At 42.6% G+C, this 72,089-nt stretch overlaps 1 protein-coding gene across 2 annotated transcripts; it reads left to right on the top strand.

The window, feature by feature from the left end:
- The first annotated feature begins 20,274 nt into the window (after nucleotides 1-20,274).
- LOC130559172 (uncharacterized) lies at nucleotides 20,275-47,602 on the top strand. Of its 2 annotated transcripts, XM_057342104.1 has the most exons (3): nucleotides 20,275-20,416; nucleotides 41,495-42,849; nucleotides 46,153-47,602. In XM_057342104.1, the coding sequence occupies exons 2-3, from the start codon at nucleotides 41,770-41,772 to the stop codon at nucleotides 46,153-46,155; spliced, it is 1,083 nt and encodes a 360-aa protein (XP_057198087.1). In that variant the 5' UTR covers nucleotides 20,275-20,416; nucleotides 41,495-41,769; the 3' UTR covers nucleotides 46,156-47,602. The 2 variants fall into 2 exon arrangements, with proteins under 2 accessions (XP_057198087.1, XP_057198078.1); XM_057342095.1 differs by lacking the exon at nucleotides 20,275-20,416 and having other exon boundaries at nucleotides 41,408-42,849.
- The last annotated feature ends 24,487 nt before the right edge of the window (nucleotides 47,603-72,089 follow it).

Here is a 72,089-nt window from a genome sequence, read left to right as displayed (position 1 = left end):
ATGTAAAATGCTTTATAATCAGATTTTTTCTTTTGGCCATTTATTTTTTTGTTGTACAGTGTATCTGATGTTTTATACTGTTGTGTACTTCTAGTACACTTTTTACAAATATATTCATATACAATTCAAGATATATTATTTGCACTTCTAATGAGCATGTTGAAAATACAAATGCATTATAAACGTACCCGGTTCCTGTCTGCATCGCTGCCGGCGGTTTGTTTGTATCCCTACACTTCGCTCTAATATTAGTGTATTTTAATATTGTTACTTATCATTGTCGTTTCTAACTTATCCTGATATCTCAATAACCCTGCTTTTGTTATTTACTTGAAGATTCTAAACCAAAAGTGATAGTTAACTTAACGCCGTTAGCATAGCAATAGAGTGTTAGCTTGCTTTTCTGTTTACACTGTGGAATATCATCTTGCCTCTGGTTTTCTTGTGTGCTAACTGTTTCTCTTTTTAAGCGAGTATACTACTATTCATCGAACAACCTTGGTAAGTTGGAATTGCACTTCAAATCCGGTGAGTTATGGCTTCTACTCCTATTATTGTTACTTGCACCTCATGTCATATGTTTAGCTTAGCCTTCTCTGTCAGCTGCGAGGGTTTTATATGCGATAAATGCAGGGAAATAGTTAGGCTGACAGAGAAGATTTTAGAATTAAAGTCTCGCATCCAATCTTCATCTGAGGATAGTAAGAGTGTAAGGACGATAGAAAACACTTTGGATGCGAGCAACATGTGTTACTAGTTACTAAGTAATTAGTTACTGTAATTTAATTACTTGAAAAGTATCTTTGAAATCCTTGAAAAAGTAAAGTAAGGGATTACGCTGATTTTTTCTGTAATTTAATTACAGTTACATCTGATGTAATTTAACTAAATACAATACTGGAATATACATTATGGGGTGGTTTCCCAGACAGGGTTTAAAACTAGTCCCAGACTAACTCAAACGTTTGAGTTGTCTTGATCGAAAACAGCTTGCACTGACATATCTTAAAATATATTAGTGTGATTGTTTTCTCTCAAGATGCACACCAGTAATGTTTTTTGTGAAGTATATTTTTTTAAAACGACTTAAATATCCTAATTTAACTAAGCCTAGTCCTGGTTTAAGCTAATCCCTGTCCGGGAAACCGCCCTAAAATTCAAAGTCTAACTTTTAAATGCATTCATTAATTTATCTTTCTCACATTTGTATACTTTGGTTATTTAATAATACTACTTTATGTAGTTTATTTTATTTATTTGAATGAATTAAAAGAGCCATTTCATGTCCATCCTTGAATCACTTGAATCATCCTTGAATCAAGGTTGATACAAGATATAGAAAGTAATTAGTAAAAAGTAATTAAACTTTTTGGAGAGAGTAATTGTACAGTAATCTAATTACTCTACTGAATATGTAATTAGTAACTAGTAATTAATTACTTTTTCAGAGTAACTTACCCAACACTGACTAGACTCCATAATATAAATCACACTACGTGATTTTGGCTGGATTTTGCTGTCGCGGACAGATTTCCAAGGTCTGCGACAAAACCTCCGGATCGCGATCAAATCGTGCTCGTTTCGGTCTGCCGAAGCTCGTTAAGTATAAGCAGGTGTGCAACATGATCTGGCCTGTCTCGAGCTATCCCAGACGCTACGATATTTTCAAACCTGTTTGATATTATCTTGTGTGCGCGATTGAACGACCACGTGGAACTAATCCAGCCAATCACAGCGCAGAAGGTTTTCGTCAAATTATTGCGTGGAGGAATTAAAAACCGCTGGCATGTATTCATTAACATTATAAGGCGTGTTAAATGGCTAGTGTAACAGACATACAGCTGTTTTCAACTATCCTAAAGCACCAAGTCTGTATAATGGAATATGGAAAACACTTTCAAAAAACAATTCAATGTTTCACGCTCCATTCCACTGGATGGCGTAAACGCAACAACAACTCATTTGCCATCCACCATCAAACTAGAAATGTTCACGATGTGGTATGTGTTTTCGCTGTTGGTCCTTGACCAAAGTCTTGTAGTTAGCACACTTTGTCTGCGTTGTGTTGTGTAGTGTGCGTGCTGCTACAACAAGAAGATGACGGATGACAAGAAACCTAGTTGTGTAGTGTAAGCGCCATAGAAATTCAAGTTGTCTCACAGTCCCATAGTTAACAGCTCTGGCATTAGAAGTTGACATGCGCGTATGTATGGAGCACGTTATATGACCATGGCTAACGGAGCTATCCGTCTGTTGCGGAAAAAACACCAGAAACGCGAAGCAAAAGAACAAGAAGGCATTGTTGTACTATTTTGTCATAAAGTCTTATTTAGTTTTGCCAAATTATGCAAGTACAGATTTATACATCCAGTATTATCCACTGGCATAAAGTTGGTTTGACGTGTGACGTTCGATAGTCTGAATGTAGCTAGGGACCGTCTCCAAAGTTACAAAGTTACACATTAATATACACGTTTTACTTCAATAGCATTTAAAGAATGACTACATTAAACGAGACTGTACAGTGTTCATGTGGGTGTCACCACTGCAGTCCACTGTATTTCGTTTGCCCTAATGTAATTTTTGTGTCATCACCATTTAGAGAATTATTGATTTTCGTATGCTTAGTTTCTTGAGTAAACTAAATTTATCATGTTTATTTTTGTTAACTCTACTTGGTTAGTTAAGTTTTTTTGACAGCTAGATGGTTCCAGAGCCACGCGTCACGTCCTACCTTCTTGTTTATTGAATTCCCTAGTGCTGGGGCATGGATCGGGACAGAGCCCTTAGGTTTATGTGAGAAGCCATGAGATGTTTGTTTTTTACTTCTCATGTGTTTTCTCGTGTTTGTCATTGGACCCCCGCCAACTCCTCTCCACCTGTTGCGATGTCACATCTCAGCCTCCGCTGAATAGCCGATGCCTATTGCTTTTTCGCCGAGCCCGCGACGCGAAGTCGAAGTGCCACTGTGGAAATGTACTCCTTTCCGTTGGTCATCTCCTATACCAACTGCCCTCATCGTTTGTCTTTGTCCCGTGGCTCGGTAAGCCAGGACCTCTCGAAATGGTGCACTGGAAGTTACCCCATCCGCTCGGTCTTCGTCCTGCTATTCAGTGTTATCCTTGGTCGATATTGCTTCGTGCCAGTCGGTATACCGTGGTTTTGTTTTATCCTGCCTCTGTATGTGATGTATATATTCTTCTCCAGGGTCATTTAATCAGCTTAAAGTTTGAGGGGAGTCCTGCCGTTTTCTCTTGTGTTTCCCCTTCCTGGTCTGGAAGTCTTTTGGGTGTTTGAATATGTGTTCCAATTTTAGTTACTAATGCGTGCTTTGTTCCATAGTACCAACGGAGGGGCACGGGACTCCCCCAGGCAAGCCTTGTGCTTCCAGTCGCAGCACCCAGCCGGGCGTGCCCCAGCCTGGGTGCAGCAGCCGGCGTTCCAGCCAGTGCAGCAGCCGGCATCCCAGCCGGTGCAGCAGCCGGCCTTCCAGCCAGTGCAGCAGCCGGCCCTCCAGCCGGCCTTCCTGCCGGTGAAGCAGCTGGCCTTCCAGCCGGTCCCCAGCCCTGTGCAGCCGGCCTTCCAGCCGGCGCCCTACCTTGTCTTGCCGACATTCCAGTCGGCGGTTCCCCCCAGGACTTCCCCNGCGGCTCCAAGCCGCAGCTCGCCCTCAGTGCCGTGTTCTCCCCGGAAGTGCATGAGGAACCTAGTAGACCTAGGAACGCCCCCTTCGGCGCGTACACGTCAACTAGTTCCATCACCCTTTCTTCCCTCGATGGTGGGGCAGCTAGAGGATACGTCGATGTCCCCCCGGGGCTCGACCTAGACTCCCGATCCAAAGCACGTAGGCTTTTCGGCATCTGAGTGTCGAGAGCTTACTCTGCTGCGGGCCAAGCTGTCCCCTCTCTCCATGCTTGGCCTTCCTGCAGGCCAATGCGCGGAGAGAGCTCCACGAGGGTAAGACCGACCCAGCGCTTATGCAGGAACTCCGCGGCTTCACCGACCTCGCTCTCGGGCGAACAAGGTGATCGCGGGGCCCTGGGTCGGGCGATGTCCACACTTGTGGTCCAGGAGAGACACCTCTGGCTGAACCTTGCACAGGTGAGTAACTCTGAGAAAGTCCAGCTTTCTCGATGCACCCATCTACGCAAGGGGGGGCTGTTTGGTGATACTGTCGGTTCGACAGTTAGGGAGCAGACAGAGGATATCACGTATGTCCTCCCCAGCCGCGACTCGACCGCCATCTGGCGCCGAATCCCGTGCACGTCTGCTTCCCAGCAGCCCTGGTCCTCTTCGAGACATTCGAAGAGGAGACCACCACCCCATCGAGCAGCCGCGGTGAAAGCCAATGCGGCCCTCATGGGAAGACCCCAGGGAGTTCGAGAATACCTTTCTAAAAGTTTTCTCCCTCTCTGGGCTTTATCACAGCGCCACCCCGCGGTGTGAACTCGACGTGACGCGAACCCATGTCGAGGATAATCAGCAGCCTAAGCACTCTCAATCGACGGTGCTTTGTGCCACATATCGTCTGGGTATTATCACAGCCGCTCTCACCCTCTCACGACGGTGTTCGGCAACTCGACATTGCGGCAAGACCCAATGTCGAGGATAATCAGCAGCCTAAGCACTCTCAATTGACGGTGCTTTGTGCCACATATCGTCTGGGTATTATCACAGCCGCTCTCACCCTCTGCACGACGGTGTTCGGCAACTCGACATTGCGAACCATGCGAGATAATCAGCAGCTACTCATGTGCTGTGACAATACGGTATAATCAACTCTCACTCTAGACGTGTTGCACAGTTGGCAAGCCAAGCAGATATCATCAGCCATGCATCTCCGATGGTGCATTGTGCTACATCTTTGCCAGACAGGTAAAACTGCAGAGCCGATCTACCTCCCCAGGTCCCCCCCCCACGGCGAGGGATCCGTACTGCCAGCCATCGAACACCCCCGGGAGGTCAATGAAGCAGAACGTACCCCTAGCCTCCCTGTCGGTCCCTGAGGAGCCTGCAAGAGCTTCCCAAACCATCACAGTGACTACGGGAATACGGTCCGTCTCGGCTACGCGATCCAACTCCCCGGACGCCCGCCCAAGTTTCGGGGCATCCTCTTAACCTCAGCAGAGGCAAGGATGCCCCGTGCTTCGGGCCGAGGTCGCACCCCTCTGGTGAGGAAGCGATCGTGCTCGTCCCTCTGGCCGAGATGTTCAAAGGGTTTTACAGCCCGTACTTCATGTCCCCAAAAGAGCGGGGTCACTAGATCTGCGTACCCTGAACAGGCACCTACTCAAGCTGCCGTTCAGGATGCTACGCAGAAGCGCATCCTGGCATCTGTCAGATGTCAAGATGGATTCATGGCAATCGACCTGAAGGACCCTTACTCTCATGTCTCTTCTCCCTCGTCATCGCCCGTTCCTACGGTTCGCTTTCGAGGGTCAGGCATATTAGTACAGAGTCCTGCGACTGTTTTGGCAGCCCATCAGTCAGCGGAGGGCTGTTCAGCAAGGACAGAGATAAAGACAATGATCATGGGCGTCGTCGATGGCGTACCTGTCCTAAGATCGCCTACGCCCACTGGGTGAGAGCTCTCTCCACACGGAGTACAGCCTCCTCGTGGGCACTGGCGAGGCGCCTCTCTGGCAGACATCTGCAGAGCTGCGGGTTGGGCTACACCCATCACCTTCGCGAGGTCCTACAGCCTCCGCGTAAAACCAGTCAGCTCGAGTCTTGCGGGCATCGGGCAAGACCGGCAACTGGTAGGGTGTATGCCTGTTCGGTTTTTTCCCCCTCTCTCGAGTGGGTCAGTATACCGATTCAGCCTCCATTCTTTCCCCACTGGGCGAAGAACAGGCACTCCATCCATCTCTAAGCAAGCACCCCCTGGGGCGGGCTGGGCAGAGCAGCCCTGCCCCTTAGGCCGGGGTTCACCTGAGTTATTCGCAGCATAGCTCTAACCGGACCTAGTGCTACCAGACGTTGCAACTCCCCAGCAGGGCGGTTCCATCTGATGTATCCTCATGCTGGTTCCCACCTTGGTAACCCATGACCTCCCCGGGTGGACCTCCACCTCGCAGTGTTTCTTCAGCCGCACTTTCTTCCCATGAGTTCTTCCCTATCGGTGAGACCATGTTGGTATCTCCACTATTCTCCTCCCTGCGGTAGGAAGTGGTCTCTGTAGCGCATCCCCCACTTGAGGAAGTAGCGCTTACCCAGTGCCTTACGGTTCCGGGCGGCTTCTCGCTGTTAGAGAAACAAGGCCGCCGCCTGTGAGGCCGAAGGTAGGGGCCTTCCCATCTTTCAAGAAAGCTCTGGGACCCCCTACCTACCCACTGGTAGGTTACAATTTCGCAGTGTGAGAGCAGGTCCTCAACAAGGGTTAAGCACGCCGTCCTTATAGGCCGGGTCGAGCCGTCGCATTTCAGTTGAGATTGTACATGGGCCTTTCGTGTTAGTCGGGCGATTGTTCCAGGGCTGGAACCCCATCTGTCGGTTTGACACAATACAGTCGGAGACGTTTCAGTAGCTTGTCCTTATTTTCTGTACAGGAAAGGTTCATTATTTCAAATTAATAGTTCAACCAGGAAAAATAAAATATGCATGCATTCACTCATTCACCAATCTCACCAATCAGCATGAGAATAAGAACAGGAGAGCTTTCATCTTCATACTTTAGATCAACAACATCCCCCTTGTGAACTACAGATTGAAGAATGTCTTTTCTCCTTACAGTGTCCAGAGAAGCGTCCATTTCTGTCCATTCAATTAATGCCCACATTTTGTCTATAATATCAAAAAGGACTAAATTTTATACAGACAAGAAGGCAGGCAGGCAGACAGGAAAGAGAGAGAGAGAGAGAGAGATCGAAGCGAGAGAGAGGAGAGGAGTGATAGAATAACAACCAACTCCAGTAGAGTCAAATGAAGCAGAACTACCCAGCTATCTGCCTCCTCTGGGACTTCCCAGGAGGCGACCTCAGAGTGCGACGAGTACTGAGAGGTTCCTGATGTCGCAAGCTGAGAATGGCGGTCTTCAGGGGAGGCACGGAACTCGCGGTGCTGTTCAACTCCGGTCTCAGGAATCCACTCTCGAGAGCGGAGATGAGAGCGTTGAGGCCGCTGGACTTCAATGCCGTGTGGCTGTCCGCCGTGGAGCGATCGGAGTCCACGGTCTCAACGTATACCCGTTACTCATCTCCGCTGGTCATGATCCCTGAGGGTGGTTCCCTGCAGATCAGGGTTGTGGGCACCGCCACGCCATCCTCCTCACCCTTTGCGGCCTCTCCACCGTCCACCAGCCTCGTTGGCAAGCGGGGGAGGCAAGCATCCTGGGGGTCCACGTCTGAGGAGTCCCAGCCGTAGCCAGCCGAGCCGTTTGCCTCTTTCCTTCAGCCGACCTCCAGGTGGGTGGCTCGGCTGAAGAAGAAGAGGCAGCAGTGGGCGGCGCGGGCCTCTTCCCAGCCGGTGCAGCAGCCGGCGTCCCAGCCGGTGGAGCCGACGTCCAGTCCGGTGTCCAGTCCTGTGTCCTGTCCTGCCCAGCCGGTGCAGCAGCCGGCCTTTCTGCCGGCACCATATCCGGTCCAGCCAAACCTGCCCCCGTCAAGTCCCCCGGGGCCCAGCGCTCTCGAGCGCCCCCCCTTGACGGTTACTCCCCCTGGGTCTAAGACATTGCCCCCTATGAACTCTGGCTTGGCCCCACCCCCCCCTTGTTTGTTATTTTTGTTATCCCTTCCCAACCCTGTCATTGTATTATCATGTTTGCCCTTGATATTATTTGCCATGTTTTGCCTTGTTTTGTCTGTCACCCAGTCTGTCTTGTCGCGTCCGTCTAACCCTTGGTGAGCACCTGGAGGTGCTCATTAAAGGGGGGGACTTCTGTCATGGCTCTGCCTCTATTAGTCAAGTTTTTCTTGGTCGTGTGGCAGAGCCATGACAAAGCCTTAGGTTTTGTGTGAGAAAACCATGGGGTGTTTATCTTTTGACACTCCATGTGTTTTCTCGTGTCTTGTCATTGGCCCCGCCCCTCTCGTTTCCTGTATTGCTTCCCTGCCGTGTCTCATGTTCCTCACCTGCCCTGTGTCATTATCCCTCGTTTGTCTAGTCCCATATAATGCCCTCATGTTTCATTGTCCTGTGCTCTTGCGTTATATGTACGTGTACCCTGTACCTGTGCATGTTTAGGTGCTTGTTTGCCTGTTCCCTGTTTATGACGTTGTGTCATCTCACGCTTGTGGATTTTTCCAGTCTAGTCAGTCTTTGTTTAAGTGTTTAATGTAGTTCTAGTTTATGTATATATAATTGTTGACAACAGTTAGGAACATTAAACATGCGACAGTAAAATACTGAGATGCAAACATTTACGTGAGTCATGTGATGTAATGCGTTTTTGTAAAATGAGACAATGAATATAAACTGAGAAATTTTCATCATATTAGACACAAGATTAAGAAATAATGTAATCTGACATTGTATTTGCTTGTCATGTCTGTGCTCTTTTTTGTATTTCACCTAAAAATTTACATTCTCATATTCTGTTAACTGTTGTTTTAGAGTCAGTGACTTTTAAAAACAATAATGAAGATGTAATAATGAAGACTGACTATAAGCATTTGCCTTGCACAAAGGTAAGATGACAGAAGTAGAAGTGCAGTGTATACACAATGGAAAATTTGTAATTTACTTTTGCTCTACTGTTGGGCAAAGTGTAATAAATGGATAGACACTCAATTCAAAATATCAATGTAAAATGAATGTTGGGGGTTGTGTTCCTCTTTGTATTTATATATCAAAAGCATAACTCTAGATGGCTGAATAGTGATATGTTGTGATTTCAGAGAAAAATTAGAAATAAGGAGAAGGACAGAGACCATGACGTGTGACAGCAAAAAGGTGAGTGAGTATTTATCTTAAAGCAGAATTAACTAAATGTCTGCACACTGAAAACTGTTTCACAGGTTTAATAAATAACCAGCAACATTTCGACCGCCAGGTCTTCTTCAGGCACAAATCAACAAAAGAATAGAGTAAAGTCTTTATAGACATCAGGTGATCACTCATTTAATGGTTTTTGTCCTGCACCGGAGCCCTTGTGGTGTGTGGATGTGCACGCCTTTTTTAACTTTTGTGTTTGAGAATTGATCTTAAACAGAGGGCCAATGTCTGGAAAACCGAAAACACTGGACTGGTTTATTTGTACCTTGCTCTAACATTACATTAGTTACTTGGTTCACACATTGCTTAATTCATGCGTAAAAATAAATACTGCACAAGACCATGGGATATTTGGGAATCATTTTCTAGCAATCTTGTTTTTGCTTGTTGTTTCAGGATAAAGAGAGCAAGAGCGATAGGACAAGAGGATACTGACAGGCCAGAAGGAGCTGACATTCAGGTATGGATTTTTAATAATCTTGACAAACTGTATCACTGGGAAGTGTCTTCTTGGTTAAAAATTGTGGACATTCCATAATATAATATTCAGTTATATAGTACATGTGATGTACATGGTCTAAACAATAAAACCAATTGTAAAGTGTTTTTTAACGTCTGTGCTATACAGTATTTAATACTTTTTACATTTAGCAGAAACCTTTATCCAAAGCAACTAACAAAAGGAAGGGAAACAACCAAGAGTCATCCTAAATAGGCAATAGATTAAAAATAGCCAGTGTCTCGTTGGTTTGTGTAAATAATATGTTGTGTTCTGACCTGAAGCAAAACATTTTTGATGACTTAAGTATACATAAAATTTCTTCATTGATGAAAATATCTTCATATTATATTCTTAGCATGGTTAACCAGGAAAAAATACTGCAGTATTCCATTCTGCTCAAATTGTCTAACCGTCTGAATTGGTCTTTCCATTCATTTCTGCTGAACTTTGGCTTTCTTGGCATATAATTTAATTGTCTAAACCGTACATAGTTTAATAAAATGAAAGTGTGAAATGTGTCAGTTTTATATAAACTGATAAATACTGATTTGCATATGTTTTCTTCTATTTTTAATCACAGGGAGCTGCTGATGTTTTCAGATTCGTAGAGAGCGAAGCTGAGGAGAAGAGAGAGGCTGCAGAGCTGTTCTTCACTTGTTGAGGACAATCTTAAACTTTCTCAGCAGACACAGATATTAAAGTGTTGATTGTTCATGTATATAATTTTGTTGTTTATATTTGTATAATTTTTACAAAAGTAATTTGTTTCAAGANTCTATAAACACCATGCACTGTGCTCTGTTTTACCTTTCTGTGTTTTTCTTATTTGCTCCTGTAAAGCTGCTTTGGAACAATGCATATTGTGAAAAGCGCTATATAAATAAAATTGAATTGAATTGAATTGAATTGAGTACAATAGGCTATTTATAGCAACAACTGTAATAATCCACTTTATTCAGATTTTTTCATTGTCAGTGAGTATTTTTACATGTGCAAATATAACAAATAATATAATAATAAAAATATCATAATAAATATAACACTTACTTTTTTTGCTGCTCAACTGGAAAATACTGAAAATTCTGAGGAAAAGGATAAAAACAACAGAATATGATAAAAATATTTAATTACAGACAATTTATGTAACATGGGTGGGGAAACCATTCAACACAAACAACAATAAGTAAAAAAAGAGCTATACATTCAAGTGAACATAATAGCTAAAAGTCATTGTTTGTCATTTAACACTAACGTTACCCATTTAACGTTAGCCCCACAAGCTTCATAATTAATTTAGGGTGCGTTTATATTTGGCATTAACATGCGACCTGTATCTGGATGTTGTCCACATACACATTGAAAAGACAAGTGTAAACGCGCTTCTGATCGGAATGTTATCCGATCAGCGTGTCCTGATCAAGAGGTAGTCGAGGACGCATTGTGATCGGATCTCAGTGTAATGTAAACGTAATCCAGACAGTTTATCTACATTTACCGGCACAATTTCACAGAAAATCCCACCCGCTATCATTATTCTCTCGTCTGTTCGAAGCCTGTCAGACTGCGTAGCAGATGACAAATACAGAGGAAAGTTTACTCTTGCTCACGCACTCTTGCATTTTCCCACAAAATGATCGTGGATACTTTATTACAGTGTATCATTATTTGCAACCTACAGAGGATGTATGTCAAATCACACAAGATGTTTTACTTGACCACTTCAGCTTTATCATCACATAGGCTATTTGTGACTGCCACGAACGGGTTTTACTCGCACACACAGCGCCAGTGGTGTTTTTAAACGCATCGTTTGTTTATTTTCATGTCACAGACACGAATAGCAGCACTATACCAGCTTGTTTCCAACATAGGCTACTTGTGTGTGTGTATTTACTGTATAGCCTACGGCGTAATATACTCTCCGTTTTCCCGCTGTCCCGAGGGCTGCTGCCGTGTCTCGTACCGTCCCCGGAAGACAGAAGCGGCAGCCGCGCAGCTTGAAACGGAGCTCTGAATACACCTTTTATATCATTTACACACAGAAATAAGATTGTATAGTGTTGCTTATAGCTGATGTCAGTAAACACGCTATTTAGGGCACAGACCAAAGAAACGACGCGCTGTCACTTTCAGCCGAACCAACCCAAATAGACGAGAACGATAAATCGTCGCTTTAGATTATAGTAACTTCGGCCTACTTATGTGATTATTTTATGTGTCTGTGACATGAATAAACAAATGATGTGTTTAAAAACACTGTTAGAGTCTGTGTGTGCGCGAGTGAAACCCGCCACAGCTCAAGTACAAAAGCTTGTGTGATTTTACAAACGTCCTCTGCTTATACTTTCACATATAAGATCATTAATCGTTTTAACCGCGGTTTACTTCAAACCGCTGCCTCGATTTCAACATGGCTGCGTATCAAATCTGTAACATGCTCATCCTCCCCGTTATACGTGTTGTGTGAAATCACCCCTATTTTTAAATTGCAGGCTTATTAAAATAATGGGCAGGAAACTATAGAGATCCGATCAGATATCCAGATGCGGATGCCACTTGATGTTGACAAGTGTAAACGCGCTGTGTCCTGATTGTCTGAAGATCCGATCTGCTTGTTCGGATCACCGAGATCGCATGTTAATGCCAAATATAAACGCACCCTTATATTCGTTAGCATCTCGGCTAAAACAAGCGCTGCCTACACTGTGTAAAATAAATAAACGGTTTAAACAGCCAAAAACGGCCATACAATTAGATGTGTCAGAGTACACATTTATATAAATAGTGTATAGTTAATATATTTCAGTTAATTATATATTTTGACTTTACTTACCTTCAATGGGACAGTAGAGAGGTTGTTGCGATCCGTTATTTTGAATTCCCGCCTGTGGCGCGAGAGACACCGGTGAAAAGTCGTACCGCCTCGTGCCAGACAGATGTTTGATCGCAGACGGAACGGCGTACGACATCAAAGCACAGTGAGAGCTATTTGTGAACTGAACTGACTGCTCTGTATGCTTTAGAAATGCTATTGTAATGCCGTATGCTTTTTGTCATAAGGTGATCGGTCTGCGCAGAGCTGGAAAAAGTTAAACACTCATACTAACGAAAGCGACAATGGGCCAACAGCGCCACAGTACTGTGGAGCACACACAAAGCACTTTGAGGTCCCAGTGTAGTGAAAGGGTGACTCCAGAACTTCACAACTGAATATGGGGTTATTCAAGAATCTTACAAGTTCCTGGAAGAACCACAAAGACTATAGATGGTTCCACCAATAACCCCATTATGAGAAAAAGAGCTTTGAAGCCCTTAAAATACGGTTTAAGGTTCTTTGAGTACACAACAGGATATTTGAGGCACATTTTACTTTTACAGTGTATGGCGTATTTTCATAGCCTTACTATTTTGGTTTTGCTATTTTAGTACTTCTACTGACTCAAGGTTTCTCCAGGATCAGTACAAATAAACAAGAGGTGGAAATTCAGCCAAAAGGGAAAAATCCAAAAGCAATGACATGTCTACCAGACAGCAGAACCGTTGATTTTCCAAGATTTACACCCCCATAAAACATGAACAGAAACATGCTGTGGATACACATAAACAGGGCATGCTAGCTTGACAAGTTAGTCTGTAATTGGAGAGGAGGTTGTGGTCAAAATAATAGGAAACCCAAGACACAATCACACAGTCAAAATAATTCCACCCTTTCCCTTTTCTAATGTTATTACTTGTTACTCTGTTTTGTCCTACAGCCCTGCTGCTTTACACCTGTTGAACCAATGTCTTGAGAGACCTGCATTGTAGATACCAGTATTTTGATGTCTTCTAAAATAACTGAGATTTCAGCTGCAAGAATACAAAGAAGACTTGGAAGCATGCGCATAAACTGTGCGCGCTGGGGTGATGACATCATCGTTTAAAAATATATACATATTGTTTGTACACACAAAAATGCAAATGTCCACTTAGGTACCCGGTTTAAAAAAGTAGCAGTTTCATGCTCCCAAAACACCGGATCCGTGTGGACAAAATGCAGATACGATACAAAATCTTTATCTATACAGCTAATTGTGTCTCCGTGTGGATGGGCTATTAAAATCAAAACTAGTATTTCAGGAATGTATCAATATGTACCAATAAACCAATCCTCACCAAAGTTATAACCTACCCTCCAACCAATGCGACTGTATAAGTCGTACCTGGTTGGCTGGAAAAACAGCTATAACCTAAACTGGTTGGTTGACCAGCTAAAACCAACTTGACGAGCTAAAAAGTGGCCGACTAGCTTAGGCTGGTTTAAGCTGTTTTTTTTAAGGAATGCCAATGCTTGAATGTTTGAACATATCTGACTGCGTGTGTCCATGGAGTTCTTTGTATAAAGTTATCGTATGGTTTCGGTTCACAAGGTTTGTAACACGAGGTGGCAATTTCCCAGACAGGAATTAGTTTTAGCCAGGACTAGGCCTTTTTTAGGACATTTAAGGAGTTTTTACGAACATGCCTTACAAAAAAATCATTACAAAATTATGGCACTTATGTATTTTAAGATATGTCACTGCTAACTGTTTATGGTTTAGACAGCTCTAACTTTCTATTTGGTCTAGAGCAGTGGCTCCCAAATCCAGTCCTCCCAGAATGTTTTAGATCTCTTTTTATATAAAACACCTGACTCAACTCATCAGCCTTCTACCAGAATGCTGAAGATGTCTCCCTAATTAACACACTAACCAGCTGATGAGTTGAGTCAGGTGTTTTATATAAGGAGAGGTATTCTGGGATGGGGGCCGAGGTCTGGATGTGGGAACCACTGAGAACGTGTTGGGTCTAGAGGGTGCTTTTCCTTAAAGGGATCGTTCACCCAAAAATTCTGTTATCATTTACTCACCTTTAAGTTGCTTCAAATCTGTATAAATGTCTTTGTTCTAATGAACACAGAGAAAGATATTTGTAAGAATTCTTGTAACTAGGGCTGTTAACGTTAACATGTTAACGCATGCAATTAATTTTTTTCAGATTCAGATTAAAACATTTTACGCAATTAACTAGGGTGACCATATGAGCCATTTCTTCTATTTATAAAATAAAACCTGAAATAATAAACCTCGATGACGTATGCTGTCGACAAATGCGACTCCCGGAAGACGCACCCAAATCCTGATAAGGACGCGGGAGAAATGGCTCATATGGTCACCCTAAATTAACGCAGCATCTGTTTGTTTTGTCATCCTTTGTATAGCGTTACATTATATAATCACGCTCCTATTTATGTAAAGGCTTTTCAACCAGTTAAGCTCGATTTTAACCGTTGCTTTGACGCGTTCAGTGTAGATACACAGCTTCTAGCTGAAAGACGCGGCAAAACGTAACGCGACAGTGGTCCAGCCTGGTGTATATAGTCATACAGTCAAAATCTGTCAGACAGCGCACCAGTATTACTGTAAGTTCTCTTTCGTGCTTGAATGAACAAAATCACACAAGATTATGCCAGAAAGCCCATTATGTCTAGCATTTCATAAGCACAGACTTCAACGTGTTAATTAAAATCTTAAATGAATGCAAAGAGTTGATAATGGGAGAGGAGTCAGATCTATGTAGTAGAGAGACAGCTCTTAAAGGGGCCGCATTCTTAAACCTGCATTCTTAAATCAGAACCAATTGGTCCAAATATCTTTCTCTGTGTTCAACCAAACAGGTTTGGAACAACTAGAGAGTGAGTAATTCATGACAGAATAAACATTTTTGGGTGAACTATCCTTTAAAAACATAACTATAGGTTCTAATAAGCAGCTTGTACAAACAACTTGTGAGTCTCTAAGAGTACGTTTACATGACAAGGATGGAGTAGAAAACAGAAAATATTTTCCTCTGCGTTTTATAAAAGCTTCAATTACACACAAACCGTTGTAAAACCATCTGTGTTTACATGTATCCGCTGTATTGCCTTTTTTTAATTCTCTACTAAACACCCCCTATTCCCAACAACCAACCCCAACCCAATATTTAAAATAGCATCCTTTTGATGTGCAGGAAGCATTGATCTGCATAACCGCTGTCGATGTACATGAAAAAAAATGTTGCACGACATTAGCAGCTGACCACAGAGATCTGAACTGCCCAGAAGTGCTGTTCTGAAACATGTAAAAGTGAAATGTATTATTAAGGGGAAGGGGGTGAAAGAGAGATAAGGAGAGAGAGAGCTCACATCCCTTTTTGGGGGAGCCTCTAGGTCTTATTAAAAAGCTAACATGGCTGTAAGTAAGCCTAAGGGGTGCAGGGTAACAGGGGCCACAGGTGAAGCCTACATAACTCCACAATGGTAATAATCCCTCACAGTCACAAAAATCACTGCAAATGAATGAGCTGATTATTTTTATGGTTTACAGAAATAAATACTAAAGGTATCGCACCAGATATCATCTGGTCTCATCTGGCAGTAATGTTTTGGGACATACTTAAAAACACATTTGTTTCTAAGTATGCAATCCCCTGCTGGATCGAACCCACGACCTTGGCGTTGTTAGCGCCATGCTCTTACCACTGAGCTACAGGAAAGATGACTTGGGGATTGAGGAAGATTATCGGGGTATGGAGTCTGGCCTCTCCCAAGGTTTTATTTCTTCACTCTTACATACATATACACATCTATAGTAGAGTTTTGGTGCCGTTGCCACTGGTTTACTCACTGGGAGACTGCTGATTTTATTTAATCCATAAAAGACTTTGGTTTAACAACATACAAGCCCGTTAACACCTTAACTTTAACAAATATTTTCTTTCTGCACGTTTTGGTATTATTGCAAATTGTTCTGGTACATTGTAATTTTAGGTTCCCACTCCTGATAATCATATTTAAAATAATAATATACCTGAATTAAATATACTTCAATTGAATAATTGACAGTCTCTGACAATACAAGATAGCATTTCTTTCAGTTAAGTTTCATCAGTGTACATTGCATAGAGAAAAGCATGCAATAATACCATGTATTTTAATACCATATACTGTCTTTATGTTCCCCATTTTTTAATTATGATGTATGTAATGCTGCTTTGCAACAATTACATTTTATATTGAAAATTGACTGGTTTTGACTGGTGCAAGGGATCATGGGAAATGTAGTCTGGGTAGAGAATGCAGGCAGGGGAACAGACGGGATCATGACAATATTCCAGTTGCTGTTTAATAACTGATGCCATGGTTTTTAACCACTTTAGATGTATTGCTCACCTAAAGATAAAACGAATTTGCAAAAACATAAGATGAAAAACTTGATTTTAGATTTTTTTATCATGTTTTAATTGTGTTTTATTGTGTCAGTTAGCTGAGTTTTTTAGTTATTATTACTTGATCAAAATAACAGTTTGATTGAAATTTGGAATGCACGATAAAAAAACATTATTTGGGGGATTTTTTATGTTTTGTAAATGAACTGTTCAAATATTTACATCCTCATGTTGTTCCGAAACCATATGACATCTTTCCATGGCACATAATGCATTTTTAAAATGCATAATATAGCTAATGAATAGTGCTCAATCACAAATGTCAGCAAACATCTCTCTAATTGGATTCAAAGTCTTCTGATCTTGGTGCTTTATGTAAGAAATAGGGAAAACTTTAAGTTATTCACTTACAGTCTTGATATGGCACATTCATGAGACTTAATGAGAGAAGCAGCAGCATCCAGTTTTTTATAGAAAGACGTTTGAGTCAAATGTTGTCGATTAATTTTATGATCCAAGCTCAAATTATCACTGGATATCAGGATCAGAGCCCCTTGTTCATTTTCATTATAGAAAAAGGTGAGCCAGAATATTCTTGCAAAAATGATCCTTTTAAGCCTGCAGGAACCTCACAATGGGTTGGCACCTTCATGGATTTTTGTAAAGATAACCTTGAAACTGTTGAAAGCCCTTAGTCCACTCCTTAAGCAAATGTTCCTAGAATTTTATACATGTTGAATCAATAAAAAGCTACACCAATGGGATGTGAAGCCAAGCTAAATACTCCACATTCAGGGATGAGAGAGTAGCAAACATACCTGGCTCAGCTGAGAAAGATCACAAGTGGCTCGAGCTAGAGGGGATTCTCGCTTTCACGGTTTACAGGCAGCATACTAATGCAGAGGTAAAAGGTGCCGAGAAACACACATGCCACACATCTTGCTGACCCAGGATCAGCTTTTGCCTTTCTATAGTGAAGCGATGTATGTGCATGATCTAAAGCAAGGGTATAGGAAAATGCAGACAAAATGACAAAAATTGAAGTACTGATAATACAATAATCAAAAACCCCTCCCTCAAATCACTTTCTTTTAAAATGGCTATTGACACATACACAGTCCTACACACACTCTTCTGTCCACAATCACCAAGCCAATTTATCAATACAAATATCCATATTTAAATTAACAGTTCAATAATATTTATGGCAGTTTATTCAGTACTATGTGAAGGAAGTCCATACAAATAACAATCCACAGTGTTGACATTATCTTACAAACATCATTGGTATGGACATACAGTTGGTATAAGCAATGATGGAGACCATCAAAACCTTAATTTGCACATTTGTTTAGCAGAGGACATTAGTTAGGAGACAGTAAGGACAGTGGCCTGAGAGAATTACAAATTGGTTGCAGTCAAATAGTTGACACAAAATGAGAAATGGAACGAAAGGGAAACACTAACAAAATAATAAGTAGGAAGAATGAGAGGACAGAATTTTTTTGCCATCCTCTTAAAATCATGTTCTTACCTGAGGTCAAACTGTAATTATCTAATGATGAAATTCAGAAAAATAGTCAAATCTTGAGAGACACATGGATAGACAGATGGGGAAAAAGAGAAGCTGAGAGAGAGAGAGAGAGAGAACGAGAACAAAACAGGACTATTTTACATCCGGTAATTTTCAATAAAGAGACTTTCATTACACTGTGAAAGATATATGGTTATTCAATAAACTATAAAGTTCTTTATTAAAATTAAAAAAGATCCAGCAATAACTGAAGCTGCCATCATAAAACCACAAGCGAATCTCCATTAGCCTCAAACAACGGTGCTTTAATGAATCACTGTTAATCAGAATCAGAATCAGAATGAGAAGAGCTTTATTGCCAAGTGTGCTTGCACACACAAGGAATTTTCTTTGGTGTTGGAAGCTTCTAGTACAGACATTCAACACAATGACAATACAATATAATACGATTTACAGTCTAAAAGATTCTAAATTGTGCATATATAAAATAAAGACTATTTTACAGAAAATGGGGGATAATAACATATAAGAGACATTGTACAGGGTAGTATATAGTAGAATATACATATTAACAGATTGTATATACACTTGTGCAAATGGATAATTTAGTAAGTAGAGGTAGTGACATGTATACATAAGATGTAGATATAATAAGGCACTATAGTGCACACTATAGGAGTAGTGGAAGTGGAATATTGCTCTTAAGGAGCAGTTATCTGTTTAGGAGGGAGATTGCCTGGGGGAAGAAGCTGCTTCTGTGTCTGGAAGTCCTGGTGTTTGGTGCTCTGAAGCGCCGGCCAGAGGGCAGCAGATCAAAAAGTTTGTGTGCTGGGTGTGTGGAGTCAATGATGATATTTCTTGCCCTGTTTTTCACTCTGGAATCGTACAGGTCCTGAAGTGTGGGCAGAGGAGCACCAATAATCTTCTCAGCACTACGAACAATCCGTTGTAGTCTTCGTAGGTCTGATTTGGTGGCTGAGCCATACCAAACAGTTATTGAAGTGCACAGAACAGATTTGATGACCTCTGAGTAGAACTGGGTCAGTAGCTCCTGTGGTAGGTTGAACTTCCTCAATTGACGGAGGAAGTATAACCTCTGCTGGGCCTTCTTTACAATGGAGTCTATGTGGGACTCCCACTTCAGGTCCTGAGAGATGGTGGAGCCCAGGAACCTGAATGACTCCACAGTATCCACAGTGCTGTGCAGGATGGTGAGGGGAGGAAGTGATGGAGGGTTACTTCTGAAATCCATGTTAAATTTCCTCAAGTTCCTTAAATTATTTAGGTAAATAATAATAAAATATATATTGTTGTGACAGCTGTAATTTTTTGGCTCTGTGGTTAGCACTGTTGCCTCGCAGCAAGAAGGTCCCCGGTTCGAGCCCTGGCTGGGATGGAAAGCCTTTCTGTGTGGAGTTTGCATGTTCTCCCTGTGTCAGTGTGGGTTTGCTCCGGTTTCCTCTCAAATACATGCAGGTTAGGTTGCTTGCGGATTCCAAATTGTCCCCCTGACTTGTGTATGGTTCGACTTGTGTATAGAACAGACGGATTTACTTGTGTATAGAACAGACTTGTGTATGGATTGGTTCTCACCATGAATATAGCCTGAGATGCTGGAATGACGTTAAGAATGAAGGAAACAAACAAACAAACAGAATAAGCATGCCATCAACATAAAAAAATCTAAAATGAATGTAATACATAATTGTTATGTCATATTAAAGGAACCGTTCACCCAAAAACGAAAATTCTGTCTTCATTTACTCACCCTCAAGTTGTTCCAAATCTGTGGAAGTGATAAACTTGTGAAAATGTGAGCAAAGTGACACTTGAACATTTCCAGAGTACAATACTAAATGTTCTGTTTTCCTTTTCCACTTTATTCTCAACTAATTTCACATTCAGTGTTGAAATTATCATAGCACTGATCTGTAACAGTTGTGTCACAGTTTATGAGTGATGTGTGGACTAGTATTTCCATGTGACTGCTTGCATGCTTATGTCTGCCAAAACACAGGAAACAAATATTTGATATTACTTTGTATGTCACTAAGCCTTCCAACCCAGTAGTGAAAAAGAGGAGACAGCAACCTGTCTGTTCCAAACCAGTATTTGTCAAAACCATTTTAAATTGATTCAGTCAAGTGACTGAGCGCATGATCCCCAAAACTCTTCGTGCTAACAGTTACAATAGAGGCATCAACAGACTCACACCGCTGCAGGTAAATGACTTTATTTCCATCTTCTGCCAGTAAAAGCCTTTTTCACTTTAAAAAACCTAACCTGTCTGTACAGGTATAGTGAAGATCGTGTATGGAACTTAAAGGATGCTTTGGGAATCGAGGAAATGTTATTTCAGTCTGTGCATTCATGGTTTGTGAGGACATAATCTACTATCTGATTTTATAGAAAGTGCCAAGTCTTATCCTCTTTGCAATACCTTGCATAAGTAATCACACTATAAGGTAATTACATGTCTGATTTTCTATACCTCTGCAATACAGCAGAACAGTATATAGTCATTTTTCTTTTTCCTAGCCCAACAGTATAGAGACTGATTCAAGATGCTAAATCAAACTGAATCAAAACCTTCCAGTAAACACTCGGATAAATTCAAGGAACTGCTTGAGGTGTGCGGCTGTGCAACGCATTTAAAAGCAATGTCTTCTGTTCCTTTTGTAGTTTCTGTGCATTTGCATCGAAATGAAAGATTTTACAGGCCAACCGGCAAGGTCTGTTAAAAGGAGAGATAAGAGACACTTGGTTATTTCATATGTCAATATCTTTGAACATTTCTTGACATCACTCACCTTCCACATCAGGAAGTCTGACAACTGACCTTTTGTGTTTAAAAAAACTCCACAGGGTCTATGGTCTAGCTTGTTTAAGCAATACAATCATTTAGCTTGAGATGGTGAAATAGCTTTGTCATGCTGCCAAGGTTATTGGATCCATCAGATCAAACATTTGCCCATGCTATTTAATGCTCTGCAGTAAATAGTGAGGAAGAGAATGTTGGGTTTGTGGTTAACTGGCTCTTGTTAGAGCCTTGAATAATAGACTGACTTTGGATAAGTTTCAAAGCACTTATCAGGCCAGTACTCATAGTTGGCGATTACCATATGTTGTCATGTCATAAACAACCAAATCCAGATATGTGATTGAGGATGGCTTTGTCATTTAAAATTAGTCTCATATTCCAGTCGAGTATTTAAAAATATGTACCTTTTTCAAAATAAGCAGTAGGTAAAGATCTTCTGATGGCAATTCTATAGATTCCTGATGACAGATTTTTGCATGATCAATATCACGAAACTAAAGAGCCTATTAATCTCACGGCCACAAAGGGCAAAGCCTTGGAAAAATGGAAGGACTGAGCTTTACTAATGAATCGTGAAGACATAATTGGCAGGTGTAAGACACTGAACATCACGATTCTGAGTTTCAGAATAATGAGTAATGTTTTAGAGGATGCTTCTTTGAACAGAACAGATAATATAATGCAGACACAGCTGATGGTCGTACTGATTAAAGCACAGATAATTATGCAGCTGCTTGTCTGTGAACATGAATAAAACAGCTGTGATACAATATACCGATCAATTAACATTTTTTAAAATGTGATAATTGTGAGACATGTGTTCAAAGTACAGATAAATAAAAGTTTTGCTGAAATCATTTTTAGCAAGACTTAGACACTGACAAAGACTTAAAAAATGATTTATCAGAGATGTACGAGTGGTAAAGCTTGTTAACCTCTGCCTATGCATTTCAAGATTGTGTCACCCTGGCAGTTATCACTTTCTGCTTCTTTGTTAGACTTCAATTAAGATGTCTGTGATAACGTCCTAGTTTCATTTCAGACTTGCTGTGTGGAGTTTTCCCCAGTAATACTGGATGTGAGATATGTGTTTGTAGCATTGACAGCAGGTCAAAGGATTTTAACTCTCATGTTCACTTTGGGGCATCAGAGACCTTGAACAAAACCAAATAATATAATATAATATAATAATAAATATTGAAATATTTTCATGATAAAAAAATGATTACAAACAACAATTTTGGTTAACATGAAAATGAAATGTCATTCATGAAACATGCCAACTGATTCTGGATCAGACAAAAGAACACAATAAATGAGCATGCTATTAAAAGCAATTGCTATTATTATTTTAACACACACCCCATTGGGGTTCCCTGGGGGTTTGCAAACAGTAAAGCCAAATTTCAACAACACATGAGGGTAAAAAGTGACAAACACATCCTGACATCCTCATTGCAGAGTTCTCATTGACATATTGAGTGGAAGGCAACAAGTGTGTGTGTGTGTGCGTGCGTGCGTGCGTGCGTGCGTGTTTAACAAGCAGGTTCCTCAAAATTATGATGAATAAGCATAACACTATTACAAACCGATTTTAATAAAATTCAACATGACGACTTAGTGCCTTGCTCTCAACTGCTCCAAAATGGGTAAACAACTTCTTTTTGTGTCTGTATTATATTTTTTTCATTTGCTTGGAGGGGGTGAGGTGATACAATGGTTGTGACAGTGTAACAGTGGTGGTCGTGTGCAGGAGGTATCAGTTGTCTAATTAAAGAAGAAAATGGTTGTCATGTGCACAGTTGTGCCCACAGGCGAAGAGAAGGTGAAACAGAATGAGACACTGGGTTTGTTATGGAAGGGCGTGTTGGTCATAAATAACAAGGCTGAAAATAGAAGCTAAATTATGAACGTGGATGGGACAACAGCTAGGTAAACAAGGACTTGTGTGTAAGAGATATTGATGGCAGCGAGCCAAATGAACAACATGTAAAACATGAGAAATAAGATAGGTCGCCATTAAACATTACACTTGTGTGAGTCCATTACTTAGGATCTGTCTTCTCTCCACCCCTCAAGCAAATAAAACACCAGAAATAAGACAAGAAAGAAAGTATGAATGCACTCGAAGAGGCTGAGAACTAGAGCTGTGTTTCACATCATGACATTTATTGGAGACATTCATCTGGAATTCGCACCGATGCCAAAAGATAAAGCTGGTGAAACCGAGAAGTTAAGCCAATAAATAAAGCGGGGTAAAGAAAAGTGCCAAAATCATCTCAATTAATCTGTTCTCGTGAGTCATGCAAAGCTTCGGGCAGAACGGATCTGTTCATGTTGAACCCACCTTCTAATTTTTGGAAGCAAAGGAGTAAAGCAGAATTGAGGGCAAATCATTATCAGAACACAAGCAAATACTGTCACGTCACATTGGTATAAAAATCCCATGGTGCGTTGCGATCACTTTCCTTTGGGTAACAAGACTAAGAAGCATGAGGAGAACAGAAGCTAATGGTCACAGCCCATTGAGTGTGCATTTCTGCTTTTATTAAACCAGCTTGTTCTGTAGAAAATCATGTAGGAAGAAGCACTGTTTGTTCATTTGCCTGTTTGTTTGTTTTTTTGAGCAACCCTCACAATATTGAAGAAGCAATTGTTTTTCATATTCATGTAAGGAGTAAACAAACCTGTGAGCTGACTATGAGAATAAAATTTAAAAATAGCTGGAAGGAAAGAAAAGTGGTGGGTGGAAATAAGTAATGACATAGGTAGGCAGAGATAGAATATTGTGTTTAAAATATGCTGTTTATTTTTGTTTGGTCCGCTGCAGTAATAGGTAACTCTGATTGGGTTACATGCCCCTAACTCCTTAAAATTGGTGAGCATGTGCACTGACCATAAAGCTTAAATCTGAAGCAATGTATGTCTTTTGCAAGTGTATTGTCTGAAAATAAATCCTTTGGACTTTGCTTTATCGTCTCTTTCCTGCATATAATTTCACCCTGAACATATTTTTGTGCGTCAGGCCACCTCGCAGGGAAACAGGATGAAATCTTATTCACGCTAAGTCATATTAAATCACATCTCCCCCCGATTTTCTGAATACATAGGAATTTCTGTGGACAAGATCATGACTGCGGTCTCCTGTTGAATTAAAGAAATCCTTGGTCCAGTGCATGCTGGGTAAAGGGACAGGCATTGACCTTCTCCCCTGACCAAACGCTTGCTATTTCTATAACAGAGAATCTGCCCCAGAGGTTGAATGGTGGTACTAAAGAGCAATGACCCAATTGTGGCATGGAGGCAGCACTGGAATTTCAATGACTTCATATTGTCTGGCCACCCAGAAGTGCTTTTTGATATAACTGTCTTGCCTGCTAAAATTAGTTTGTTTGTTTGTTGAGTTAGAATTTGGTATGATTATATTGTGTTATAGTTAGTCTATGATAAATTATACTAATCTGCCTTTAATTTCCCTCTATCTGTATTATCAGTTGTGATTTTCTGTGAAAATTAAATTCAGATTAAGTTTCCATGCGTAAGAACAAAAAAGCAATAATGTGAGAAAATGAGTACATAGAGATAGAGATTGGAAGCACTGGTGTAGTGTAATGTGAAATCCAATTAATATGCATGATACAAGTTTACTTTCAGTTTCTTTTACTGTTGGATAGAATCAAATTTCAACAATTACCATAACACCTGTTATAGTGGCATGTGGTGGATTTCTGAAATGTATTTGGGTTTTTATTGATTTTAGGAGATATTGATTCCTCTCACATTAGTTTACCTGCATCCAATCTTAAAATATATACCTAAATCTGGCACATAAACATGGCAAATGAGTTTGGCTTAAACAGGGTATAAGAATTCAGAAGTTAGCACATTTCTCCATGGAGATACGCAAGCCACGTATATACCTGTACGCATGTATGTATGATGATTGACAGGACAGAATGATCAGGATTTTTTCTGATACCAGATAAAGTGCATCTGTACCCAAAACTGAAGTAAACTGTAAACAGGCTTAATGCCCTGGCTATCTTTTCAACAATACACTCTGAAAATGCTGTGTTGTTCGGTAAAATATAGACAATTTCTAGGTTAAAGGTTAATTTAAACCAGCGATTGGATATGTCCACAATTTGCCCAAACAGGGGTAAAAACAAATGAGCATTTTGTGTGTAATGATGCAATTTATTTACAGTTTTCTTCAACATTTCTCTGTGTGCTCAAGTCACAAGTCTTTTATTTTTCTTATTGTGTTGACAATGTGTTGACATACTGTATGTCTGCACAGTGGAATCTCATCTCATATTACGTATCAGTATTGTAGTCCTTTATACCAGTGGTTCTCAAACTGGGGGCCATGGCCTCCTAAGCGGTACCAACATGGATCCAGGGTGAGCACAGTTTTGTGGCATTTTTATGAAATATAGACATTATTGATCAAATTTGTGTAATCAAACGTCAGAAACCACCAACCAAAAGAATTGATGCTCCAGCATTGTACAATTAAATATGTTTTTGGTTTAATTCATATTCTATGTTTCAGATCATTCATATTTATTTGGGGAGCCACAAAGCGATACACCCAAGGGGTTTTTTCAACAAAAACCACTGCCTTATACAGCACAAGTTTTTATAACATTTTTACTTACTTCCTTTTATAGTATATCTTTTGTAGTGTTGTATTCTGATGATGTCATCAAACCTGACTTTATTAGATTACTGTAACATGTCAAAATGACGTGTCTGTTTGTAGTAAAGCAGTCAAAATGCAAAGATATAACAAAGAAAGTAAAGTAAATAGATGTATTACTGTAGCAAAAAAGAACAAAGACAATGAAAAGGACAGAAGCAAAAGACAAGGGAGACTGCAGTATAAACACACACACACTCTTATTTCTAAACTCAAAGACTAATCAAACATTGTAAAAATAGAGGCCCGGCAAACTCATGCGGTGCAGCTTGTTCTGCAGATGACTGTTCTGCAATAAGAATTTGCTTCAGAGACAAAAAAGAGAAAAGATTAGCGAGCATCTTGTTGAGGCATGTGGCATTAATATTCATGTGCTGAGTACTTCAGTCCGCCCTGCTGTCAGAATTTGGAAAGTAAGAGAGAGAGAGCGAGATTAAGAACACAATTGGTCCTTTCCTCTTCTCCACCTGGGTCCTGTGAACAATTAATCAGCAGAGGGCCGCTGATAGCAGCACCACAAGCATGATAGAAAACACTTGAAAAAACTGCTTTCAAGCCATCATTATAAAAGGAGGATTTATGTGCCAGAATCCTGTCAAGTTTCCCAACAAACAAATAAAAAGACTACAAATGAAAACTTTCATGCTATATTGAGACTGGTAAAGAAAGGGATGACATTATTGCTCTATTATTTTGGTGATGTAATGTAAAAATAAAACATACCACACAAACACCAACATTGTCTTCGAAGACTAATGCGCTAAAGTGTTGTGAGGGTTTCCCAAGTAACATATTAAAGGAGTAATTCAATTAAGTCTCTGATGGGTTAAAAATTAACCCTGGTTCCCCTTCAGTCGGCCACTCAGCGTTGTGTTGAGAGACAGACTGGGGTTTGATCTTGAGAATCTATAATCTCCGAGAGGAATTTTAAAATGCCAATGGGCTTGGCGAATGGCACACGCACGCCAGTCTCCACCCCGTGCATACGGGTATAAAAGGAATATGGCGGCAGTCATTCATTCATCCTTTGTTCTTCGGAACCTGCGTGGCATATGATTGTCAAGCATTATCTCTTCGAGACTCTTCATGATACTGCTGGATTTACGACACAGAGCAGCGGACTTCTCCCTCCTGAGAGCGGACTTCCCCTGGGCGTCTCGGCAGCGAGCTACAGACCTAAAAGAGCAAATTTCTCACAGTTGCGAGCATGTCTCGTAGCTGTGTCCTTGGGTGTGACAGACTCATCCCTGAGTCAGACGGGCACGACACCTGCGTCACATGCTTGGGGGTCAACCATGCTGAGGCAGGGTTTGTCGATCCTGCATGTTCTGTGAACCGAGAACATGGTGATTAAGGTGTTGCGGTCATGGCTGGCTACTTTCTTTGTGAGCGCTGCCGCCACCCCGTCTGCTTCCCAAGCGAGTTCGACTGCCACTTCGGCGAAGTCGACCGCTTCGGCGAGCAGCGGGGGTGATTTGGGGGTTCCTATAGATGTCGCTCTGTCAGCTTCGGCTTCACGGTCCATCCATACCCCAGCACGCTCACCTGGCTCGTCCCCGATGGGCGGCGATAGACTGTCCCATAGCGGGCAGACTCCACAGAGAGATGAGGATGAACTCTCTGTCATAGCATTGGACAGCTACCTCCTGGCAGAGGAAGACCTCTCTGAGCTCCTGACCCTAGGTGGTCGAGCTCAAGATGAGGCCGCCGCTGAGATGTCAGCCATGCTTGACCGATTTTTGTGGTTTCTGGGGTCGGAGCGTGGTCAAAAGCCACGCACCGCCCCGGTGCCATTTTTCCCGGAGGTGCATGAGGAGCTCACTAAGTCCAGGAATGCACCGTTCTCGGTGCGTTCCAGGCTAGCGGGCTCGGGGGCTGTTACTTCCCTTCCCCTACTTCTACTTACTTTACGACCAAAGGCTATGTCGACATCCCCCAGGTGGAGCGTGCAGTCGCGGTGTACCTGTGCCCGCAGACAGCTGCCACCTGGAGAGGTCGACCTAGACTTCTGTCCACAATGCTGCAGGACAGGCCACTTCCACCCTCCACGCTGTGGCGGTCCTTCAGGTCTTTCAGGCTAAAGCCCTGAAGGACCTGGACGATGGGAAGACCGACCCATCTCGCATGACCCAACCCACTGACCTCACGCTCCGCGCAACTAAGGCCACGGCACGTGCCTTGGGTCGGTCGATGTCCACACTCGTGGTCCAAGAGAGGCATCTGTGGCTCAATCTTGCGCAGATGGGTGACACCCAGAAGGCCTGCCTTCTGGATTCACCCATCTCGCAAGCCAGGCTGTTTGGTGACACAGTGGAGGACGTGTCACATCAGTTCTCCGCAGTGCAGAAGCAGACTGATGCAATCAAACAGATCCTGCCGTGCCGCCACGTGACCATCTATCAGTCATCACTGTCCCGAGCGCAGCCTGCTTTCCAGCAGCCCTGCCCCCCCGCGGCAGCTTCTCCGGTTCCAGGGCCCTCCCAGACGACGGCCCACCCGAGACGCAGACCCCACGGAGGAAGGCATCTGCCCCCCGTCAGCAGGCCGCTAAGAGAACCTCTAAGCAGAAGAGGAAGAACCCAGGGAAGTTAACATTGGGCCCGACCCCGGCCATACCAATGCCCACGGGTCGGAGAGGGACGCTGTCTGCTGCATTCCCATTAAGTCCCACATTCTCACAAAAGGAGAGTTTTTCCCTGGGTTTTCTTCCTCCACAGCACCCTCGACTCGATGGTGTCCTGGAAGGACCAAGCTACCGGCTGCAACCTACACTGGACGTTGCGTCAGTCAGCGACAACAAGCAGGCAACTAAACAGAGCCATCGACCTTCCCAGGGTTCCACCCCGTGCGAGGTGACCACTCTGTCAGTCACCAAACCAGCCTCCCATGGCACGGTGAAGCAGATTGTCCCTCTTGTTCCGCTGTCACGGTTCTTGGGTGCTTGGCAAGAGTGCACCAGACCGTCACGCTGGCTAGAGAGGACGATCCGTCTCGGTTATGCGATCCAGTTTTCCAGGCGCCCGCCCAAGTTTTGGGGCATTCTCCACACCTCGGTTCGAGGGGAGAACGCTCCTGTGCTTCGGGACGAGGTAGCCGCCATTCTGGCGAAAGTTGCGATCGAACCCGTCCTTCTAACCAAGATGTTTTCTGGGTCTTACAGCCCGTACTTCATAGTGCCCAAAAAAGGTAGGGGGATGCGCCCCATTCTGCATCTGCACCTCTTGAAAAAGCACCTACACAAGCTGCCGTTCAGGATGCTGACGCAGAAGCGCATCTTGGACTCAGTTCGTCACCAAGATTGGTTCGTGGCAATCGACCTGAAGGACGTGTACTTTCACGTCTCCATCCTCCCTCGACACCGACCGTTCCTGCAGTTCGCGTTCGAGGGAAGAGAGTATCAGTACAAGGTCCTGCCCTTCGGTCTGGCCCTGTCTCCTCGGGTTTTTACCAAACTCATAGAGGCTGCCTTAGGGAGCAAGGCGTGCGGATACTCAACTATCGCAACGACTGGCTTATCTTGGCACACTTGCGAGATATGTTGTGTACACACAGGTACCTCGTGCTCCGGCACCTAGACCATCTGGGACTACGGGTCAACCGAGAAAAGAGCAAGCTCTCCCCAGCGCAGAGCTCCTCTTATTTCGGTATGGAACTAGACTCTGTCCGTATGTCAGCGCGTCTCAACGAGCGTGCGCATTCGGTGCTGAACTGTCTGAAATTTGTTAGGCGCACTCCAGCGGTCCCGCAGAGGCTCCTGGGGCACATGGCGTCCTTGACAGGGGTAATCTCTCTCGGGTTGATGCACATGTGGCCGCTTCAGTACTGGCTTCAGAGTTGTGTTCACTGGGCGGCGTGGCACACCGGCACCAGGCGCATTACGGTAACACCTCAGTGCCTTCGCACCCTCAACCCCTGGTCAGATCTGACCTTTCTCCGAGCGGGGGTTCCACTCGGGCAGGTTCGAGGCACGTCGTGGTCAAGACAGATGCCTCCCTGCAGGGGTGGGGTGCAGTGTGCAACGGGCACGCAGTATCGGGGCAGTAGACGGGTGTCCGGCTGCGGTGGCACATCAACTGCCTGGAGTTGCTGGCTGTCCTTTTGGCACTCAGGAGGCTCTGGCCCCTCGTGCAGGACAAAAACGTGTTGGTCCGGTCGGACAGCATGGCTGCCATGGCGTACATCAACCAAGGTGGCATACGCTCACGACAGATGTCAAGACTCGCCGACACCTCCTCCTCTGGAGTCAGCAGGTGACCAAGTCCCTGCGAGCCACCTTCACCCCGGACAGCCGAAGCGCTCTCTCATCAGGGGACGCCCCGCGGAGAATAGTGACTCCATCCCTGCACAGTCCGGCTCATATGGGAGCGGTTCGGTCAGGCGCAGGTGGACCTGTTGCCTCCCCGGACTCCACCTATTGCCCGCTTTGGTACTCCTTTATCGAGGTACCCCTCGGCACGGATGCTTTAGTACACAGCTTGCCGCGGGACAAGCTGAAGTACGCCTTCCCCCCAGTGAGCCTCCTGGCACAGGTCCTGTACAAGGTCAGGGAAGAGGGACATCAAGTAGTGCTAGTTGCGCCTTACTGGCCCAACCAGACTTGGTTTTCAGATGACGACAGTTCCCCCCTGGCCGATTCCCCTGCCGATTCCTTCTGTCGCAGGGGAAGGGCACTGTGTGGCACCCCAAGCCAGGCCTCTGGAATCTCCATGTCTGGCACATGGACGGAACGAGGATACTTGCCGCCGGCGGTCAGAGAGACCATACTGCAGGCTAGAGCCCGCCACTGGGCGTCTATATGCTTATATGTGGCGTCTCTTCTCGTCCTGGTGTTCTTCCCACGGGGAGAACCCACGGAATTGCTCGATCGGGTCAGCGTTGGCCTTCCTACAAGGAGACTAGAGAGTAACCTCTCCCCATCCACGTGGAAAGTATATGTAGCCGCTATTGCCACTCATCACGATCTCGTGGAGGGTAAGTCTCTCGGCCAAATGACCTGGTCACCAGGTTCCTTAGGGGCGCGAGAAGGGTGAATCCACCTCGAACGCGCTCCGTACCCTCTCGGGACCTTAATGTGGTCTTACAGAGCCTTGGTACGGCCCCTTTCGAGCCCCTCAGAGGCGCCAGTCTTCCTCATCTGACAATGAAGATGACACTCTTGATGGCGCTCGCTTCTATCGAGAGGGTGGGGACCTCCAGGCATGTTTTGTGTCCCATGGGTGCCTAGAATTCGGGCCCGGTAGTTCTCACGTTATCCAGAGACCCCGGCCCGGTTACGTGCCCGAGGTTCCCACCAATCCCTTCCGGGACCAGGTGGTGAACCTGCAGTGTTTCCCCAGTGTTCTTACGGCGCCGGACGGCATCTCGCTAATAGAGACGAAGGCCACCGCCCGTGATGGCCGTCAGTTCAAGCTTCTCAGTATGCTACTAGTGCTGATCCCACTGGAAGATTACGTCTCGCGGTAGCGCTCACTTGTGACTCGCTAGTCCAGTCAGTGTCGCTCCGCTTGAGGTCATCATGCGGCTCAGCGCCGTGGCGTGTAAAGATAGGTCCCCAGTCTGTCTCTCATCACAATGTCAAGAGACCGACTGAAGGGGAACGTCTCGGTTACGACTGTAACCTCCGTTCCCTGATGGAGGGAACGAGACGTTGTGTCTTCATGCTACATTGCTTCGCCGACCCGCTGCAGCGACCGGGAGATACCTCTCAGGTTCCTCAGCCCAAAGGGTGAATGCATGACCGCCTTTTGAATGATCTCCCTTTTATACCCGTATGCACGGGTGGGGACTGGCGTGCGTGTGCCATTCGCCAAGCCCATTGGCGTTTTAAAATTCCTCTCAGAGATGATAGGTTCTCAAGATCAAACCCCAGTCTGTCTCTCAACACAACTCCTCAGTTCATTGTCTGCCATTATATCGTTTGGTTGTGTTCGGATTTCTCCCTGGTTGTTTATTAAAATACTTTTGGATTCTACTTTTTCATTGTGCGCTTGAATTGCAGAGCAATTTCGTGATAGAATAGCAGACCGATAAAGTAAGTTTTTATAGCGGCAATTTTTCCCTGCACTCCCCGATGGTTTCTCCAGCCATCAAGCTCCTCTGTCTGGAGCAGGGAGACCATTCGTTGGAGGACTACACCAGAGACATTCTAGATCTGGCGTGCCTTACCCACTTACCTGACCGCTCGTTTGTGTTTTTTACCACCACGGCCTGAGCAAACAGTGTAAGGCACGCCTCCAGCGAACGGTCCCAAGGGGAGTTTCGCCACTTTTGCGGAGTGGGTGCTGGTGAGCAATGACTCTCCGTTCACCATCAGCTCCGTTAAGGACTTTGCCAGAGACCAGCCAGCCATCACTCCGCTGCATGGAGCCTCAACCAGAGCCCACCGCAGAAGGAGAGCCCAAGCCTGCCTCATCTCCACCGTGGCCTGTCATCCCACCAGCTCCACCAGGCTCCCTCATCCCTCTGGCTCCTGTAATATTAATTTTAGGGGCTGGGTTAGGGGTGCCATTTATCGTTGCTTTTTTATCTCGTAAAACTCACGTTTTTAGCAAAATTAGTCTTTGCGGCTGTGATTTTAGGCTTTGAGGTGAGGTGTTGGTTAGCCACCTCCTAAAATATGTACGACTTCTTTTGATATTGGGTTATAAATATATAAAGTTTGTACAAACACACACGATCTGTGTATTAAAAGTCATGCTGAGTGACATGAAAAAAGGTTGTGCTGACTGGCACGATAGGCCCATGAAGGGGAACAGGGCTAGAGCCGTGGAGCAGAGGCGGACCTGGGCCTTGGTGCAGAGCCTGAGAAGGAGCCGGAAGCAGAGTCCAGGGCGGAGCTGGAGGCGGTGCCGGCGGAGCAGGAGGCGTAGTCCAGGGCAGAACTGGAAGCCACGGAGGCGCTGGCAGAGCTGGAAGCCATGGAGGCACTGGCCGGGCTGGAAGGCACGGAGGCGCTGGCCGGGCTGAAAGGCACGGAGGCGCTGGCCGGGCTGAAAGGCACAGAGGTGCTGGCCGGGCTGCAGGGAAAGCCCAAGCAGCCATCTTGACTGAGGCAGGGAACTCAGAAGCGTCCATCCTGGACGAGGCAGGGAACTCGGAAGCGTCCATCCTGGACGAGGCAGGGAACTCAGAAGCGTCCATCCTGGACGAAGCAGAGGTTCACAACACCAAAATACAGTCCAAAGGTCATACACGATATCCAATATAAGCGAATGCTCAGAAATGCAGGATGTAACACTAAACAAGACTTCGCAAAGATTGAAAGAACAGACCAGGCTTATATAGACAGAAGTGACCAGGTTAACTACAAACAGGTGAGGGAACTCAAAAAGTGCATCCATCGATCAAAGACCTGTTCGACACGGCTCTGTGGTCTTAACAAAGGACTTCTGAAGCGAATCAATGCGTTTATAATAAAATTATATTGCATTAAATTTAATATTCATATACTGCATATTAATTTTGCCAGAAGCTGTTTTTGTTGTCAAACGTAACTAAAAATGACTGGACGTGTAGAAAAAAACTCATTCAATGTGGTCTTCTCCTGCTGAGAAGCACATAATATAATCTCCTCACAGGCACACGAGATGAAATAGATGCTGGGGGCTTGGGCACGACTGATCTCCAGTCAGTTCAAAGAATCAAAAGAGAGAGATGTTAGGCTGTTGAGCAAATTTAACATTCAAAGAGAATGAGTGTGAGAGACAGGTGACTCAGCACCATCACCAAACTCTGTCAGTGTATATCACTTTCACGTACACACTCCCACATTTGTAAATTACTTGGTGGAAACCATAGCATCTGCATCTATAGAGCATTTCTGTGTAAAACTGCAACAACCTGCACCAAATCCTCACCAAAAAATAAGATCATGGCCATGGACATGATATGTAGTCAACAGCTTAATATATTACACATTGTTATACGTGTATTTTTTTTTTGGACTGCCCCTTTAAGTACATAAACACTTAATAAGCACAACAACGGTATGTGCTGCCCAGCCAGCAGACAGTATTTTTATAACTATCACAACAGCAGGAGAGGGAGAGAAACTCCATAGCTGATACACTGGATATGTCAAGCTGTGAAAATTTCAATGAGCTCTTTAAAGTCATTGGCACAGCTGGTGTTAAACTTTCCACCCTCTAAACCATTCACCAGCGGCCAGCGTGGCTGGGAAACAGGACTACGAATGTTGTTGGGAGAGATTTGCTTTAAATTACCTCTTTTTTTTGGCAGCCTATTGCTGGATGTATACGTGGCATGCACAAATTATGATTTCAGCATCAGCAAACATGTAATGTATTGTTCATTTTTTTCAAGCAAAGGTGGCAACAATAGAACTACAAAGAAAGAAAGAAAGAAAGAAAGAAAGAAAGAAAGAAAGAAAGAAAGAAAGAAAGAAAGAAAGAAAGAAAGAAAGAAAGAAAGAAAGAAAGAAAATCTAACTGCCAGTGGCGGTACAGTTTCTACTGGCGACAGCTGAAAAACAGTTGGAGGAAAAAGGGAACGATGCTTACTTGTTGGCATAGGAAAGGCTATCGCATTTTTGCAAACAAATACCTACTTATCTCCCACTGGCTCCATAAATATTCAGCCCTCTCTCTGTCTCTCTCTCCTGACTATTAATGAAAAGTGCTTCTTCGAGTTAGCTCTGATGGAGTGCTTTTAATTCAGGAAATTGCATTTAAAATGTACCGGGGAGAAATGTCACAACAGCTATTTCCCAACATGAATGGGATGACGATAAGTCTCTGAGTGGCAGAGAGGTGTCGCATAACCTTCTTTTACTGACTGGATTTTCCAAAGGGAGTAAAAAATACAGAAATAATGCCATCGCAGCAGCTGGGACTACAGTTCAACAGTCCTGACACTGAATAAATCATCGCACCAAACAAGAGCTTCAACCCAAATACTGCATTACACGTCACCTCATAATGCATTTCAACTTGACATACCACCAACATCGGATGCTGCTGTACACAAGGGATGCCAGGTTGATTGCATCAATGAACAGCTGCGGTGAAGAACATTTAATTAAATGCAAAATACAATGGAGATAATAGAATAGGTGCAAATTTTTAAGAAGAATCTCTTATTATTGCTTGGCTAGTTGTTTATGTTGGCTGATCTGTATCCATATCTTTGTTTGCCATTGGTGGAATGACCTGCCTAATGCCACACTTCTATAAATTTCTATGCAGGTCCCTGCGTATATGGGCAGCAGGGGCGTAGCGCAGAATCTCGGGCCCTGTGCAAAGGCAATGTTTGGGGCCCCTCCACGCTATTTTTAAGTAAATTGCTAAACTAAAATCTAGTACTGCCTAAATGGTAGTAATAACGCCACTTGATGCTACATGACTGTAACTGAGATTGCCAATTAATATTTCTTTAAAAGTTTAATGCCAAGTCGGGGCGGAGGAGGGATGCTGCGAAAATGTAGAGAGAATGAGGGTAAGGCGTCTTGTCTTTTTATAGGTTTTTTTTCCCTGAGCTAAAAGGATGATTTGTGAGATTGGTCATGGAAACCAGCCGGGTTATTTATCTGATTGGTGAGATTGATCATAGCAAGCCAGCCAGGTTATCTGCAAGTGCTCGTCCCAAACTTTGTTAATGAAACATAATTTGTTTTAAAAGTCAGCAGCCTGCCCTGTATATTCAATTCCAACTATTTTTTGGGTTGTCTGCTGAATATAACTCTCATAGTATCCTGCCTAATTTTTGTGAAGGCTAAGAACAGTGAATTTGGTGTTAATTTAGACCTCCGAGATTGATTTCAATCATTTAAGCAGGCTTACAAATATACTGCAATACTATATCAGAAACAAAGAGGGTGGGGGACCTCCAGGCATTCTCCGTGTCCCATGGGTGCCTAGAATTCGGGCCTGGTAGTTCTCACGTTATCCTGAGACCCCAGCCCGGTTACGTGCCCAAGGTTCCCACCACTCCCTTCCGGGACCAGGTGGTGAACTTGCAGGCGCTCCCCTCTGGGGAGGAAGACCCAACCTCCAACATGTTGTGTCCAGTACGCGCACTGCGCCTCTACTTGGACTGCACGCAGAGCCTTAGAAGCTCTGAGCAGCTCTTTGTCTGTTATGAGGGACAGCACCAGGGGAGGGCTGTCTCCAAACAGAGATTGGCGCACTGGATTGTGAATGCCATCACTTTGGCATACCAGTCCCAAGATCGCCCGTGCCCGCTTGCAGTGAGAGCCCACTCCACTCGGGGTATGGCCTCCTCGTGAGCACTGGCTCAGGGCACCTCTCTGGCAGACATATGTAGTGCTGTGGGTTGGGCTACACCCAGTAACTTCACAAGGTTTTACAACCTCTGCGTGGAACCAGTGTCAGCTCGTGTTTTACAAGCTGCCGGCGTATAAGGCTGGCAACTGGTTTTGGCATACGCCTGCGAAAGCGCCTTCTCCCCTCTCCAGGCAAGTCTAGTGCGCTATCTTAGCCTCCCTACTTCCCCCTTAGGTCGAAGTATATGCATTCCATCCATCACTAAGCATTGGCATTATGGTAACAGACCGGGCGGAGCGGTCTGTTTGAACCAGGTCCAGTACTGGTAGAGTCGCCCTGCTCAGGTGGACCCCTATATTAGGACTGTTGCCCCATACGAAGTGACTCCCCTGCAGGGTCATCCCGTATGTTGAATTCCTCACTCTTGGTTCCCCTGTCGGTGAACCTGTGACCTCCCCTTCGGTGGATTACACCACCTGGGTTCTGTCCCCCCATTTGGGCTTACACAATTTCTCGCATGTTGTTCTCCCCACTGGTGAGACCATGTTGATGTCTCCACATGTAACCTCCCCTTGTGGTAGGATGTGGCCTCCATAACACACTCTTCAACGAGGAGAACTGTGTCCCCAGTGTTCTTATGGCGCCGGATGGCATCTCGCTAATAGAGACAAACGCCACTGCCCTTGATGGCCGTCGGTACAAATGATGGCTGCCGCCGCCTCCCTTTTATACCCGTTTGCACGGGCCGGGGACTGGCGTACCTGTGCCATTCGCCAAAGCCCATTGGTGTTTTAAATTCCTCTCGGAGATGATAGGTTCTCAAGATCAAACCCAAGTCTGTCTCTCAACACAACATCTCGTTCCCTCCATCAGGGAACAGTGGTTACAGTCGTAACCGAGACGATCTCTTGCGGAGTGATAACAGAATGCTTTATGGTGGCAGCGGTGGGATTTCCAGCCAGTAGAGGGGCATAGTTTCCCAAGTTTTTTTTCTCTCCAACTATAACTTTTTCTGTTTTTGTCGGCTGTGAGGATTCGATATCATGAATCGAGGAGGAAGGAAACCAGCAGTGAGAGTTGCTCCGGTGGAGGAGTCTGATGGTGCTCAAGAGCTGGAGGAAGGTATGGTCTCATGGGAAGTGAGCGAAGTAGCTCAAGCAGAAGCTGAGGGTAAAGAGCCAACATTAGCAGACTTGACTGGTTTGTTAAGAGCATTCATGACGAAGATGGATGTTCGGGAAATACAGAGGGATCAAGAGCATGTAGAACAAGAACGCCACTTTAAAGGCCTACAACATCAGTTCAGCCTGTTGCAGTTAGAGGCACAAGCACGTACAACCACCACTCCCAACCTCAATCCAATGTTGAATGCTGAAGACCCATTGGAGGGTCGGGATGAGGAGGATGTTGTCTCTAACCGGCAAGTGACTCCTTCTATGACATGGCAGAAAGATCTCTCTGGAATTGATGAGACAGGTCAGTTTGGTTAGCTGCACAGAGCAGTTTACTCTGAGCTAGCATTTGTTTTATTGAGCTCAGTTTATTTTTGTTGACCTCGTTTCCTAAATTAACTTGTATGTGGATTCCTTGTTTATGTGGATTTTGAAGATTTTTGTGGAATAAATCTTACTATGCTTGGGAACTTTTTGCTATGCCCCTTATTTTGACAACTTGGACCCTGACATATGGTCCAGGGATGTGAGTCCATTCCACTTTAAGCGAGAAGTATAGTCCGTCCGTCCGCATTACGTAGTTTTCGTGTGCCGTTGTCGAAGAAGAATGATACAAAACCAACACGCTGAAACCAAGAACAGTAAGCTTAGAAGCATATCCTTCTCAATACTGTTTGGTTGTTGTTCTTGTTGTCTTGCTGTTTGCTCGGATTGTTTGCAATGGCGAAAACACTTCCTCAATCATTAATTTGCAGTGGGTCTGTAAATGACGTGACTCAGCGCTGCCCTCTGACGGTCTGGTAGAGCACACATACTCAATTTGTATTGCGCATGTGTTGAACTCGGACATCCGCGCTTAATCTGTTATGAGTATGCGCAGGAAGGTGTGTGGACGCGTTTGTGCGCGAGACGGATACGGACGTGGAAAGTCCAGTATGACCGGGCCTTTACTCATACAGCCTATCATGCAGTTTGCGGTGAGACATGACAGACTTCTGCTGAAGCTTCTCAAAATTAGCAGAGGAAAGAAAAGATGCACAGACGAACAGAATAGGTGCACAATTTTAAAATAATAATAAATATAATTTCAGGAACTTCAAGGCCCCTCACATGCCAAGGCCATATGTACTCAGTCACCCTTTACCCCCACTTGCGACGCCCCTGATGGGCAGCAACCTGATTATGCATTATGCATAATGACGCACTAAAGTTTTATTTTTTCTTCACACATCATCAGATTCAGAGTTACTGCTTTAGATTACGACCCGCAAAGAACTATGTAAGTAAACTGAATTTACGATGTAAGTTTTGGTAACTACAGTGTACCTACGTGTAAGTATAAGGGAACAAAATATTAGTTTGGGTAATAAAGGGTTAGCAACCAGATATACAATCCGCAAAGAACTCTGTACGTAAACCTAAATTTATGGTGTAAATTGTGGTAATTAGAGTGTACCTACAGTATACGTGTACACTGTAAAAAATTGTTCTGTAAAATAACGGTAAAATGCTGGCAGCAGAGACGCCAGTAATTTACTGTAATTTTACGTTATTCATGCTGTGAAATTATTTTACGGTACATTGCTGTAAAAACAAAATACAGTGCATTGCTGTTTTCCCCCATATTTAACAGTTAAATATTGGCAGCAGAGACACCAGTAATTTATTGTAATTTTACGTTATTCATGCTGTGAAATGTTTTCACGGTATATTGCTGTAAAAACGAAATACAGTGCATTGCTGTTTATCCCATATTTAATAGTTAAATACTGGCAGCAGAGACGCCAGTAATTTACCGTAATTTTACGTTATTCATGCTGTGAAATTATTTTACGGTACATTGCTGTAAAAACAAAATACAGTGCATTGCTGTTTTCCCCCATATTTAACAGTTAAATATTGGCAGCAGAGACACCAGTAATTTATTGTAATTTTACGTTATTCATGCTGTGAAATGTTTTCACGGTATATTGCTGTAAAAACGAAATACAGTGCATTGCTGTTTATCCCATATTTAATAGTTAAATACTGGCAGCAGAGACGCCAGTAATTTATTGTAATTTTACGTTATTCATGCTGTGGAATTATTTTACGGTATATTGCTGTAAGAATTAACGAAGGTACATAGCTGTTTTTTAACTTAATCTTTATTGCACAATATTGTCCTTTGGGCTACACATGTCTACTTAACATAAAATATCTATAATAAAAAAATATTAATAAAATTAGGACATAAACAACTTTTTTTATTTAAGAGCAGCAACACAAAAAAAGAATGACTCAAGTACCAAGCAACCAAGTCAAGTTTTCAGTAGCAAAACAAATAATTGAAACTTACAAATAAAAACAATGGCAATAAAACAGGTTAAATAACAGAGGCTACCCCCTCTAAACTTTACATAAAACATTTTAAAACATGAGAGTACATTTATTAAGAGTCTTATGAGATACTAAAGGTGCTGGCATTCAAATATGTAATTAGGAACTATCCATCAACCATCTGTTGCAGATGACCATAACGTTGGTTGCTTGTTTTTCTCCCTTATGTATTCCATGGAACACTGTAAAACAGCAGAAAACAAAAAAATTCTCAAATTAAATTTAATCAACATTTAGATAAGCGTTGACACTAAACACTAAATATGCAGCGATATAAGGCTCAAATATGTCGGAAATGAGACGAGAATAAATCGCTAATTTTCCATGTGACCAATATTAGTATTATACGGAGCTCTTTTAGGGACATGGTGGTGGAAAAAAATGAGAGGGAAGAGAAAAATATTTTTTAAAGCTTTCGCGTTATCTCGCAAAACTTTTGCGTTCACGCGAGAAACATTGCGTTCTCTCGCAAACATATTTGCATTATCTCGCAAACACTTCATGTTTAATGTCCCGTGGGCAGAATTTAAGACTAGCTCCGTAGGCTACATAAACATTGGTCTATAGTCGCAGATTCCCGGACCAAATAACTTGTGAGCTAAACGTTCTTATAACACAAATTACACCTCATTCTATGTAACGTAAACAATGAACTTTAACTTAATTTTCCACAAATCGAGCCTTTTATTGATCTCAGGCGGGAGCTGGCTGAGACAATACCGAAGGGATCGTCTGCAAAGTGAAAACCCTAATATCATTAGGCTACTAATAATAGTCATTAACTTCAGTGTTACATACTGTAGTATAACTAAAACCAGTTTAAATTCAGCAGGAGAGCATTAATGTGTAAACTGAATTTGGTGAGACTTCACTGTGTAACATTTAAGTTATTAATTACTATTTTTGTAGTAACGCTTTTCAGATTTACAGTCACTTTGCAGAGGGTTCCTTTGGACTTGTCCATGTCGCCTGTGTGACCGGTCCCACTAGCACCGCTCTGCACGGGCCTCGAACCGGCATCGGTCCGGAGGCTAAACACCGCAGTCTGTAGCGTCTGTCGCTAGAGCGTCTCTGTTGGCGGGGAGTGAGGTTTACACACTGCACAGCTCTTCACTAGCTGGCCTCCGTTACACCTGCTCAGATGATATCAATTTATATTCTCGTTTTGAGGAAGACTGGGTAGATCCTAATCTAAGGAATTGTGTGTTATTTGTGTTATAACAACGTTTAGCTCACGAGTTATAGGGAATCTACTATAAACCGCTCCATTGTTAATGTACGGAGCGGGACAACAGGACGTTTGAATGTTTTGCAAGATAACGCAAATATGTTTGCGAGGGAACGCAAATATCTTTGCGAGAGAACGCAATGTTTCTCGCGTGAACGCAAACGTTTTGCGAGATAACGCGAAAGCTTTAAAAAATATTTTTCTCTTCCCTCTCATTTTTTTCCATCACCATGTCTAATCATTACGCAAGTGATGCTAAATCAATCTGTATTTGCTAAACACTCAAACTATCAGTTTGCTTTCCTTTCAAACATAAGCCACATTTAAACGTAAAATCATCGCAATTTCAAACATTACGTTTAGTGGTGATTTGCAGCTACTGTTATTAGCATTAGCAATAGACTGTTTAAGATTACTAACGTTAGCCAGTTTGCAATAACCACAGTTTTGAAAGTTCAGAGATGACAAAACAAGCCGAAAATACTTGGGGTCTGTAAAATGCAAGTAAATATGAACATTTGGGTTATATCTCGGAGATGACGAGCGTAAGTTACTTACTAACTACAGCTTGTTAAGCAGCAATTTCAAACATTACTTGATAATACTTACTTTCTGAACCACATACTCTCGATAAAAGTAAAAAAATGCTTGTGGCGAGGGGAGCGTGGTTTAGCGAAGTCTGAGGAGAGAGGGGCAGGAAATCGGCGGGAAATAAGTAGGTCTAAGGCTGATCATAAACACCTGTCTCTTGTTTCAGTGATTGGCGAGAAGAGGATAAAAACCAGCACAAGAGGAGAGTTTGGGGAAGCGGAAAGAGGAACGAGCGAGCGAGAGATCGAGAGACCGGAAAAAGGAACGAGAGAGCGAGAGTTTCTGCCTGGAGGCATTTAAATATTAGTTCCTTTTACTTTGTGTTTTGTTTTGAAAATTAAAAGATCCTCTCAGCCACGCCGACCCTGTTTCCTTCCTTCCTTTCTATTTGAACCGCGTTACACTGGTGCCGAAACCAGTGTAAAGGAGAACGCCGCCGACATGCAAACTCCGCCAACCACGCTGTTTGCAGACGTCATCCAGGCGCTCGCGGGACTCCATCAAGAGCACCATCAGGCGCTGCTGGACCTACAAAAAGAGCAGGAGAAGAGGTTCCAGCTGCTCCTCCAGGCCCAGACGGATGACCGCGAGCTGTTCCGGGGCTGGATTACACACCAAGGGCATTCCGAGGGGGCACCATCGGCCGTCGGCCCGTCTGCCCCACTGCTGTTGCATAAGATGGGGCCGCAGGATGACCCAGAGGCCTTCCTGGAGCTCTTCGAGAGGTCCGCGGAGGTATCTGGCTGGCTCCGGGACAGCTGGGCCGCCCGGCTTATTCCGCTGTTATCGGGGGAGGCCCAGCTCGCGGCCCAACAGCTGCCGGTGCAGAACCTCCGGAGCTACGCGGACCTCCGGAAGGCCATCCTCCAGCGGGTGGGACTGACCCGGGAGCAGCAGCGCCAGCGCTTCCGGTCGCTGGAGCTTGGGGACGGCGGCCAGCCCTTCGTGTTTGCCCAACGGCTCCGGGACGCCTGCCGCAAATGGCTGCTGGACGACGACGGCGATGTCGACACGATCGTGGAGCGGGTGGTTCTGGAGCAGTTCGTGGGACGGCTGCCCACGGAGACGGCTCAGTGGGTACAGTGCCACCGGCCGGCATCGCTGTCCCAGGCCGTCCAGTTGGCGGAGGACCACATGGCGGCGTGCCGTGGGGTCGGCGAACCTCAAAACTCTCCTCTTTCTTTTTTTCCTGTACCTAGGTCCCGTCCGGTACCGCAGGCAGCGGCTCAGGCCCGAGGCGGCCCGGGATCCAGGTTCCTGCCGAATGTTAAAGCCACCCTCCGGCGTGGCGAGGCTTCCGGGACGTCAACTTCCTCTCCCTTCATACCTGCCTCTTCTCGCCAATCCCTTGGCCTGCTTCCTGCCACTGGGGCGGCGGGTAGGCCTGGGCCGGCCTGTTGGCGGTGTGGGGATCCGGGGCACCTCATCAAGAGGTGTCCGGTTATGGAGGTTGGTGCGGTGATCCGGATCCCCGACGCCCCGCGGGCTGCCCTCGATCAAGCTGGCCTGTACCAAATACCTGTGAGTATAAAGGGGGGTACCTATCAGGCCTTGGTGGATTCAGGCTGTAACCAAACCTCGATCCACCCAGGCGTGATTCATTCTACGGCATTGGATACGAGCCGTGAGGTTAAGGTAAGGTGTGTGCACGGGGAGGTGGTGAGTTATCCCTTAGTGTCTCTGTCGATACAATTTAGGGGGAAAAAGTATACGGTTGAGGTAGCCGTTAATTCGCACCTCCGACACCCGTTAATTCTGGGGACAAATTGGCCAGATTTTAGCGTTTTGTTGGGACATTTATGTGCGGGTGTCTCTTGGAGCAAAGCTGAGCGGAAGGGGGCGGTGGTGCAGCTTGGAGAGGCCGAGCCGGGACCATCGACGGCGGGTTCAGGGGAACAGAGAGCGATTGAGAGGAAGAATCTCTCATCGTGCGATGATTTTCCCCTGGATCAATCTCGAGATGAGTCGCTCAAAAATGCCTTTGAACAGGTCCGCACGATAGACGGGCAGCCTCTCCAACCAGCACGGCCGCTCACCTATCCATATTTTGCCATTATAAAAGACAGGTTGTATCGAGTGACCCAAGACACTCAATCAAAAGAGGATACAACACAATTGGTCGTCCCAAAGAACCGCCGGGAAATGCTTTTCCAGGCGGCTCATTCAAATCCAATGGCAGGGCACTTAGGACAAACCGCGACACTAAATCGCCTAACGACCCGTTTTTTTTGGCCGGGCATCCACGAGAATGTGCGCAGATGGTGCGCCACTTGTCGTGAATGTCAGTTGGTAAACCCACCGGCCACCCCAAAAGCACCATTGTGCCCTCTCCCTCTAGTACAGGTCCCCTTCGAACGAATTGGTATGGACCTGGTCGGGCCGTTAGAGCGATCGGCACGAGGGCATCGCTTTGCATTGGTCATTGTGGACTATGCAACACGATACCCCGAGGCAGTGGCGCTCCGCAATATTTCTGCCAAGAGTGTAGCGGACGCTCTGTTCTCGGTAATCTCCCGCGTGGGAATTCCCAAGGAGGTTCTCACGGATCAAGGCACGACGTTCATGTCACGGACACTCCGCGAACTATACGGGTTATTGGGGGTGAAAACGATTCGTACCAGCGTCTACCACCCACAAACGGATGGACTGGTCGAACGTTTTAACCGCACTTTAAAAACCATGATCCGAAAGTTCGTTCACGAGGACGCCAAAAATTGGGATAAATGGCTAGAGCCCCTGTTATTTGCCGTGCGCGAGGTCCCTCAAGCCTCCACGGGGTTTTCCCCCTTCGAGTTACTCTATGGGCGTCAGCCCCGCGGGGTGTTGGACGTCCTAAGGGATACTTGGGAGGACGGACCTACCGCTAGTAAAAACGAAATTCAGTATGTCATGGACCTGAGAACAAAACTCCACACGCTGGGGCGGCTCTCTATGGAGAATTTGTTACAGGCCCAGGACAGACAAAGCCGGCAATATAATAGGGGCACTAGACTACGTCAATTTACACCGGGAGAGAAAGTCCTCGTATTACTACCCACATCTAGCTCAAAATTACTCGCCAAGTGGCAAGGACCCTTTGTGGTTACACGGCGAGTGGGGGATCTCAATTATGAGGTGGTAAGACCGGACAGAAACGATACACATCAATTGTACCACCTCAACCTCCTTAAAAAATGGAGTGAGGCGGACGCAGTGATGCTGGCGACGGTGGTGGGGAGAGAGGATGATCTCGGGCCAGAGGTGGGGGGAAGGATCCGATCTATCACGCTGGCTCCGGGCGGGGATCACCTCTCACCGTCCCAGATCACTGATGTTGCCAAGTTGCAGGCTCGTTTTGCCGATGTGTTCTCGCCTCTGCCTGGCCGGACTTCACTCATTGAGCACCATATTGAGACCACACCGGGAGTCGTAATACGTAGTCGGCCATATCGATTGCCTGAACACAAAAAAAAAGTGGTTCAGGAAGAATTAGGCGCCATGTTAGAGATGGGAGTAATAGAGGAGTCCAGTAGCGATTGGGCTAGCCCGATAGTTTTAGTTCCTAAAACTGACGGCTCGGTCCGGTTCTGCGTGGACTACCGTAAGGTGAACGCTGTGTCGAAATTCGACGCATATCCAATGCCGCGGATTGACGAATTGCTTGATCGGCTAGGTTCGGCTCATTTTTTTTCGACATTGGATTTGACAAAAGGGTATTGGCAGATCCCCTTATCTCCTTTATCCAAAGAAAAAACAGCTTTCACTACGCCGTTTGGTTTACACCAATTTGTCACACTTCCTTTCGGCTTATTCGGAGCCCCAGCTACCTTTCAGCGTCTCATGGACCGCCTACTGCGTCCACATGTGGCATATGCCGCTGCTTACTTGGATGACATCATCATCTATAGTAATGATTGGCAGCGGCATATGCAGCATTTAAATGCGGTCTTGAGATCGCTGAGAGGAGCGGGACTCACGGCGAACCCGAAGAAGTGTGCAATTGGGCGAGTGGAGGTTAGGTATCTGGGCTTCCACTTGGGTCACGGGCAGGTGCGTCCCCAAATTGATAAGACGGCAGCGATTGCAGCCTCACCGAGGCCCAAGACCAAAAAGGAGGTGAGGCAGTTCCTGGGGCTGGCGGGATATTACAGGAGGTTCGTACATGACTATTCGACCCTCGCCAGCCCGCTGACTGACCTCACTAAAAAGGAGGCGCCAAATTCCGTCCAGTGGTCGGAGCCGTGCCAGCAGGCTTTCACCCAAATAAAGGCTGCTCTGTGTGGCGGACCGCTATTGCACGCTCCTAATTTCGATCTCCCCTTTCTCTTACAGACGGACGCGTCGGACAGAGGGCTGGGAGCAGTCCTGTCCCAGGAGGTAGAGGGAGAGGAACGGCCGGTGCTGTACATAAGTCGGAAGCTCTCGAGGAGAGAGACTATGTACAGCACCATTGAGAAGGAATGCTTGGCAATCAGATGGGCCGTCCTCACCCTCCGCTATTATCTCCTGGGCAGGGAGTTTTCGCTCTGTTCGGACCACGCGCCCCTCCAATGGCTCCACCGGATGAAAGATACCAACGCGCGGATCACCCGTTGGTATCTGGCCTTACAACCCTTTAAGTTTCAGGTGGTCCACAGACCGGGGACCCAGATGGTGGTAGCCGACTTTCTCTCCAGGAGGGGGGGGAGGAGGCTGCAGGCCGGATGGGGCCCCGGCCTGAGTCGGGCGGTGGGGGTATGTGGCGAGGGGAGCGTGGTTTAGCGAAGTCTGAGGAGAGAGGGGCAGGAAATCGGCGGGAAATAAGTAGGTCTAAGGCTGATCATAAACACCTGTCTCTTGTTTCAGTGATTGGCGAGAAGAGGATAAAAACCAGCACAAGAGGAGAGTTTGGGGAAGCGGAAAGAGGAACGAGCGAGCGAGAGATCGAGAGACCGGAAAAAGGAACGAGAGAGCGAGAGTTTCTGCCTGGAGGCATTTAAATATTAGTTCCTTTTACTTTGTGTTTTGTTTTGAAAATTAAAAGATCCTCTCAGCCACGCCGACCCTGTTTCCTTCCTTCCTTTCTATTTGAACCGCGTTACAATGCTTTATTTACCATGTAATTTGAACGTACAAATGCAGGTTGGTGCAGATGAAGCGCTACGGATGGTCCGTCCTCGCGTGGGTCCTCTCCGGGCAGAAAAGTCTGACATTTGTGGGAAAACTCCACCTGGCCAAAAGTACCTGACTGAAAATGATTCGGGACGCTAAAGAATTGTGAACTTACTGAACTGACGAAACAATCACGAACTTTCAGAAAACTAATTCTCATGCTCCAGAAAAATACTGCATTGTACTGTTATTTACCCTCTGATATTTTCCTATGCTAAAAGGATATGCAAAAATATTCAGTTGACATTAACTGTTCTTTAATTTAGAAACAAATGTAAAAAAATAGGATTTGTGGTAACTTTCACGATTTTGTATGTTTTTTTTTCAAGTCCACAACACTGGAAACCCCAACTGAAGCAACATAAAATTGCATGTTTTAACCATGTGAATTATAATTTAAACCTAAACAGTGTGATAGAAGTCAAAGTCAAAAAATTGCTAACAAAATACATATTTATTGTAGGACTGAGTAATACAATAAGTAAATAGAAAAAACATATTTTTTGCAGTATTTTAGTCTGTGTACCACATGTGTAGCCTATATACTGTATAGGGCCTATGATTGTGCCTGTTGGGTTTCTGCGTATACTTGATGTCTGATTTGATCATATTTATGCTTGTGCTTGGTAATCAAGGGATAAATGTTTGTGAAATTCCAATTGTGTGTAGTGAGCTGGAGTGCAAAAAAGTCTGCCATTTTATAATTTTTAAGACCGCATGTCCACTGGGATGGACATTAAATAAATAAAATCCTGTGTTGTACAACTCTAAAATATATTTAGATTTTTTTGAAAAACATAACATAATAAAATAAAATATAACAGGGGCAAGACAATGAGGTTACCATTAACTTGGTAAACAATCTGTGAGGTATTAATAAAATGATAGAAACATTCAGTTTTATTGGTCTAAACCAAAAAAGACGTAATGTCCATTCTTATTGAAGCAGGGTCTGAAGGCTGTAACACAGCTCACAATGCATTGCATACAGTACAACAGTAGATTACTGTTGACAGATGGCTGTAAATTAACAGTAGTTTCTTAAACTGCAAAATATTGCCCATGATGCATTGTTTTCTACAGTATATTACTGTTTTAACAAAAAAACGTATGTTACTGTCAGAATTTGGCTGTTTTTAACAGCAAGCCCAGGATGCATTGTTTTCTAAAGTATATTACTGTTTTAACAAAAAACAGTATGTTACTGTCAGAATTTGGCTGTTTTTTAACAGCAAGCCTAGGATGCATTGTTTTCTACAGTATATTACTGTTTTAACAAAAAACAGTATGTTACTGTCAGAATTTGGCTGTTTTTTAACAGCAATTTTTTACAGTTTAGGTATAAGGGAATAATATTTTAAGTTTGGGTAATAAAGGGGTAGCAACCAGATATGTGGGGACTGTTTTTGTTCCACGAATTTACAGGATAAGAACAATAAATATACACACAATCTGATATCCTTGACTCTGAAACCTTTATTTATATAAATATAATATATATAAATACATTTGAAATAATGTTTATTTATTGGCTACTTCCTCCTCTTATTTCAAAACAGATTAACAGCAATTGCTATAGGAGATGTAAAGGCTACAATTTTTTTCTTTCTTTTCCCCCACATAACGACAAGCAAGGATTTTAGTAAAAATACTCTAGAATGCTACAAGTTCATGGTTCCTATAAATTGAAGGATCAAACAGCACACAGCCATAATGTCAGTAATCCATACAGACCCGATGGATGGATTAATTAATGTCTGAAGCGAAACGTTAAAAAACACCAGTACGTTAAACTTTTTAAAGCATATCACCTCTGGCCAACTGTCACCAGCACATGCATAAGCGCGTCGTGTAAAGCATGTTCTAAGTGCGATAAGAATCTCACGCGAGAAATGCCGTCCTTTATTCCTCTCACAATAACAACAAAAAAGCGCAAATAAGTGGCAAAACCCTGGATAATTACAAATCATTCATAATGACTTTTGCAAAACTACTATAGGAGCACATATTCTAATATTACTTGGTATACTTGACCTGCTATGCTAAACAATCTTACGTTTTGGGGGAAAATGCCTACTTTTGTAATAATAAATAGGAATTACACTAGGCCAAGGGTTTTTGAACCACAGGGAGCATATTCTGTTATTACAGAATACATGATGAAAATTACTTAACAACTGAACGTTCAGCAAAAAGAAATTATTTTATTTAGAATTTCCCATGTAGGCTACTTAGTACTTACCTTAGTAAAGTTATGTATTAAATAGACCAAACCCCCCATCACACACACACCTATTGCCCAACTTAACTATCACCTCTTTTCAGCAGTTCTCAGGATATGTAAATAATAAATAAATAATGAGATACTTGTATGTCAGTGCAAATATACTGTGTAATTAAAACATTTTTTTTTTAATAGGAGTACTTTTCTCTGTAATTAATGGGCAAATATTCTTGTTTCGGATTGTTACAGGGTAAGTGGTGCTTCTTTCCACTTGTTCTGTGTAGTTACAGGGTAAGTGTAACTCCTGCGGGCCGTAAATTGAAGTGGTGCTTGTTACCCCCTTGTTCTGTGTAGTTACATGGTAAGTGGTGCTTGTTACCCCTTGTTCTATGTAGTTACAGGTTAAGTATAACTAGGGCTGCACGATAATTTATCGCGATACCACTAAATCCTATTGAAATCAAGCTGGCTGCGATATGCAATGTGTCCGTGAAGCACGGCTCTGGGATCAGTAGGGAATGCTGCTCGATCTAAAAGCAGTGCGAGTTTGAGTCGCTTATAATGTGCATTTGAAAAAGCAACACCCGTCAAACATGATCATTATAAATATACTTTATTATCATAAAAATACCTAATGAGGCTTGAGTAACAGTGATAAAAAGATTATGATCGTGTTATGGTCTTCTTCTGCAGTGCATATTTGGAGTTTCCGCACAAGAGTGCCCTCTGGCTTTCGGATGCAGCAGCATTTTCCCATACTTCACTCAAAAGCTGTGCATAAATCACGTGATATTTATTGTCGGTTAATTGCGACAGCCCTAAGTATAACATCTGCGGGCCGTAAAATGAAGTCAGATTTTTTACTCCCCTTTTACTATGTAGTTACAGCCGTGACTTATTCACAATAGCTACAGCACAGCCTCACCTTCTTGCTTAACACTAGTGAACAGTTCATTTAAATAAAGTACGGTACATGTGTTATAAGTTATAATGTAAATAAGTTGTTTTCACAATAAATGCTGCAGAGTGTAGGATATCTATTTGTGTATATTTATTGTACATTGTACGCTTAAGGGTGCTAAAAAATAGCTGCTTGCAACCCCTTCAGTCGTGTCTAATTCACGATACAGCACTGGCCTCAAGCAGCTTATTGCTTTTGTAAAAATATCATACAATACAAATGTTAAAGACAAAACTATGGATCAATTGATGAAGTATATTTCATCAAAAACATCAAATGTTTGATCCCTGGCACCTGCCGTCACCCTCCCTGTGTTATCATCCCTCGTTAGTATTCTCCTATTTAGAGCTTCTGTTTTTCCTGTCCCGTGTCGTTTCATTGTTCCTCGTACGTTGTTCTATGTTCAGTATTCGTTGTATCGTGTTCGTTTTTAGCCATTCCTGCCTTGCCTTGCCTCGTCCCTGCCTTGTCCCTCATTGTGAGTTTTGTTTATTTTTGCTTAAGTTCCTGTTTTGCCCCCTAGTGGTAAGTTTTTGTTTACCCTTTTGAGAAGTCTTTTTGTTATACTGTTTGTTCCCCCATCATGGGTTTTTTGTTTTATTATTTAATAAATACTTTGTGTTAACCCCGTATTTGCTGCCTGCATCTGGGTTCTTCCCTTACCAAATCGTGACGCATACTGTACAGCTGGGGCTCTTAAACGTTTTCATTCCGGGACGCTTAAAAGGTCAACTTTTTTTTCACATATTTTACACATTAAAACTTATCAAAATAAATCATTCATAATTAGCATGATTTTTTTGTGACCAAAAATCCTAAAATTAATAAAATAAAAACTATTCTAGTCAAAACTCTGTTAAATTTGTTGACAGACAGCCCAGATCGATATGGAACTCGTGCTAACGCTAACTTTCTCCCATTGTTGTCTAGCATACCCTACTGTAGGTCATGCAAACCACGTGTAGTGAAGCTTGTGACGAAAGACGTCACAATCATTTAATGTGTGACCAATGAGCAACTGCTTTGTTTGGTATAAATACCTGTGATTTATGTCTCTTTGAATATGTCATGGTCAAGGACCCGCCCCTCTTTTTCTTTGTGGATCACGGAGGTATGTGTTTGTAGCTTTAGCCGTTAGCCTGGCTGTTTTGTTATATTTAAAAGTTACTCTTGTTTGTTCAGTGTTACCTTAGGCCACTGAGATGTGGTGTGTGTGACGTGACTACATCCCTTCTAACGGTGTGCCTCTTTGTGGCTGTGATTATGCGGCATTGTGGTCTGTTAAAGGAACAATACAGGGTTTTATGAGGATCTATTGACAGAAATGCAATGTAATATACAAAACTATTCATTCAGTGGTGTATAAAGGCCTAACATAATGAACCATTATGTTTGTAATACCTTAGAATAAGCTGTTTATATCTACATACAGAGCAGGTCTACATACATTGAATTCACCGCCATGTTTTGTACAGCAGCCCTAAACGGACAAACAACTCTACAACGTGCATTTCCTCTCCCCTGCATTATAATGGTGAAACGGATCACGGATGATACGTGATCCATAGCTCCTCTTTTTGTACTGTGGTGGCCACCGTCGTGTTTGGACTGAGAGATTCGTTGCAAATCTATAATACAATGCTAGTGGCCGCTGTAAATCAAAAACTGCGCCTTTAAGTGTGACAGTGGAGATGTACTGTGCGTAGCATGCTGCTCATTTCCAGGTAAGCTTTTGGTGCATCGAGGGATGTAAGGTGTATTTAATTCATAATGTATATGCTTGTTTCAGTGTGGTTTGCCTCTAGGGCTCCCATTTTAGCACCTCTGTTTAACGGATGTCGGAGTATCAGCTATGGTTGCGGTAGCGACTAAAGAGTTCTCTTCTCTTGTACGAGTTTTGTATATATTACAGCACAATACGTCAGCGGATCATTGGGTATGTAAACCGCTTTGGTTAGATACTTTTATGTTAGTAAAGCGAAATTGGTAACGCATACTTTTTCTTGCTAGAACAGGTTGGTGAGAACTGTTATCGTGACATTTTCCTGTTTACCAGCTATTCCTGGAACCACGCTGCTGCTTTGTGGGGAACCAAGTTATCTCTGTGGTTCCTGTTATTTTGTGTCTTGTTTTCTTTTATTTGTAGTTATTACTGTCACCACACGTGTGGTTATTCTGCTCGTTACTGCCATGCAATTATGGTGGCGGTGGTCAATTATTTTGCGATCTTATAACTTTGATTAGTATCGAGCTACGCAATCTATACTGTTTTTTGTGATTCCTACTCGTGTATGTTGGTGCTGCTTCATTATGATTCATCAATCTTGAGTATTGCTACACTGCAATGGCAGAATTGGTCACTTGGTAATATTGTGGCCTTTCATTTAGATAGGGTGACTGTAGGATTTGACTGTGCATTTTGTTTTCTTTGGTAAACTTCTCCTTATTGATTCTTTTGGAAGTGTTTTTGTTTTGTTGTATTGCTTGATGTTTTCTTTGGGTTTAACAGGAGCTGAGTGTGTCCTGAGGTGGGCTGACCCTTTATTGCACCAAGGGTGTTACTGTATCAAAGATTGTTGTGTCACTATTGCTGTGTTATAATTTGCTGTGCATTTAGTGTGATTTTGATTGGTGTGGTTGCTCTTTGCTAATTAGTGCCATGTGTCAGCCCGTTCCTTCCACAGGACGCCTCAGTCCCTTGTTTGGTTTACATTTTGTCATGAAACAGGTGGAACCCAATTGCAGGCAGCAGATAAGGGGTTAACAAAAAGGATATTTATTTAAACCAAAAAACACAAAACAAAGACCCACGATGGGGTATAACATTAATGACAGGATTAACAAGGACGTAGACTAACTCTCAATAAACTGACATAACAACACTAGTGTGGTGAGGGGGGCGTGGTCCAGCAAAGTTTGGAGAGAAAGGGACAGGAAACCGGCGGGAAATAAGTAGGTCAAAGGATGATCATAAACACCTGTCTCTTGTTTCAGTGATTGGCGAGAAGAGAATAAAAGCCAACATGAGGGGAGGACAAAGGGAGAGGAAAGCGCGGCTATACAGGGTGAGAGATCGAGAGAGCTGGAGCGAGAGAAACCCGCGCTGTACAGAGAGTACAAGCGATTGTGCCAGGAGGCCACTTTAAATATTATTTCCTTTTGCTTGGTGTTTTCTTTTGAGTTAATAAACCACTTACCAGCTACGCCGACCCTGTCTCCTTCCTTCCATTATCTCGAACGTATTACAACTAGAAATAAACTAAACTGCACACTTACTGGACTGGACAAGATCTAGACAGCGGGAACACGAGCACGAGCATGAATACTGTGAACACTGGTAAACAAGGCATACAAACACACACAACCACAACAGAGGCACAACAACCACATACAATGACCGACACAGGACATTGAAACATGAGGGTATTAAATAGGAAAGACAAACGAAGGATAATAGACGAGGGCAGGTGGGGAACATTAGACACGGTAGGGAAGCAATACAGGAAACGAGAGGGGCTGGGCCAATGACAAGACACGAGAAAGCACATGAGATGTAAAAACGTAAACAACCCATGGCTTTCTCACATAAAACCTAAGGGCTCTGTCCCGATCCTGCCACACGACTAGAAATTCAGAAACAAGAAGGCAGGACCGTGACACATTTATTGTGATTTTTGGTTATTGTATTTTGTTTTCCTTGATTCATTGTGATTTTAATCGATTCTTGGCCAAATTCTCTCTTCTTTAATAAAAAGAAACATTCGCTTTGTACTAGAACTCGCGCCTCTTGCCTTTTCACTCGAATGGAGTGGACGTGTGCGTTTCCTTAGGTTGTTTTCCCCATTGACTTGGGGTGGCGTAGTCACTACTAGTCAGCCACTTGGCTACACACATAATATTAAAATAGTTACCCCTTTTTTTTAAAAGTCTTAGTTTTAATATTTTAATGTCCTGACTCTTACCCCTTTATTCCCCAAACTTTGCATATTGTTCCCCTTTACCTACTGATATGTAGCCTACTGTAGATGTACATTATTGTTGCGGGTTGTTTTTAAATAAAGGTTTCAGAGTCAAGGATATCAGATTGTGTGTATATTTATTGTTCTTACCCTGTAACTTCGTGGAACAAAAACAGTCCCCACTTATATCTGGTTGCTACCCCTTTATTATCCGAACTTAAAATATTGTTTCCTTATACCTACACATACAGAGTAAAATTGCCAGTGTTAAAAAAGGTCAAATTAACACACACAGTGTATATATAATCCACACTCTCAAAGTTTGTATTATATAAACACTGTGAGTGTTAATTTGACCATTTTTAACACTGGCGATTTTGCTGTGTAGGTACACTATAATTACCAAAACTTATACTGTAAATTGAGGTTTACTTAAGCAGTTCTTTGCGGGTTGTATGTCTGGTTGTTACCCATTTATTACCCGAACTTAACATATTTTTCCTCTATACTTACACGTAGGTACACTGTAATTTCCAAAACTTACACCGTAAATTCAGTTTACTTACACAGTTCTTTGCGGGTAGTAATCTAAAGCGTTACCAATTCTGACATGCTTGGACTATTATTGTTTTATTTTATTTTTTTAAAGCTGTATTCAGGGTTTAACCCTGAATCGGTTAAACCCTGTTGTTCAGAATGTTCAGGCCGGAACATTCACCGACACCACCAAAGTCCGATCCGGCACCTCATTTCGCAGATCCCTCTCCTCATCAAGCCCTAATGGAAAACGTTCGTGCTGACCTGTTGCCTGCATATATTTCATTAAAAAGAACGAATAATAATTATAATGGCAATAACTATTTTATTTTTATAATGAACAGTCTGTGAAGTTTGAGATGCTGGAACAGGCTATTGCGGCGCAATCGCTTGAGCTGTTACTTATAATTTCAGAAATAACTAGTGCTGTCAATCGATTAAAAAAAATAATCGGATTAATCACACATTTTTTCTGTGATTAATCACGATTAATCACACATAACAATAATATTTTAAAATATACTTTTATATTTGAATAATTTCAGATTTAATCTTCAAATTGATGTAGAAACAACATATTTCTTTAACAGCGTCATTTTATGAAAGCTAACATTTTGATATTAGTACTGTAACTGATGTCTCTATTAAATTGATTATTTTAACATTAATTATAGCCATTCAACAGTATAATTGAGAGCTATCATGTAAGAAATATACAGAAATTGAAGGACACTTTACAGTCTTTAATGCTAAATTATAAATGAAATGCAGAAGAATTCTCATTAAAGCTACAAAATCACATTGATTTCTTCTTTGATTTTGTTCTTTGATTAACATTAGTGACAGGAGTCACAGCAGCACGTTTAAGAACGCGGCCCCTTTAAGAGCTGCCCCAGAATGCAGATCTGACCTTCACCGCACTCCCATTTTCACAACTCTTTGCATTCATTTAAGATTTTATTTTACACTTTGAAGCAGAGGCGGATTTAGTGGTTTGGGGGCCCCAGGCAAATCCATGTATGGGGGCCCCAACTATGCACCATTTTACTTTACTGCAACCATTATTTTTCTTCCTCCTCAAAGCACACAAATTTTCACCCCCAGTCAAAGTGACAGGGGAAAACTAAGCTTAATAAACACAGATACTGACTAATTAAAAAATATATAATAATGAATTCCCAAATGAAAAACATGGGATAAGTGTCTTAACAAAACACTTATATTAAAGTTCTAAAAAAATTTGATGAAATGAAAACGAATAAGTTATATAAAGCATTAAATTTATTCAATCAAACAGAAAAGTTGAAAATTTTAGACTTTTTAGCCCATAAGTAACCAGTCTAACTAAATGAGCAAAGCTCATTCATATCCTATACGTTCTCTTGTAGTTCACTGAGCTTTGAACGAATCACTGATCTCTTACATTCTGTGTAAACGAATTGGTTCAAAGGAGTCATTTGTTTGCGAGTCGTTCTGATCACAATGTGCGTTCATACTGGCGAACTCGCTGTGTACAGAATAACGCTGATTCAACGACCCAACTTCACAGCTAAAAATATTATAATGATGTACAGCAAGTTAATTTAGGAAATCTTTTCAAGAAATTCAAGAAAATGTAAATTGAATGTAAAACTGAACAGCCGTGAAACACAGCTAATACAGTTCCTAATATAGCTCTTTTACTGAACTCTTCAGCGTCAAACTGCTGGTAACGAAACAGCGCCTCCATTGTTTCGTAACTGCAGTTACAAATGACAATCTGTTTAATAATGCACGCAGTGTTTTTTTGTGAAGACACTCGACATATTTTTGACGAGAGTCTAAGGCGGCACGAAATTTGACTGAAGCGGCCGCCTCCAATTTCTTTATGCAGGAAAAACCCTGATCTGTGATTACTATATACAAAGTGTGTCCTCTCTCCGTGCTTTTTGTGGTTAACGACCTTTCTTGCATTTAAATGTGACCAAATTTCTGTACTAGTGCGTACAGTACGAATCGTTATCACTGCACTGACGTTATTATATTATGTCTTTATGTGCCCATCGGTCTGCGCAGCGGAGTCAACCAACCTTTCTACCTTTGAACTGGTCCTCTCCTACCAAGCGCACAGCGCTCTTTGTTTGACAGATGTTTTGGTCGTCAAGTCATTATAACTGTGTTGTCTTTTGTAAATCATCTTTTTTCCTCTCCGCTGGTGTAGCTGCGTTCTTTGTTGTTTTATTAGTCTGCGACTTTTACTTCGTTTTTCAGCTAATGTACCACACAATGACACTCTAATTCCGCCGCTGCGTTTACTTTCTCTAGCTGGTGTTGAACTCGTCTCGCGCAAATACGATGCTAATGGAATGGTCCACTCTAATCTATAATGGGGGGAGTGCCTTCGTACAGATGTAATAACGTACAATGTTAACAGGGATATCCCGACTATTTTGATGATTACATGGGGCTCTACGTGCCTGCTGACATGGCTTATTGGTTACGTCCACCCCTTCCTTTTGGGGGCCCCTGGTAGCTCCGGGCCCAGGCGATTGCCCACCTTTGCCTAATGGTAAGTCCGCCCCTGCTTTGAAGTCTGTGCTTAAGAAAATGCTAGACAAAATGGGCTTTCTGACATAATCTGGTGTGGTTTTATCCATTCAAGCACGAAAGAGAACTTAACACGGATGCGCTGTTTTTTACATTAATTTTTTTAGCAAACTGTTTAGTTAGGCTACAGTACATTTAAACAATACACAGTCAAAATTACAAAGCTGCACTACTCTTGAGGTTGGAATTTTCATGTTTCCTGAAAGTGATATGACAGCCCCGTTGAAAAAAACAGCATATGCTGGTTAGGTATGTTTTGAAGCATGGTAGCTGGTTTAAACTGAGGACCAGCCGGTTGCATAAAGCACCTTAAGTGTAATTTTGCCTTAAGTGTGTCCTTAAGTATACCTTAAGTTTTACTAAAGTTATTCTCCTATTGTCTTCGGTAAAGGGAAATCACCTCTAAAGTGTCATACTTAAGGGAAAAATGTAAGGTGCTTTATGCAACCAGGCCCCGTACATGACCAGCTCAAACCAGCTACCATGCTTCAAAACATACCTAACTACAGTAGCATATCGTCGCTGTCGGCCAGAATTCTCGTATCTCCAAAACCATTATTTTTCAGGAAGTTAAAAAACTGCATATTTTTTGAGTTATTAAACATTGTATCGTTAAAGTTGGTATTATACCTTATATTGCTATCATATACTTTTGTGTACCAACATTAATACAACATTTCCCCAAAACCATGTTTAATCGGAGATACAAGGTTTATAACTTGGGAGCAGGGAGATACGAGATTACGCTGTCATTGATAAGAATGGTACGGACACAGACGTCGCTGCTGCCAGCAGTGTTCATCAAAGTCTGCGGTCGCGTTGTGCCTTTTGACAAGAGATGAGGCTTTAAGAGCTAATGAAAGCTAATGATTGTGGTTACATACATCTTGCTAAACTCTATTTTAAACGTTAGAGCTATGAGTGATGCAATACCAAAATAAAACGTTAAACAGGCTGTCTAATATAGGCGGAAATGAATCTGCACGCAAATAAAGTCGGCGGTGGCGTTGAGCCTCTTGACAAGAGAAAAGGCTTCAATAGTTAACCAAAGCTAACGACTGTGGTTACATACATCTTCCTAAACTCTATTTTAAAGGTTTAAGAACTAAGTGTAGCAGCCCGAAAGAAATAATAAAGGATGTAGCTCTGGCACTGATATTGTCCGGTTTTCTTTCTTTGTTTATTGTCCTTATTAGCTTCACAACAACGTAAGAGCTAGAAAAGATGAATAAATGATATTGACATATAGCAAAATTACGAAGTTAATACTAACATTTATCCTAGCCAACATAAAATGACTCATAAATCAAGCAAATACATACAAAACAATCACAGAGGCAAGACACGCTAAGTTATACGAGTATAAATATACATGAATACCTTGTTCTCCCTTCCAACCAGGTGCTAAACAACAAAATAAAAAAATACTAAAACCACTACAAAAATAAACAACAAACAGTGACTAGATGCCTAAATTCACTTGAAACTGTCCGTAATTGTATCATTAAACTCCGTGAATCCGTGAATGTCATGAATGGTGGGTGGTGAGAGACACGGAGACAGAGGACCCAGGTGCAGACAGCGGGTAAGGGGTTAACACAAACTTTAATAAATAAAAAGCAACAAAACAAAGACCCACGTGGGGGTAAAGTAACAAACACAGAAACAGGAACAAGACTAACTAAACTAACAGGACTAGACTAAAACACATCACAACTACAAAATAAACTAAACTAACTCAAAGACAGGAACTCACCACATTACACAAACACGACACAGTACAATGAACCAGCACGAGACAGAAGACACAAGGGCATTATAAAGGGGATAAATCAAGAGGGGACAGGTGCAGGACATGAACTAATTAACAAACAATAACGAGGAGACGAAAGGGCGGGAACAGAGACGCCACACCGGAGAGAGGGAGTATATGGAATGCCAAAACTGACTCTCTCCACATAAAACAAGAGGTTCTATCATGGTTCTGCCACTAGGTCAAGAAAAGCAAGACAAGGTGGGACAGAACCATGACAGTGAACGCGTGGTTCCGTGTCTCCGTCTCTCTGCGATCTTCCGTGTATATCCTCTACCACGCGCGAGCGGTCCGTTTGCATTTCAGAATAAGGGTCTCTAGGCAGAATAACTTAAAGCTGGCAAAATAACATTTCAAAATAAAATAGACACCACTATACTTAAGAAAATATAGAATTACGAGAAATAATATCAGAATAATTTTTGATTGTGTAAAATTTTAAAACTAATAACTGAGGGTTATTTACAATAAGTGATGTAATACAAAAAACGATGAGCTGACTAGGCTGTCTAATTAGCCGAATCTGCTCGCAAATTTACCTTCATGGCTCACGGACTTCCTTCTGCACCGAAACATTACAGCTATCGATTTTTAACAAAACAGACCTACTCAAATGTAACCTAACTATTTTCACTCATTATTGTCTAAAAAACTTTCAATCAGGAGACGTAATGCCGAGAAGCTCCCGCGGAGTGAAGAAGAGGTGGAGTTACGAGACTTCTCAGACAGTTGAAGTGTCCAATGGAGTTAAGAGATTTGCTCTCAAGCTATTTTCAACATTTTAGATTGGTTAATAATTTGTAAAAATAACAGACCCACATGGGGACTGACCAATAGCATCGATTTGTGAAAAAATATGAAATTGACCAAATTTGGACATAGGAGGTTTCCGCCCGACAGCGACGATATGTTGTTTTATATCAACAGGGAGAGAAAGTACATGGCAGTAAACATGACAAAAGTTGCAATAGTCTAGCCAACAAAAACATGATTAATGATAATAATTAATAAATTCACCTTTTCTCATATCATGAATGGCTATGGCCTAACCACTACAGTCCATATCTTAAGCCTGGTTAGCTGAGAGAGAAAACCTTAAAGACAGGAGAATGGACTGATTTAAAATTGCATTTAAATAAACATATGAAAACAAACGTAATCAGTATAGAACTTTGGAGAATGTGGCCGAGGCTTAACAGATTTGTTCAAATTCAAAGGATCATTCTAGGACAATACATCGAGCTGTAAGTTACCATAATGTTAAAGCCTTTAGCTATCGTAATTTATTCTAAAATGCAAAGATCTTTTATTTAGGGGTGTGTAACATTCACCAGTGTCAGACCAGAATACCTTTTCCTCCGTTCATCATGAACACGGAAAAACAAGTGTGGATCCTCCCCAAGCAAAGGATTTTCCTTTGAAGCTTGTGTTCAACAATTAAGGGCACCTCGCAATCTCTATTCCCACTGGATTTTATTTGCACACGCTAAATCACCATCTATTACTTACATCAGACTGTCTCGTAGACTTGTATTACTCTGTAATAGACAAAAGTAAAAGGAACCGATTGCTTTGGACAAATTAACTCAGTTGTTATTATCTATGGGCGATGATGCCATTGCCTGTCAAACGTATAGTTTAAAACATAAGGCTAGGTTTGTTCATCTAAACTGAGACAACAATTTCAAATGAAAACCATGGCAACAAACCTGACATGTCGTTTTTTCATATTTTAAAGCTTCGGGTGAATAATATTGTCAGTAAATACAGTATACACCAAGAGGTGGGTAGTAACGCGCTACATTTACTTCGTTACATTTACTTGAGTAACATTTTGGAAAATATGTACTTTTTAATTAAAATTAAAAGTGTGTACTTTTACTCTTACTTGAGTAAATTTCTAATAGAAAATCTGTACTTTTACTTCGTTACATAACTTACATTGCGTGACGTTCCTTCGTTCCTTCTTTTTAAAATATGCTTTTTAAAACGCGTTGTTTATTTCAAGGTTGTCGTCTCTTTTTATGGGCATTCCCGAGTGATCGATTCTTTTGAGTCGATTCTTTTGAAAGCATTAATTGAAGAATGGGCAAAACCATTTGAATAGGCTAATGAATCAGTTCAAATGATTTGTTCAGTTCGCAGCACGATCTGAATCATCTGAAGCAGGATTACTCACTCCTCGTAGCGCGAAACTTAAGAACAAAGAGCGTTGGATGAAGTGGATATTAATCTATATCTATACAATCAAAACTGCAAATGTGTCATATTGTTTGCCAGCAATGATAAATGCCCGCCATATGCGCGCACCCGCGCGACCTGTTCGTCAGACACCGCAACATGCGCGTTACCTGTCAGACACAGAGACGTGGGCCTGCAGAAATATACATTTGAAGAACAGAAGGAAGAAAACTTGTTGATGGGCGTGTGGTTCACCGTTTACTGTTTGTTTACACGTAAGAGCGTTTCACAATACACACGTGACACAACACGAGAAAACACGAGCTTTGTTCAAAAATGTGTATTTCATTTAAGAGAGCACTGCAGATGGTCTAGATCATTTTAGGAAATGCTCTGAGTTTAGTTAATGCTTTAGTTTGACATGGTCTATTATTCTAAATAAGTTGTGTAAACTACATTGACATCAGGACTAGATGAAATTTACAGAAATGCTTGTCTCTTCTGTGTTTGTCTATTCTTTAGTCTCTCTATATATTGCAAAGATATCTGCTTATGATAATAAAAATATTTATTAAAATATTGGCGTTAATATTAATTTTATGTAGTAGGCCTATATAATCAGATACAAAGTAACTAAGTAACTAGCTACTTGAGTAGTTTTTTCATTGCATACTTTTTTACTTTTACTTGAGTAACAATTTCTCAAGTTACTTGTACTTTTACTTGAGTAAATATTTTGGCTACTCTACCCACCTCTGGTTAATACATTTAGTAATGATCTTTTCATATAGGCCTGCAGTATGTCATAAGCATCTTGTTTGCTCTTTTGCTATTTTGTAAAAGTAGTGGCTGCATTTTTGTTGATTGTCGTCAGCCCTAATTTTGTTTCATGTAATGGCACTGAAACATTTTATATTTGTGTGCCTGTTTTTTAGAAACCACTTCCAAGCACCTAACGTGTGTAAGCATATATGTATTCATTAAACTTGTACCATACATTAGTTAATTGTATTCATATACTGCAATGAAAACATCTGACCAATTAAATATATAGCAACATTCAAATAAAACTAAACACGTTTATTTTCTTTTAAAAACAACCTATCTTAACTATAGCTGTTGTTACTACACATGCTATTGGTAAACAGATGTCATTTGTTGACTCCCCGTGCTGCTTTGAGCATGATTGGGTAAACTTACTGTCATTCAGGAAACTAGCCAATTAGAGCTGTTCGCGCCCTTCACTGGTTCATTTTGAACATACGCGATGAAGTGAAGTCTCAGTTAGTTTCAGTAGTATTGATGGTCCAGTTATATGTAAACAGCGCTGGAGACACGAAGTCGTGTGGAAGTTGCAGGCTGCTGGAGAATAATCACACGCATTAACAGCTTTACCAGCGACCAGCAGAAGGTAAAAACTTGTTTTTGTATTTTCGTCTAGTGTGATGCTAATCGCGATTAGCGATATTAGCACTAACTTCAATGCTATAACATTCTACATAATATTGAGCTTAAGTAAACTTCCTCTTCTCACACGTGTTTTTTTTTTAAGTACACAGAAATATATGATAAGATTTGCCTGGGCAGTACACACACCTGGTAAGTGTGTAACGTTAGATTTCTTTCTGACTTTCTTTTGCATTACATTTTAAACACTAATTTCAACAATAACTGTTAATGATAAAACATTTGCTCTCATTTTTTAGATGAAGGGAAGAAAAGCTACCCAGGCACCCAAACTCCATCAGTAGTAAGTGTTTAAACATTCCACCTGAGTATTTGTATTATGTTGTTATTAACAATTGTGTAATATTATGTATGCTTAATACTGTTATTATGTAACTCTGTAACCGTTTGGGTTATGTATTTCTTGGGTTAAAACATAACAAAATAAGGGACTTTTTATTTTCTAACTCTTACAATAACAATCACGTACAGTTAAACATTTACATCATTTGTGGAAGAAAAATTGTCCATTCCTTTAAACTGGTGACTTGTTTTGCTGATTTAATGATGGAAGTTATAAGACTTACATTTAAGTTAGCATTGCAACTTGTAACTTGTTTTCTAACAGTATACTCTGTATTCACATTGCCATAATGTATAATGATGGCAGATTTAGTCCTTTATCTAACGTTACTACATTGCATATTTGCCACAGACTCATTTACTTTTTTGTGGTATGTTTTTACTTATTCTGACAGTTTGATGTTTGTCCAAATATACTATCAAAACTCCCTCCAATATCTATTTGTGACCCTGTGTAAATGTTTTCAACACCACTTGAAACTGTTTTGTATTTCTCCAGGATTAAAAGTTTGTTTTATAAGAATTTGATGAATGTTTTGTATGGGGATGTACTTATTATTTACTTTATTATATTCAACCATTTGTTTAAAGCGTATACTGTAATTCTGTACTGTAAAGAAGTTAATCATTGTGTATTTCGAGTGTACTTTTACAAATTATGTTGATTGTGTTCATATGATTAATATGTTTACAATAAAATGTTATTCTACAATGCTAAACATGTGTTTTTCATTTTATTGACAGTATCTGACTAGTAATTCATGGCCAATATCTGTAAAGTTACAGAGCATTTACTGTATTAAAAGTATTTGACTGAAAAAATTCAGGAAATAAACTGTAAAATAACGTTTTCTGCAGAACATTAGTACTTTAACATAGTTTAAAGAGGTTTATCATTATAATTCAGAAAAAAGCATAAAATAACAGTATTTTTCTGTAAAACCTTATGTGCAGTCACTTTATTGAAGGTGTTTGATCATAATTAAGGAAGTCTGTGAAATAACTGTTTCCCTGTAAAACATTTAAAGAAAAATTACGTAAATGTAAAATTACGTTTTTCCCCATTATTTTATTTACGGAGTTTCATGTTAATTTTATGGTTTTTGTTTGGCAGCCACTGCTGCCAGTGATTTGACCGTTTTTTTACGAATTTTTTTTTACAGTGTAGAAATAACTTAAAAAACTCTGTGATGATTTATGGTCAAATAGATGACTATCAGTACGTGATTAGATACTGCAAAGTTAGCTACTTTTAGTCGTGTATTGCACTAACATTGTGCTTTTGTAAAATAAAGAAAACTTACAGGATGCGCTCTGTCAATTCCTTTTCTTTAACTTATTTGTGGAGCACTGTGCCTCACAAACTGAACCAAACTCAGCAGCATATTGTCACTGTTTTTTCCCTTTCATTTTGTTAATCTGTTAATTGTCAAATATTCCACGATATTTATTCGTGTCGCATGTTTTGCATTAGATATTGAAGGGAACTTGTCCTGAAGGACACTTCAGAGAGATATATTTGTGTTGGACAAATGCCGCGAAGAGACGCAGAAGAATGATGAAATACGGTTAACGGATGATTAAATGGTTAATATGCCTAACGTTATACACGGCAGCCTCCACCTGCAACCGCGCAGGTGTAATTTAAAGTCCCAGTGAAGTTAAATATTACAATGCCAGTTTTTTTATGAATTATTGCAGCATTTATTATAAATAGTTAACAATGTGGGTCATTCTCTTTTTTAAGTTAGTGTGCCCTCATAATCTTTATAGTTAAAATCTGAAAATGCACTTCAGTTCTGTAATGACTTACCATCTTAAATGACGTATGTTAGACGGCTTGGGCGGAGCATCTGTTAGATCCTCCCCTTAAACTGTCAGTCTGCTGCCAGTTATATTTCAAAATGCAACAGCTGTTTTTATACTTCCAATTAAATTGCAGAAAGAAAGACGAAAGCCACGCCCACTATTTTTCTCATTAGAAATTCCATTTCACTCAGAAATGCTTCAAATTGTGGAAGTAAAATGATCGCAACTTCCAGTTCACGGGAACTTTAAGTTTAACGTTAATATTCTGAATTCTACACAAATGTTGAGGGCTGTGTTTAACTTGTTTACATGCACAAATATTCACAACATCATCATTATGACAATAAACTGTTTCCATCACTTTAACACACATTTGAACTAAGGCAAACTCAAGATAAAATCTGCTTCTAGCACGTTACATTTCTTTGATAATTCTGAGATTATATTAACATGTCCGTTCACATTAAGGCTTTTTTATGCACATTTTCAAAACATCTAAATAGTTAGATAGAAAACCCCTCAGAGATTGCACATTCCGTTACTTCTCCCCACCCCACTAACTTGCCCGGATCTGCCACGTCCCCTTGTTCCTGCATCTCAGAATTTACAAATTAAGCATTGGCTGTATTGTATAAAATTTGATTGTCCGACACTGTTGTTTTCAATGTTTCCTATACCTAAAAATGTCACGCTGTGACGTATTGTTTTTTTATTGGTCACATGTCATTACTTGATATGAATTCGTAGGTTAGAGTTAACTAAACTTGACCTTTACAACACAGAAAAAAAATTCAGAAGCTTGCATTTCCGGTCTACTGAATTCCATGTATATGAATGGAAGTCAATGGAATGAAAAGTCTAACGTGACCGTGGCATTACAGACAGTTTTTAAATAAAAACACATCTTTTTTATTATCACCTAACCCATTAATACTACCAAATGCTTATTTCTATTTCTTTTCTGTGTTTTTGTCTATTTAAAGGTCCAGTGTGTAATTTTTTGTAGAATCTTTTGACAGAAGTGCAATATAATAAATAATAATATTAATGCATTTATTTTATATAGCGCCATTAAAAGTTTCTTTCTCAAAGCGCTGCACAAAAATCAAAACAATATATCACACATGAATAAAACAAAAATCAAAACAATACATCACACAGTAATAAAACAGAACAATAAAATACTGTATTAAACAGAACAAATGATCCAGTCAAGTAAAAGCAGTCCTGAAATAAAATGTTTTAAGAAGAGATTTGAAAGTGGCTAGTGAGTTTGCTTCCCTGATGTTTATCGGGAGGGAGTTCCAGATCTTAGGAGCATAAGCAGAAAACGCTCTATCACCCATGGAGCGGAGCCATGGCTTGGGAACATCTAAAAGACCATACCGAGAAGAGCGTAGATGTCGACATGGTTTGTATGGAATTAATAGATCAGAAAGGTATTGAGGACCCAGGTCATGCAAAGCCTTAAAAGTTAACATAAGGATTTTAAAATCAATACGGTATTTAACACGGAGCCAGTGTAAAGACTCTAGCTACTCCAGCAAGAAGTGCATCACAATAATCAATATGTGAGAAAACAAAACAATGTATCAACCTTTCAGCAACTGAGAAGGACAACAAAGGACGTAAACGAGCAATATTTCTCAGGTGGAAAAAGGATGTCTTAACCGAGTTCTGAATAAAAGGCTCAAATGTTAGCGAGGCATCAAAGATGACTCCAAGATTTTTTTGTTTGCTTTGAAACCCCAAAGCATCACCATCAATAGACAATGTCATAGGGCCGGCATTGCGCAGCTGATGGGGGGAGCCGATTAGCATAATTTCGGTTTTGGAGCTGTTTAGAGACTGAAAATTGTTAGACATCCAGTTCTTGAACATAGTAACACAGTTAGAGAGATGCACAGTGTCCACATTTTGGCCTTATCTTCAATGAATATAATCTGTGTGTCATCAGCATAAAAATGATAATTAAGATTGAGAGATTTTAGTAATTCACCAAGTGGATAAATATACATGCTGAAAAGTAAGGGACCCAAACTGACCCCTGTGGAACAGCAGTATATAAGGAACCGACCCTAGATCTATAGCCACCCATACACACAAATTGCCTGCGGTCATTAAGATAAGACCTGAACCAGTCCAGGACTGTCTCTGACAAACCAAATACAGATTCAAGGCGAAGTAAGTAGCACTACATGATCAATGGTATAAAAAGCTGAGCTAAGATCCAAGAGAATGAGAAGGGAAAGAGAGCCAGAATCAGAAGCTATTAGCAAATCGTTAGTAACTTTGACCAACGCAGTCTCGGTGCTGTGCAATTTCCGGAACCCAGATTGATGGGGCTCAAATAGATTATTTTCAATTAGGTGGTTGTTCAACTGGGCCTCAACTACACCCTCTAATAACTATGTTTTCAGAGGTTTATTAAGACCTTACATAATAAAGCGTTATGTTTTTATTATCTTAGAATGAGCTATTTCTATCTACACACACCGCAGGTCCCCTTGCATGGAATTCACCATGTTGTTTCTACAGTAGCCCTAAACGGACAAACAGCTCTACAGAGCATGTTTCGTAAATATGTCATCTCCTTCGGCAAAGAAGCGAAAACATGACAACATCTTAGCCCTGTGCAGCCACTGTAGTGCTTCAAAGGGTAGGGGTGAGCAATGGAGTGAGCCGTTAGTCGCATTTTGCAACCTCACTGCTAGATACCGCTAAATTTCATACACTGGGCCTTTAAAAAGAATAAAACTTGCTACATGTACTGTGCTAGACTTACTGGGACCAGCCACAGCACTTACACATTGTTGCCCTATTGTTAATTTGACTGCTTCTGTTGTTCTCCTCCCTTGTAAGTCCCTATAAATTAAAGCCTCTGCTAAATGATTAAATGTAAATGTAAACATGATACGGCAAATACACACTTTATTTTGTAATACATCTTCATAAGTGGCATAGGTTGCTGGTTTGCTCTGTAAAGAGTGAGCCATGACCATCATCATTGTGTCTTTGAGAAAGGCACTTAACCTAAAAATTGCATCAGGAGAATTGTAGAGTATTGTATGTCACTATGGATGAAGGCATCTAATCAATGACTGCTTACATACATCTGATGTCTCAGCAGTATGTCAATTCCAATTCATCACAAGTGTTCTGGTGATCATTTAAGTGAAACTAGTATAAGCTGACCTAATATTGTTGGAAATATACCAGCTGGCTGTTACATAAAAAAAATTCCTGGGTGTATATAAATGTCTGTCGAACACAAAGCTCACAAGAAATTTAAAAAATCCATTATCGTATCTGTAATCATATCTAATCATAATTTTAGTTATTTAAAGAGAACAGAGCAAACATATGGGACACCAAGGTGATAATTTGGCTCATGATTACATCTTGAAATGCCTGGCAATGCCAATGTAAGCTAATGAACATTTATATCTTAGTCTGTCCAGTATATGGTGACATCACGACCTGTCCATTATTGTCTTGCCTCTAAAACTCATGTGGTGCCACTGGCTACATTGAAATTTAGTGGTCATTGCATTAATGCAACCTGGAGGGCCTTGTATTTTCCAAGTGCATTTTTTTCTTATTTTACCATATTATCACCAATTTGCTAAGACAAACAGCTGCAGCTGTTGAAATGTCATTATCTACAGAAAACCAGTATGCCTGACTGTATGTGACTATCTCCCATGAGGTGGTCTTCTCTTTGGGTGAAAATTTCTTGAACAGTCTGTTGTCGCATATTTTCTCTTTGGGTTTGGCATAGTCCCTGTGGCAGCATTTCAACTGAAGAGTGCTCAAGAATGCTGATATATTTCCCACAGATGGTAAAATGAAATCCCTCTCTCCAGGTTTTAAATGAAATCACTCAACCACTCCCTTAAGTTTGTATACATATTTTAAACTCATAACAATTGCAAAGCGCCTAATGTTCTACTCCACTGACAGTGCTTTTTTACACATTTCAAATAGATAAACCAACAAGCTCCGAGTGGTCTTCAGGGACAAACAGAAATTGGCTAAAAACAAACAAAGCCATGACGCAAATGGCCAAACACAACCCAAGGAAATGGCAGAGCCAACCTATTCAAAGTTCTTACCAGAAAGACTCGGGAGGCAAGATTACGTGACAATGAACATTTATTTAGACAACTGATCAGCGACAAGGTGCGAATATGGTAAAATATATAGTTCTTTGGCGTAGGCCCCATCCATAGCTCGCATCCAGAGGGTCGAGAATTCCTGCACTTCCTGCCTGAAGATGAAGGCAGGGGCACAGCCAACCCCTAAGAATTGTAGAGGACTTTGCCTCTGGAGCGGTGCCTACCCCCAAAGAATTGAAGGAAGAAATTTCTACCCACCTGTTGAAGTTTCTTGAGGTTCCTGAATAACGAGATTAAGAATAAAATTGTTAGTAAGACATCAATCGTAAAATCCACCAAGCCATGAGTGAAGCTTTGTAATATTGTCATACTCTAGTGAACCTTTATTGTGTGGAAGAAATTTGTGGAAGTGGGAGGCTGTGAGGGAGCTAAAAGCCATAAAGGGTGGTATGGTTACTAGTAGAGTACTATTCGGATATCCCGTGGGGATTATAACTATGAAAGGCCACGATATGCCACAACATGGGACGAGAGACTATTTTATTCTTAATCTCGTTATTCAGGACCCTCAAGAAACTTCAACAGGTGGGTAGAAATTTCTTTGAGACAAACATTGAGACAAAGGCCTCGATAAGCCGCGATATTGAGACGAAGACCTCGATTGGCCACAACATTGAGACAGGGCCTCTATAGGCCACGACATTGAGATGAAGGCCTCGATAGGCCACAACATTGAGACAGAGGCCTTGATAGGCCACAACATTGAGACGAAGGCCTCGATAGGCCGTGACATTGAGACAAAGGCCTCGATAGGCCACGACATTGAGACAGGGCCTCGATAGGCCACGACATTGAGATGAAGGCCTCGATAGGCCACAACATTGAGACAGAGGCCTTGATAGGCCGCAACATTGAGACGAAGGCCTCGATAGGCCGTGACATTGAGACAGAGGCCTCGATGGGCCACGACATTGAGACAGAGGCCTCGATATGCCACGACATTGAGACGAAGACCTTGATAGGCCGCGACATTGAGACAAAGGCCTCGATAGGCCACAACATTGAGACAGGGCCTCGATAGGCCATGACATTGAGACAGGGCCTCGATAGACCACGACACTGAAACAAAGGCCGCAATAGGCCACGACATTGAGACAGGGCCTCGATAGGCCATGACATTGAGACAGGGCCTCGACAGGCCACGACATTGAGACAGGGCCTCAATAGACCACGACATTGAGACAGGGCCTCGATAGACCACAACATTGAGACAGGGCCTCGATAGGCCACGACATTGAGACGAAGGCCTCGATAGGCCACAACATTGAGACAGGGCCTCGATAGGCCACGACATTGAGACGAAGGCCTCGATAGGCCACAACATTGAGACAAGGCCTCGATAGGCCACTACATTGAGACAGGGCCTCAATAGACCACGACATTGAGACAGGGCCTCGATAGACCACGATATTGAAACGAAGGCCGCGATAGGCCACGACATGGAGACTGAGGCCTCAATAGGCCCTATTTGAGAACATGATCAAAGAGTAATGAATGAGAAGCGAGACACCAGCACCAGTATATGTAGTATATGCGAATTGACACAAAAAGGAGAAAAGGAGGAGAAGCGAAGGGGCCAATTACGTATCCTTTATTAACTTCTTTTTCCAACAGGACTGATACTACGTCTCGGTTATGACTGTAATCTTTGTTCCCTGATGGGAACAAGATATTGTGTTGAGAGACAGACTGGGGTTTGATCTTGAGAACATATCATCTCAGAGAGGAATTTAAAAACACCAATGAACTTGGTGAATTGCATGCGCACGCCAGTCTCCGCCCCGTGCATACGGGTATAAAAGGAGCTGGCGGCACCCATTCATTCATCTTTTGGGCTGAGGAACCTGAGAGACATCTCCCGGTCGCTGCAGCGGGCCGGCAAAGCGTTGTGGCAGGAAGAAACATTCCCTTTCAGTCGGTCTCGCAATGTTGTTTTGAGAGACAGACTAGGGTCCTATACAAAAAAACACGGTACTGACCCTTATCATGAGCTCTAGCGGAGCGACACTGACTGGACTAGCGTGTCAAAAGTGAGCGCTACCGCGAGACGTAATCTTCCAGTGGGATCGGTAACTAGTAGCATACTTTGAGAGGCTCGTACCGACGGCCGTCATGGGTGGTGGCGTTGTTCTCTTTCTTAGCGAGATAGCCGCCCAGTATCGTAAGGGAACACTGGGAAGCACTGCTCTCTCTACTGAAAGAATGTGCTACGGAGACCACATCCTACTGCAAGGGGAGGTTACATGTGGAGACACCAGCATGGTCTCACCAGCGGGGAGAACTACATGGGATATGATGCGCGAGCCTGAGAAGGGAGCACACTACCCAGGTGGGTTGATCCACTGGGAGGCAGGTCACAGTTTCACCGATAGGGGCTCAATGCGCACTGACTCACCGAGGGGGGAGAAGACGCTTTCACAGGCGTACACCCACCTACTCGCCGGTCTCACCTGAGTAAGACACCGGCTGACACTGGTTCCACACGGAGATTGTAAAAACCTCACGAAGGTATTGGGTGTAACCCCACCCGCAGCAACAGATGTCTGCCAGAGAGGCGCCCTGGGCCAGTGTCCACGAGGAGGCCATACTCCGAGTGGAGTGGGCTCTCACTGCAAGCAGGCAAGGGCGATCTTGGACCGGTATGCCAAGTAATGGCATCCGTGATCCAGTGCGCCAATCTCTGTTTGGAGAGACTTCATCACCTGCTGACTCCAGAGAAGGAGGTGACGGGCGAGTTGTGATCTCTGCCGTGAGCGTATACTGCTTGATGATTGATGTAGCCACGGCAGTCGTGCTGTCCAACCGGACCAGCACATGTTTGTCCTGGACGAGAGGTTGAAACCTTCTCAGTGCCAAGGACAGCCAGCAACTCTAGGCAGTTGATGTACCACCGCAGAGGGGGGCCCGTCCAGCGCCCCTACACTGTTGGCTCGTTGCACACGGCACCTCTCCTGTGCAGGGAGGCAACTGTCATGATGCCGACGCGCCTCAAGACCTGCCTGAGCGTAACCCCCAAACGGAGGAAGGTCAAGTCTGACCAAGGGGTGAGGGTGCGAAGGCACTGAGGCGTGATAATAATACCTGGTGCCGGTGTGCCACGCCCTCTAAGGAATGCGACTCTGAAGCCAGTTCTGAAGAGGTCGCATGTGCATCAACCCGAGCGGGATATCCCTACCGAGGATGCCATATGCCCCAGGAACCTCTGAAAAAGTTTCAGCGGGACCGCTGGTGTCTGTCTGAATGTTTCAGACAACCCAGTGCAGACTGTGCGTGCTCGTTGGTGAGACGCGCTGGACAGATTCAAGTTCCATACCGAGATAAGAGATGCTCTGCGCTGGGGAGAGCCTGCTCTTTTCCCGGCTGACCCGAGGGCCCAGACGGTCTATGTGCCGAAGCGTGCACAACAGATCTCGCGAGTAAGCCAAGATAAGCCAGTCATCGAGATAGTTGAGTATCCGCGCACCCTGTCCTCTGAGAGTCTGGTAAAGACCCGGGGAGGGAGGGCCAGACCGATTGCCATGAACCAATCCTGGCAACGAACCGAAGCCAGGATGCGCTTCTGCATCAGCATCCT

The sequence above is a fragment of the Triplophysa rosa genome, linkage group LG1 (assembly GCF_024868665.1).
Source record: "Triplophysa rosa linkage group LG1, Trosa_1v2, whole genome shotgun sequence".
NCBI classification, from domain to species: domain Eukaryota; kingdom Metazoa; phylum Chordata; class Actinopteri; order Cypriniformes; family Nemacheilidae; genus Triplophysa; species Triplophysa rosa.
Note: the sequence above shows the minus strand (reverse complement) of the source record. Positions and strands in the feature narration are given on the sequence as shown.

What these genes read in the sequence shown, in the direction of transcription:
- LOC130559172 (XM_057342104.1), top strand. Translation starts at nt 41,770, where the DNA reads ATGCAAACTCCGCCAACCACGCTGTTTGCAGACGTCATCCAGGCGCTC.